Below are 72,089 nucleotides of genomic sequence, written 5' to 3'. Positions count from 1 at the left end.
AGTTTAGAGTTATTAGAATGGGAAGGGGAAATTATTATTGCTGGAGACTTTAATTGTGTTATGAATTATAAAATAGATTCCACGGGGCCAATGAATTCTAAAAGAATGTACAAAGTAAGAGCTGCAATTTTAGAACTTGCTAGACTAAACAATATTAAAGACTTATGGCGGTCCAAACATCCAAAGGTGCCTGGCTTTACTTATTACTCTGCCCCGCATAGATCATGTTCTAGGATTGATATGGTATGGGCCTCTGAACGAATCCTAGAAAATTGCATGATCGAAATCTGTCCCAAAGTTACATCAGATCACAATCCTCTTCTTTTGGAAATTAATATTGAAAATCAAAGTGTTAACTCACGAAAGTTCACTTTTCCTAGACACTTACTGGTTGACCCAACATTTACTTCATTAATCAAAAAACATATACAGAAATTTATTGTGCTAAATATTAATTCAGCTAGCCTTAATACGGTATGGGACGCTTGCAAGTGTAGCATTAGAGGGTGTGTTCAACAGTATGTATATAGGCTTAATGCAGAGAATCGCAATAAGAACAAGGATATGACATCTAAATTATCAGATCTGGAAACACAACTGGCCGAAGCAACATTACAATCAAAAAATAATATTGATTTGCTCAGAACACAATTGGCGGGACTACAAGCTGAATTTAGGAAAACGCTAAGAGAAAGATATGCTGTTAAATTACATAAATACAAGTTAGATCAATACGAAGGCGGCGACTGCATCGGAAAAATACTAGCCTTTAAAACAGCAGATAGAAAAGCGAAAACTAGAATAAAGGAAATAATTGGATCTGATGCAGTGCTATATGGGCAAGAAGATCAAATTCTAAATCAATTTGTTAAGTTTTACAAACATTTATATACCCCAGAGGAGGTGCCGAGTAAAACAGAGATTGAAAAATACCTTGATCAACATCTAGGCCTATCGCGAACACTTAACCATGAAATAATTCAACAATTAAATTCAAATATTACCACTGAGGAGATTAAACTGGCCATCGACCATCTACCATTAGGCAAGGCGGTCGGTGAAGATTGTATACCAGGAGAATTTTATAAACTCTGCTATCAAGAGCTGGCTCCTTTACTACAAAAAGTCATTAATTCTATTATTGTTTCTAAACAAGCACCTTCCTCTTGGAAACTTGCTAAAATCATATTTTTTCTGAAAAAGGGGAAACCAGAAAAAGAGTGTGGTTCGTATCGGCCCATATCCCTACTAAATTCCGATGTGAAAATTTTTGCTAAAATCCTAGCTAACCGGCTAGCGCCCCATATGCCTGATATTGTTAATCCCCAACAGCATGGTTTTGTGATGGGTAGAGATACTACTCTGCATGTTAATACCTCAATAACCGCTTTGGATGTAGCAGAAACTACTAACACCCCACTCGGTATGATAATGTTAGATGCTGAAAAAGCATTTGACCGAGTGGGGTGGGACTATCTGTGGACAGTACTAAGTAAAATGGGTATAAATGGCTCTTACTTAGACTGGGTTAAGTCAATTTATGATGAACCACGGGCCGTGATCAGTTATGGAGGGACAGATTCTAATAATTTTAAGATTGCAAGAGGTACAAGACAGGGATGCCCCCTTTCCCCACTATTATTTGCTCTATCTTTAGAACCCTTTTTAAATGCCTTAAATGACCAAACCAATATAATACCAGCTCAACATGGGGATATAACCCTTAAATTAACTGCCTTCGCGGATGATATCGCAATATATACACCAGATGTTTGTAAAGCTATGCCTGCAATTATAGAGGAAGCACATAAGTATGGGAAAATCTCGGGGTATAAATTAAATGTTAATAAAACCCAAATCATACTCAACTATACTCCGGTTACATGTACTTATAAAACCTGCAAAGAAGCCGTATATTTAGGTATAAAGCTTATGGCTAAAGTGGAGAAAATTGTTGAAATAAATTATGGGTCATTTCTAAAAGAAACAACTGCGAGCTTTAAAAAATGGCACAAGATACCTTTGAGTTTACTAGGGAGATTAAATCTGATCAAAATGAAAATCTTACCTAAGCTACTTTATCTGTGCAGAGCTATACCGCTACAACCAAATAAGCTCTTTTTTAAGAAATTGGATGGCATCTGTAGCAGCTTTATCTGGGGGTATAAAAAGGCACGAAGGGCGGTAAAATTTTTGACATTACCTATTTCTAAAGGGGGACTTACTTTTCCGGATTTTAACCTTTATTTTTTAGCTACTTTTTTTTTGCGCACTAGGAGCTTATTAAAAAACACTCCATCTTTATTTTTTCATCAATACATGCTGGGGGCTGATGCCAACCAATTTCTATTACGTGTCCATGACCCTAATTACTTTAAAAGAGTAAAATTTAAGACTGCTAAGCATGCCATAAGAATTTGGGACAAAATTCTGCACATTAGTAATAGCTCATTCTATAACGCTGAGCTTAGTTTATGGAATAATCCTGGCCTTCCTGGTATTTTTTCGGATGGATTGGGTAATCGGTGGATGAGACAGGATATAAACACACTAGGAGACCTGTATGGCACTAATGGTATGATGGATTTTGAGAATTTAAAAATCACAAATGGGCTCATGGATGATATGCACTTTAAATATAGACAACTTAGAGATTTTTTTTGTAATAAATTGAAAATAATGGAAGTTAAACAATCTGACATTCTTGAAGGTATTTATTCTGAAAAAACTAAATCATTAATTAAATGGGGTTATCAATGGCTCATTAAGGAGAAGGGAGAAAACACAACTCAAATTGCAGCCAAATGGTCTCGTAGATTAAATCAAAATATTAATTCAGCCCATATTGTTAATGCCCTAACTCACTTAAATGATATAGTCCATTCTTCCAATCTGAAAATGCAACTATATAGGACAATCACGGAACTGTACTATACGCCACAAAGAATATCCAGCTGGACACAAAGTAATTCTATGACAGATAAATCCAGGTGTGCTAAATGTAATACCGCCGCGGCTGGAATTGAACATATGTTATTCTCCTGTCCCGCACTTTCCAACTTTTGGGATCGTATATCTTATCATCTTCAATTTAGTCAAATAAGTTCAATGGATCTTACGGTACAAATGGTTTTGTTAGATATTTATGATAAGAACTGTCCCAACAAAGACCTTTTAACGATTCTGCTAGCATGTGCTAGATTAACTATAGCTAGGGTCTGGATTTCTAATGAACCCCCAAAGGCTGCAGATTGGTTATCACTGGTGTATGAAATTAGAACTATGGAGTTTTCTCTAGCTAAGCTCAGAGGTCCTAAAGCTCTTCGGAGGAAAGAAAAGATTTGGAAGAACTTTTTTGATGGCCAAGAGATGTGATTAGGCCTAATCTGGTTTTTCTGTCTTAGTAGTTTACCACATTAATAGTAGAGTCAATGTGAAAAAAATTTGATTTATGGATTACTTTATGTTGCTTCCATTCCTCAATTTTATTTTTTCTGTGTAGTAATTGTACTTGTATACTAAGTATGGAATTGAATCGTCACGATTACTGTCATTTCTTGCAAACAATAAAAATGTTTTAAAAAAAAAAAAAAAAAAAAGGTTCTTTCCAACGGGGCTCCAGCGGACTTGAACGATCAAAATTACGAATCAGAATGAGGTCGCCTGGTATGACCTCGTGCGGTTTCACTTGAGTGTTGTCTGGAAAAGCAGCGGCAACCTGTGAACGACAAGAGAGTAGTGCAGACATCAAGGAAGCCAGGTAATCTGTCAGCATATTACTGTCAACATCAGTTATTGTACGTGGTCTAGGTGTACCCCACATGTTTGGGGGACGACCGAAAACTACCTCGAAAGGTGAAAGACCTGAACGGGAGTGTGCGACCATTCTCATGTAAAAAAGGGCGACTGGTAGTGCTACTATCCAATCTACGCCTTTCTCTGCGCATACCTTGGCAATGCGGATTTTCAGAGTCTGATTATGTCTCTCTATGAGACCAGCTGCTTCAGGATGTCGTACACAGTGGAACTTCCACTGGTACCCTAACAGAAGGGATACTTGTTTCATGAGTTCAGATGAGAATGGCTGGCCGTTATCTGAATACACGACCCTAGGTAAACCATAGCGGGGGAAATACTCACGAACCAGCTGCCTGGCAGTGGTCGCAGCGGTGTAATCTGGGACTGGATATGCTTCCGTCCATCTGGACAAAGCGCATACAACTACGAGGACATACTTGAAACCTCGACATCGATCCATCTGAATATAATCCATCTGGAGGACTTCAAAAGGGTGGTCAGGAGGATGGAATCCACCTTGTTCCACCGGGACACCTTTACCTGGATTGAACTGACAACAGATCATGCAGGTACGCACTTTCTGCTTGGTTGCTGCTCGTAAATGCTTGTTAAACCAGAGGTTCTGAATACTGTCTATCATGGCTTTTTCTCCTAAGTGTGCTGGACTATGTGCGGTGTTAATAATGACTTGAACCATAGAGTCGGGGAGAAACCATGTGGCTTTTCCCTTCGTCAACCATCCTTGATCTGTCTGGACCCCTCCTTGTTCGGACCATTTCTTGATTTCATCGGGAGTTGCATGTGACTGTATATCTAGTACGTCTTGTGTAGGGTCCTTAACTGTCATACAAGTTGTCTGGTCTGGAATGTCTGTCTGTTTCGTGTTAACTGGAATGTCTGGAGTCTGAGCTGTAAGCTTGGCTGTTCGATCTGCTAGATCGTTACCTTGGGAAATGATGTCAGTAACTTTCGTATGTGCCTTGCACTTCATGATAGCGATAGCTGTCGGTAAATGTATTGCATCTAACAGAGCTTGAACGAGGGGGCCATGCTGAATCTTGGTTCCATGAGAAGTCATAAATTCTCTTTCTTGCTAGAGCACTCCAAAGTCGTGTACGACTCTGAATGCATAATGTGAATCTGTGTATATGTTTACTTTCAGGTTCTTCGCTCGTATGCAGGCTTGGGTCAGAGCGACGAGCTCTGCTGCTTGGGCAGACAGGGTGTCAATACGATGTGTTTCTATAACTTCAGTTTCAGTAGTCACTGCATACGCGGCTACTAGTTCTCCTGTACTTGTTCTCATACATGAACCATCCACATAAAGTGTCAGGTCTGGATCAGATAATGCAATGTCTGTCAAGTCTTGTCTTGGCTTTGTCATGGTGTTAACAACTTCCACACAGTCATGTGTGGCAGGATTTGAAGTAACTGAAGGTAACAGTGTAGCGGGATTCAAAATGTTGCAGCGTCTGATTTCTATGTGTGGCTGAAACAATGTCAGTTCATAACCTGTTAAACGTGCAATAGTCAAGTGCTGAGTCTGTGTTCGGTTTAAAAGAACTTCCACGGAGTGTGGAACTTGTACTGTCAGGGAGTGTCCTAACACTATGGAATCACTTTGTCTGATAGCTAGAGCTGTGGCTGCAACTGACTTGATGCACGCAGGCAGAGCCTGGGCCACCGGATCTAACGTGCTAGAAAAATAAGCACAGGGCTTGTATTGTCCTGCTTGATCTTGTGTGAGAACAGATAATGCAGTACCATCACGTTCAGTGACAAAAAGTGTAAAAGGCTTACTGTAGTTCGGTGTTGCTAGAACAGGTGCTTGGCATAAAGCTTTCTTTAACTCATTGAAAACAAGTGTATGTTCTTGGGTCCAAGGGAGGACAGTCGATGTGGCTGCCTCCTGTGTCGTTAACTGTATCAGTGGCTTGGCTAGATATGCATACTGAGGAATCCATTGTCTGCAATAAGAAGTGAGGCCGATAAAAGCTCGTACCTCCTTTTGAGTCTTGGGCTGTGGAAGATGTGCTATTAACTGGATACGGTCAGGTGTCAACTGCCTACCCCTCTTGGACAGTAAGTGTCCAAGGTAGACCACTTGCTGGACACAGAATTGCAATTTGGAAGGGGACACCTTGTGCCCCATCTCGGCCAGGAAATACAAGACTGTAAGTGACGCACGTTCGCAGTCACGTTCAGAACGGGCTGTGATCAATAGATCATCGACATACTGGAGCAGGGCAGTGTCAGTTGGCATGTGAATATTGTCTAGTTGTCTTTTAAGTGCTTGGCTGTAAATACTAGGACTTTCTGTGAAACCTTGAGGAGCTCGTGTGAATTTATAGCTCCTTCCATTTAAACAGAATCCGAAAAGAAACTGGCTGTCTGGATGAATGGGGACACTAAAGAATGCGTTCTTGAGATCAATAACAGTAAAGAACGTAGCTTCAGAATCAATGGCAGTCAATAGGGAAGAAATATCTGGAACCACTGGGTACTGGGGTATGATACATTTATTGAGTTCTCGAAGGTCAATCACTAATCGATAAACTGGAGGTGCATTGGGATCAGTACGTTTCAGAATCGGAATGATAGGAGAATTACATACATTGGAGTCAGTTTCTACAACTACTCCTTGAGCAATGAGCTCATCAATAATTTTGGATAAGGCTGCTACAGCCTCAGGTGGCAATTTGTACTGTTGGATTCGTGGTAATACAACACCTTGTTTCAGAGTGACACGATAGGGTGTAATGTGCATACAACCTACATCAGTTGGACCTTGCGCCCATAAATGCTGTGGTACATTCAATAATCTTGGATCAAAATCACGTAATACATAATGACCTTTAAAATCTCGCAAAAACAATCGTACTCCTTCTGGGGAACAGCATATAACTGCTCCTAATTCTTTCAATGTCTTAATGCCTAGTAAATTTTCTGGACATGATTTCGTGAGTAACAAGTCTGTAGTTCGGGACAATGGATCAACTTCTAGGGAAACTGGTTTCGATATTTCATTAACAATAGGCTTTCCTGAAAATCCAAGGGAAACATTTCTAGAGCCTGAGAGTGGAGCCCCTGGAACCTCGTCATGACTGATGGTAGTCCTACTTGCCCCTGTATCAATCAGAAACTTTCTGTCTTTCCCTAATACTTGACTGTGTACATAGGGACCCTCTTGATCTACAGGAATCTCGATGAGAGGCAAGCCAACCTCCCTCTCTAGGCTATTTCATGAATACTGCTGATAATCTGGATATTCTGACTGTGCATACTGGTACATCTGCTGTGTAACGTGTTGTGTGGCAGCTATAGGCTGCGGTACTGTAACTGTCTGTTGTGCATTCTGCGGTGTCTGAGAATTCTGCGGAACTTGTTCTTGTCTAGGCGGACGTGGTCTCTCTTTCGTTTTACCTGTAGCTATGTTGTGTTTCAGAACTGCACATTCGTTTATATAATGACCTGGCTGTTTACAGTAATTGCATGTCCCCTTAACGGGAGCTGTAGGATGACTGGCTTGATTCGGACCCCTCTTCTGACTGTCTTGTGGAACAGACTGTGCAACTAGTACTTTCATTTTCGTGTCTTTCATACGTCTCCTTTCATGTTCCTGCTCCTCCCTAATTCTGTTCTGGTGGTACTGTAGCATCTGGAGCATTTGTGACGGAGTATTAGCTTGCCAGGTACTTTCGACTTTCAGTACTCGATTTTTAACTTGCGGTAAAGAATTCTCAACTAGTTTGGTAACAAAAAGATGTGGATACGATTCACTACTTGTTTTCAGACCACTATTAATAATGAAACATTTCTCAAATCTAGAATAAAAATCACTAGTGTCTTCGTCCTGTTTCTGTTTACAGGCTGAGATGGCATCCCAGTCTTCCTTTTTCGTGGCTAGTAATCTTGGCAAGACTTGTATTAACAACTCGGGCAATGCTTTAGCTTTATCCCCAAGACCGGTACCTGGAACTCGTGTATTATCTTCAGTCTCTAATGCGGTCCAATCTATCTTTTTCTCTCCCACCTCCCATTCTTTTTCTTTAAGTTTTTCATATATGCCCGCAGGCAACAGGACCTTTAACATTTTAATGATATCCGGATACGTGTATTCTCCCATACGGAGCATGTCCTTTAATTCACGGTGGAACCCTGCTGGATCTTTATCGTGACAGGGTATTAACTTTTTCATTTCTAGAAGCTCTATTTTCGTGATAGGGGTGTAAACAAATACTCGTTCTAGATCACCCCCCTCTCCCTTAACTGGATGTACTTCTCGCAACGGATTCTGTCTATCTATGTAGAATGATTTTCTTACTGGGGGTGGAACAGGAACAAAATGTGGATTCAGGAACGTTCTGTATTTGTGGCGCTGTTCTAATATGACACTAATTAAATCGGTACCTAGACCTTTCCATCTGTTTAGGAGTAACTCGTTTAGTACATCATGTAAAGGACCTGGATCAGAATGCTGATCCTCATACAGTGTAATGAGGTGCTGGATCATATACATACCCACCAGACGCTGCTCGGCTGGGGGCAGTTTCAGAAACGTTTGGGCCACTATTTCATCTGGAAACGTGGTAGAATCACTAGTCCATCGGACTGCTGATCGGGCTAGTTCTTGTTCATGCATGGTACTAAGCTCACTATAACCTATTCGTGATTTCAGGATTTTATCGGTAGCCTGGAATACTTGTTCTAGAGAACACTGTTCTGGTACGGGAGGAGGAAAAACTTTCTTGTAATCTAGGCGTGAATGTCTGTCGGAAAATCTAGTTCTACCTACATACGCTATTCTGGCGGGATTCTCGCTATCTACCTCTTCACTTGAAGAGTCATTTTCTTTCTCGGTTGCTCTTTTTGCTTCCTCCTTCTGGTGTATACTTATAATTTCCTTACGAATTTTCCTGTACATACTTTCTATACTACCTTGTGACTTGTGTTTTCCCTCGGCTACATTGTCACTCCACCTAGTCAGGCCTTTCATCTCGTCTTTGTCTTTATCAGGATAATCTTGTTCTCTTATTAAACAGTTAATCAAGAACTGTAAAATCATATTTTGAATCTCGGCTTTCCTGTGTGCCATAGCTTCGTGAATACTTCCTGGATTCTCTCCTGTACGGACAAAATTATATATTCTGTCTAGATGTTCCTTCATATCAGGCAGGGTGGCCAAAAAGTTGGCAACCCGTCTTAAACGTACTGAATATAATATCATGTGATCTTCGCCTGGAACTGGATCATATATGCAGTCAGTAAGAAGTCGCTTGAGGTCTGCGTATGTAGCCACTTTTGGCGTGCGCTGTAACGCTGCTTCTCGCGGCGTCAGTCGTCTTACTTGAGGCGGGGTGATAGGAGCACCTCCCCCCGCTCCTCCTGAACTGGAATCGTCAGTTAATACTGTACGTGCTGGTAAAGTGACTGGCAAAACGGGCATACCTAATGTGGGCTGGTCCGGGGGTACTGGCACATTAACAGAGTCCCCGGGACCAGTAACTGGAGGAACAGGAATTACATTATTAACAGGGTGCTGCGGGTGAGCAGGCGGAATAGGGTTTGCATATGCTGGGACTGTATCGTCCAAGTAGGACGAAAGAAAAATTTCAGCTGCAGTCGGTTTATGACGTAGCTTAATCGGGACCAATGGTGGCGGTAAATTACAGGGTGCTTCCGGGGTTGCCTTCGGCAAGCCCTCGGCAAGAAGAGGATACATACCTTTAATAAGGGCATTTCTCTGTCTGTCTGACTGTTCTGCTCTAACTCGTTCACCTTCTTCTAGAAGTTCCCTTTCTTGGGCTTTTTCTGAGGATTCTCTACTTAACTCTGTTTTTCTGAATTCTTTTTCGGTTCTTTTATGAGATTCTTTGCGCCATAACTCGATGGCATCTTTCTGAGACTGTCTAGCTTTCTTTTTCCATAATGCTTCTTCTACTCGCATGATGCACTCGGCATCCCATGTACCTGTTACAGGCCATCTATATTTCTCTTCAAGATCCTTTGTGTAATCCACCCATAAGTCTAGATATAATATGGCATTTAAGCCATGCTTGTGATACATAAAATGTCCAGGACTGTCCCTAGGAGGGACAGGAACTGATTCTTCGAGTAACCCTTTTCTGGTTTTTATCTGACGTAATTTCGAAAACAGAGGCATAATCGGGTCGTACTTGAACTAAACACAATACACAATAATCACAGTAATGAAATGGCAAACAAATCACTCATACCACGACATAGAAATACATTAATAACAGTTCGAACAGAAGACTACCTGATACACTGAAAACATACTTGAATTTCTCGAGAACGGACTTACTAGAATTACTGGATGCACTGCTAAAACAGTACAGAACATACCGGTCTCATAAAGAGACACGTCATACCGTATCCACCTAGATGGACACGTCGGACTGGATCTGCGTACCCAAACCCATCGGACCGGAGACAAACTAATGACCCCGTCTAGATACTCCCCCAGCAACGGTACTCACCGGGAAGCAGAACTTGAAGGCCTCGGACTGGACTGGACTGCTACGACGTCTGGTTACTACGCATGCGCTTCGGACTTCGGGCTTCGGTTACAGGTGGGCCTCCGGATACCTCGGACCTTGCTCTCTCGGCTTGGGCTCTGGTCGGGACGAACCGCATTCCTCACCGCCTCGTCTGGATGCCGGACCGCAGTCTCCGTCTCCTCCGTGGGCCTGAGGGAGACTTGAGCAGAAATATCCGCCGGTGCGCAGTAGAGGTTCCGTCACGGCTGTAGAAGGGTCAGGGGGCCTGCGTTACATCGCCGGCGCGTGGGGAAGGGGCTCGTCCCTATTCGGGCGCCATTATGTGGTAAATAAATAATTAATTACCGGTACTATTTTTAAATACATTAAAGAAAACAGATAGCTCAATAAATAAGAGGCCGGATCCGAGGAATCTGAGTCTAACAGGCTTTTATCAGGCACAAGGGAAGGGACAGGATCGGAATAGCCTGAAATAGAATGGCAAGGAAGGCAGCTGCAACGTCTCATTAACAGTACAAGGTATATATAGTAAAACATTACAATTGCATTACATACAGTAGGCGTAACAAGTGACAAACGTAAGATAAGAACACATGGGCGTAAAAAGAAGGCGTGTACGAAGACATGTGATGAGAACGTCACAGAAGTGTCATAAATGGGTGGATACATGGAGGGGGCTACCTGGGCAGCTGGAACCTTTAACCTAGTGGTGCGCGCAAACGGACCATGACGTGTAACTGGGAGAACTGGGGGCTCCGACTTCTGCGCTTGAAGAGGAGACTAAAGTCTGCGATGTCAGGACGACATGTACCTATAGCATATCTGGTATCTGGTGTTTGGAGTACATGTTGATAGAATCTAAAAGTTATCAGGGCAAAGGCTACTTGACACTAAGACTGGTGCATGCATATATTCTTCGTGTATTGCGTGTGCTATGAATCTTCTATGAATATTAATACAGTAATTCTCTTGCATGGAGACAGGAAGACTAGACTATAGCTGGAGATGTTTATGTGGTTCGTTAGCTTAGGAATGTGAAGACGGAGAGCTGAACTGATAACTAGAGGCATAACATATTCTTGGCAGACAGGCAGGCAGAGCCAGGCCGGGCACCGCGCTGCGCGGCAGAAAGTAAGCGAAGGGTCAGGGATGCAGGTGGGGGCTGCATCGCTCCTCGGAATGGGTTCAGGAGACTGGAGCTTGAATCTGGTGCTCAGGCCCTTTGAGGCCTAGAAACGGGGACAATACGATGAATTAACGTGCATAATGTAAAACGTGGGCAACATAGGCCTAATACTCGTTGCTTTCACGAGAACTGGAAACTGGCATACTAAAGTTGGACACAACTATAATTGCGTCTTTAATCGATCATGGGGGGGACATATGCATATCGATCATGCATATATAACATAGGATGGGGAACACGTAGGCACACATGACAAGGCAAAATTAAATTTTCCTTGCTTCGTATATATATTCTTTTAGAGGCAATTTCTACACGTTAAGATGTATTATAGGCTATTCTCACTTTATTTATCCAGGCTTATATTTATGATGTCTATTAAATTTAGAATACTGTCTGCTTATACTTTATTTTAATAGTGAGGTATAGTTTTATTATACACCTCTCCTTTGAATAACTTTTAAGAATTATATCCTTTTTATATGTTCCAAATACACGGGTCCATCCACGTTCTATACTGATCTTTTTATCTATAGAGTCTTTCCCACTCTTCCCGATTATTAAGGCCCTCTGTATGTGTCTTAAATCTACACATGAAGAACTGCTCTCGCATTTTTCTCTTTTTCTCCAAGTTACCACCTCTTCTAGATATTGTGGTTTTTTCCAACACACACCAGCGTAAATCCTCCACTGTGTGCTTTTGCTCTGCCCAATGTTCTGTTAAAGGCGCATTCTTTTTGTTTGCCTTAATAATCGGGAAGAGTGGGAAAGACTCTATAGATAAAAAGATCAGTATAGAACGTGGACGGACCCGTGTATTTGGAACATATAAAAAGGATATAATTCTTAAAAGTTATTCAAAGGAGAGGTGTATAATAAAACTATACCTCACTATTAAAATAAAGTATAAGCAGACAGTATTCTAAATTTAATAGACATCATAAATATAAGCCTGGATAAATAAAGTGAGAATAGCCTATAATGCATCTTAACGTGTAGAAATTGCCTCTAAAAGAATATATATACGAAGCAAGTCCTAAGGATAGCGGTAGATTGACAAGCAAAACTCTGCGGCTTCATAATATAGCCACATAGATGGACTGTAAAATCTTTTCCTATAATATCGTAATATGGCTGCCCGCAAGGACTGGAATATTAATTTCCAGAAAAGTAACCGGGGTAAACGATCTCTCACCCACAATATAGTACACTAATCTTTCTAAGTCGTATAAAACCCCACTACAAGATGGCGCCCGCAAATGAAGACCCACAAGTACAGCATAGAATGAGAAAGCCACATGACTACCATAAACCGGAAGTATAAAGGAACTCCGGCCACAGGGTCATTCCTCTATCAGTATTTCGAACGAAGAGGAGGCATCGGTGGAAGCGAGCCACTATTGCTATTAGGTAAGCGGGGTACCATGGCAAACGTACTGATATCGTAACATGGCTCGTTAAAAATTGAGTATGTTGTGCAGGGATAGCATAACCTTAATTTAAGATAACGCTACCGAATAGGTTCTCCTACGGGGAACATTGGGTGCTGCAATTTAACATGGCTAACACCTAAAACCGTGAACAGGATAAGGCAATGTACGGTTTTTAAATTTAAACAATCGGGCCGACTAACAGCACCATGGCCAAGAACCCGTAAACGGCGGTGAAAGTGAACTTCTAACCGCACAGCGTTGGGTAAACTGTTAAGCAGTTTTAAACAACACGGAGTTGCTTTCGAAGTTAAGGAATACTTCGTAAAACAACCCACTCATTTCGATTAAATCCAAATAAAATGAAATTAAGTGCTCATTACAAAGAGTGGCTATCATCGATCACTGATATAAGGTAAATCTCCCCAATACAGGTAAAAATCACCTATTAATTGAACGTGAGACGGAAAAAAGGAAAATAACAAACAGGAAAAGAGCGTGGACTCGTAACATAGACCCAAGGTGAGGTTACAGAGCGCAGCGAAGGTGTTACAAGGATAGAATATTAGGAATGGAAGTTATTTATGGCCTTTCTTCTTTTCTCCTGTGTTTTTTCTCATATGCTGGTAGATTGCAGCATATACGCAATAATTGAAAAAGCGTATTTTACAAAGGTCGAGTCCTCTGAACGAGGTTACCTAACACACGGACTCGAGTTATAAACCAATAGGTGAGTGGGAACAACACTAAAACCGCCCATAATATGTGAATGAATGAAAATGGTGGATCTTGGTTTTAAATACCTTGTCTCCTTTTTAGCAATATGGCCCTAAAGGGAGTGATGAAAAATATGGCCAATTAAGAAGGTTTATGAACACACCGATGCACAGTTGTCTATAAATAATTGCAGGTGTGTTGGCGATTTTAACACATATGAATAGCTCTCCCTAATGTTAAGATAGATTAAATAAACAAAGTGTTTACTTATAGGTCCAAAACGACTGAAAGCGACAAAAAGAACTAATTCGGCCAAAGGTCACCAAGTATTCCAATTACTCAACGAATACTTCTAAGATTCTTTTAAGGTATGAACCACGAAAAATAATTAATAGGGAGAGTATGCGTGAATATGCAGAGGATGTGTTTTCCGCCCCTTTTTTAAAATAATTATCTCTTGTTCACAAAAATTGGAGAGGTTAACAGTGGATGTATGAATGAGATAAACCCCCTGGAGGGATGAGGGCAAACAACTACAAGAAACCGATAGTATAACCACAAATAGCAAAAGAAATAGGGATGTAGAAAGTAATTAATAAAAAGTAAACATGATATGTAAATGAAGGAACTGCATCATCGAACGTTGTCTCATATGGGATTCTTTTATTCACAGATCCTTGAGCTATAAACTGTCCTGAAGAAGGTGGGGCCTAGCGCCTTATCCACCGAAACGCGGCGATAACCCGAAAGGGTTTTTTTAAATTGTTTTTTAACTGTTCTTACTGTTGGTTAAAATTGCATTATAAGTGTTAACGTATGTTTTTAATTCTGAAGTATAGCTATATTGTGTGCACATATATGACCATTTAATCACCAGCATTAGGCACTGTATTAAATAGAAAAAACATTGATGGTCATTTTGCCCTTGTATGAATTTATGTGTGTCCTTGACACAATACTTTTTATATAATAAATATCCCATTGTGAATTTATGTAGCTTTTGTGGTTCTACTATCACCAAGGGGTTAATACATAAGATGTGTAGAATAGAGTGGCACAGAATAGTGTGGTGCAGAGTACATTTCAGTGGAATGGAGAGGTGCAGAGTAGAATTGAGTGGTGTAGAATGCTGTGGTCTAGAATAAAGTGATGCAGAGTGCAGTAGAGTGGTGCAGAGTAGAACAGTGTAGGGGGCGTGGCTAGCGACTGACGTCGATGGCGGCTTTCCTGTAGCTCTCCCGGGAGGCGTGGGTGGGAGCAGCTCCAGCGTGACTCCTTCACACGCTACGGGCACTAAAATTGCAGGCAAAGATGTCGGAAAGTAAGGTGCCCTAGAGGAATTCTTCCTGGTAGAAACTGGAAGCCTCCTTACGAATTCCTGACAGACAGCGAGTGCAGCGCCGGACCTCTGGAGCGCGGCCGCCATTTTGTGGAACCGCCGACGGAGCTCTGCTCCTAGCGGTTCTCCTTCGCTTCAATTGCCGTTTATGGTGCCATTGCTGTTTTTTCTTCAAGCCTGCGCCCTGCATGAGTTTTAAATTAAGTTACAACATAGCTGCATTCCAGACTATAACGTTTTATTGCGAACTTTGGTCATAATCCATTGTATTGCCATTGCCATTTTCTCCTCATTGCTGAAGCAGCTTCATCCCCTGTCATAACGCGGAAAATAGTCTTTCATGGATTCAGCGCCAATGAGTCATCTACCTTGTATTAACAGCGCTCATTTTCTTATATGGTGAGCATTTCAATTTTCACAAGGATAATTCTCCTCACATATTAATTGTTATTGGTGACTTTTCTTATATTTTCTCGTTTCTGGCATGGCCCTAGTGACAAGCTCTCATGATTAAATAATTTGAGGAATTTAAAAGTGCAGCTCTCCAAGTTTTTCTTTTGTTCTCACCACAAGACGTTTTTGATCACTTTTTATGCTCAAATGACTTTTATTTGACTGAATTTAAATTTTAATTAACGCCAGCCAACTAATTTATTATTCTATTGCATTGTCATCATACAATGTTGGTGTTAACCTTTCTTTTGCATTCAAATGCCTCCTTTCGCCTTCATGAGTTCAGAATGCTTTCTATTGCATGTGTTTAAATAATTTTATATGTATGTGTATTTCATTTTTGAATTCACTGACTCTGCTTCTGCGACACTTTTGTCATGGTTTAAACATATAAACTTGTTGTTTATTCTCATTCATATTTATATTGTCATCTATGAAAAGTGACGTCATTTAGTTCTTTGGTCACATGGCCATTATATTATAGTGTGAATAGCTATAAACTATACTGCTTTTTTTGTACTAAAATTCCTCTCAACCATTTATATCTTTCATGGGAAAGTTATCTAAGGACCTGCATAAGTCATCTCCTACTTTAAGCAAATTCCTAATTCACACAAGCTCTAGATATCAGTGTCTTGCAATGGATGATTCACTTGAGACTTCTTCTAAGAGCTCATCACCAGCCTCCGCTTCTTCAACGCCTGGTACCAATAAAGGCTCCATCAAAAGACTAAAAAAGACTCATCCTTCTCCTCCCAAACAACCCACGTCGGTAACAATGGATATCATATTAGATGAAATCAGGGCCTTACGCCCCTTTATCGAAGAAACTAAAACTACCCTTCAGATGCTGCATGAGAAGTGGTCAACTGTTGTTGAGCGGGTCACCCTTCTGGAACAAAATGTTGATACTCTTAATGCCTCTGCCTCTAAAGTGGAACCGCTTTGCGCACAAGTATTGGCCCTTCATAAGCAAAATTGAAAACTTGGAAAACAGAAGCAGAAGAAATAACCTCCGCATTTATGGCCTTGCGGAAGGTTCAGAAGGTTCTGACTCCCTAGCTTTTTTCAAATCTTTCCTCCCAAAAATACTTTAACTACCAGAGAGCACTATTCTCAATATACAAAGAGCACATCGCTTAGGTCCTCCTCCTAACACAGTTTCTACCTCTGTTATCAACCGACCAAGGGGTATCATCCTGTACTTTCTCGAATATACTGACCTACTTACTGTTTTATCAGCAGCCAGAGCTATTCCTCGAATTACTTAGTCCGGAAATACTCTTTTCTTCTCGCAGGACTACGCGAAATCCACTGCTGACCGTTGCAAGGAATTCTTATCTCTTCGACCACAGCTGCGTTCATTGGGAGCACGCTATGGGTTATTCCATCCTTGCCTATTTAAAGTAACCTTTAACAACAAGACTAATACTTATGATGATCCATTAAAATTGAAGAGTTTTCTTTATTCTCACGGTGTTGTTACAATGGACACAGCAACTTCTTCAAGTTCTAAGTAGTTATCTCTAGAAGCTGGTTTTTGCTTTTTATTGTTCCTTTTATTGTTCTTTATGACTGTTATATCTAAGAACATTTCATGAAGTACAGTTATTCATTCTCTTCACCTATTTCTGTTAATACATATTATTTCTTTTCCCCTCATACAGATTTTCCTCCTCAATGTTGCATTCCACCCTCTTGTCCTTGGGTCCGCTGGGGTCACCTTCCCTTCCCGTCTTTCCTTCGGAGCATAGGAACCGTCATTGTCTATGTGGCCTCCATCCTCCTACCCTCTTGTATGTCTTCGATGTTATGTAAGTTGACCAATCCTTTCAATATTCTATTTTTATCAATCATTTCTTTTCTTTTTTGTTTCATGTTCCAGATGTTCTGTAAGCTAATTCATGTATATTATGTCTTCTTACTTATTCTCCCTCCTGTTCTCTATTTGCATTTCTCCTTCTCCTTCTCTTCTCTTTCTTCTCTTTTCTCTTCTGCTGTATTTCAGATTTTAGTTCCTTCTAATATTCTATTTTTATTATTCCCCTCTTTACTCTCTTCTTTATCTCTTTTATTCTTCTTTACCCATTTACAGTTCTTCTTACTATCATACAGTTGGTTTGTATCATTTTTAAGCTTTTGTCTGTCTAGGATACATTTAGTCTGGTTTTTTTTAAGCCTTCATAACTTTTATATAAGCCTTAATAGCGTGTGTTCTTTAAGACCTTATCTTAACTGGCTTTTGATGTATTTCTACGTTTTTTTCATTTGCCTTTAAAAATGATTTCCTGGAATGTTAGAGGTTTACACTTACCTATTAAGAGACAGAAGGGCATATTATCAAGGGGGTATATCTCCGCTTTTTTGCATTAAAAGCCAAGAAAGCGGAGATAAAATTATCTCCCTATTACCTAGCTGTCGCTAACACCAGTTAGCGACAGCTAGTAGGAGATAGCGACCATCTTGGGCCCCGCTTTGCATGTCAGTGAAATTTATCACTAATGACATGCAAAGTGGGCGTGCCAAGATGTTAGCGACTGGAAACAGTCGCTAACATCGCTATCTCCTATTACCAACTTTTGGAGATATTCGCGCTAAGCGTGAATATCTCCAAAAGCTAACACCTGCCCCTGAGCAGTTCCTAGCCATGTTATCCAATGGTAGGTGGATAACATGGCTAAGAGCATTAGCTCGGTAATGCATGAATATCGCTGACTTTTCAGCAATATTCATGCATTTCGGCCGATTTTTATCGCTTAGGAGATAAACCTTGATAATAGCAAGGTTCCTAAGCGATAAAAATCGCCGCAGCTCGGCGATAAAAATATTGCCGCTAAGCCAACATAGCGATAATTAACACTAGTTGTTGGTAATATGCCCTAGAGAACACACCTTGCCAAACTTAACGCAGATATTGCTTGTAGTCAAGAATCACATTTATCGGCAGAGGAGTCTGCTAAGTTAAAAAGGGGTTGGGTGGGCGAGGTTTTCTTTTCCCCAGGTGATGGTAAGCGTAATGGAGTTCTGATTTTATTTCGTAAGTCCCTTTCCGTCAAAATAATAACGAATTGTATGGATCATTTGGGTAGATGGGTTTTGGTCAAATTCATATTAGATGATGTTCCTATTTCCCTGTTGAATATTTACGCCCCTGCTACAGGTGATGCCTCATTTTGGACTTCCTTAGCCCCGCTAATCGCACAACATTATGTTGATAACTTCATTCTTGCAGGTGATTGTAATGAAGTTTTTGACCCATTTTTAGACAGACACTCTTCTAGCACTTACAGTCCCCACAAATCACAAAAATCTTTTATACAACTTATTAATCAATACAAACTCATTGATGCATGGAGACTCTGTAACCCCACTTTACGAGAATACTCATTCTTTTCACTGCCTCATCGAACTCAATCACGATTAGATTATGTTTTCATTTCACATCACCTATCCCAATCCCTAATTGCTTCCGACATTGGCTCTATTTTAATATCCGACCATGCGCCAGTTACTATTAATTTAGATGTTATACACAAACCTAATTCCACTCGGAAGTGGCGTTTTAATAATTCTCTACTTCTTGATTCAGACTTCGTCTCTTCTTTTACATCTTTCTTTCATGAATATTTCTTGTTGAACCAATCCATTGACATCCAATTTCATGTAGTTTGGGATGCATTTAAAGCATCGGCCAGAGATTTTATCATTGGGTATGTCTCTCGCAAACGGAAAAAAGCACAACATACTACCAATGTTCTCTTATCTAAAATCAAACAACTAGAACATTCCTATTATACTTCTAAATCAAGAGATAGCTTAAATGAACTCATTGCCGCTAAACTCCATTTAATAAAGATTCCACAAACAATGCCTCAAATTATTTATTAAAATCTAGCGCTAAATTCTATGGCGGTCAAAATAAGGCTGGGAAATTATTGGCTAATTACTTGAAAGTAAAACAAAATAAAGTTAACATAGAATCCATTTTTGGTCAGGACGGGTCTCTAAAATATAAGGACGATGAAATCCTACATGATTTTCATCTTTTTTATGAAAAGTTGTATTCTTACGAATCTGATTCCTCTGTGCATTGCATTTCCCAATTTTTATCCAAAATTCAATTACCTTTTGAGCATCTCCCAGATCTTTCCCCATTGGAAACAGATCTAACGCAAAAGGAACTCCTTTGTGCACTTAATACTCTCAAACAAGGTAAGGCCCCGGGCCCAGATGGATTTACTGTTGAATTCTTCACTCACTTCTCAAAATTGATCATCCCTAAATTGCACACTCTCCTAACAACTTTTTCTAAATCCGGTACTGCTTCTGACTCATTTTCTGACGCTCTTATCTGTATTCTTCCTAAACCAGGTAAAGAGAAACAACATTGTAAAAATTATCGTCCTATCCCTTTAGTCAACGTTGACTATAAAATCTTCTCGAAAGCATTAGCCCTGCGTTTAGATTCTTTTCTACCTGATCTTTTAGGAAAAGAACAATCCGGATTTGTTAAGGGTAGAATGCTTACAGATAATACTAGATGATTTTTTTACATCCTTTCAAAGACCTCTCACTTCTCACATCCTCTTGCAGCCATAGCTTTGGATGCCGAAAAAGTTTTTGATAGGGTCGAGTGGGCGTATCTCTTTCAAACTTTGAAGTGGTTCGGATTCGGTCCAAAGATCTCCACCCTGATTTTGCTTCTATATTCCCATCCAAGAGCGGCCATTTCGGCGAATGGTGGCATATCTTCCTATTTTTCCCTTAGCAGACAGGGTTGTCCACTTTCCCCTTTTTTGTTTAATCTTGCCCTTGAACCATTTTTAATGAGGATTCGCCAAAATAATGACATTCACGGTTTTAAATTCCAACAGTCTACAATTAAGATGGCGACTTATGCTGATGATGTGTTATTATTTTTATCTCAACCTAATTTATCCCTTCCCACATTCCTAGATGAAGTTAACTCTTTCGCACTCGTCTCTGGTTATAAATTAAATAAAAATAAATGCAAAATTCTACCCCTTACTAAATTCACTTACAAAAATGATTTCACTGACTCAGGTTTCACATGGAATCCTAATTTTATTAAATACCTAGGCCTGAATTTTACATCCTCCCTTTCGGGTACAGTCAATCACTGTATGGAAGATTGTATACAAAAACTAACTAACCTTACTACCAAATGGAATCCTTTATATTTATCCTGGTGGGGTAGATTGGACACAATTAAGAGGATGCTTTCACCCATAGTCCTTTTTACAATTTCTAATATCCCATTCCCTATTCCCTTCAAATATTTTAAGAAAATTAATTCCATCTTATCTATTTTCTTATGGGGACATAAAAAGCATGTATGTCCATATCCAAATTGATACGCCCCAAGACAGGGGGGGGGGGTGAATTTTTCAAACTTTTCCCTTTATCATAAATCTTTTTTATTAAATCAAGCGCCAAGATGGATTTCCGACTCTACTCTTCCATCTCCTCTCTGGTTGTCCTTAGAAAATTCTTTCATATCTCCTTTTTCATTTAAAGAATATCTTTCGTTCTCACGCAAGCCACAATTCTTATCTACTCCCATTCTCAATCACACTTCCAAAATCCTCCCAACTCTTCCTGTTTCATCCTTTTTTGAGCAACCAATCTGGCACAACACTTCTATCTTAATAAATAACAAACCGATTTTTTGGAAAACTTGGAGAGCACAAGGCCTTATTTGGGTACATCAATTATTTCATCAAAATCAAATTATTTTATTTTCATCAACTGCTTCTTCTTTTCAATTTCCTCCCACTTTTCGCACCAAATATTCGTTATTAACGCTTGCACTTCAACATGCTTATGATGCTCACTCAGTCTCTCCTCCCCTTTCGTGTGAGGAACTCTCTCACATGTCTAAATTAAGATCTTTACTTCTCAAAGTTACCAAAGCTTCCAAAATGTATACATTTCTTCAAGCTCCATTCCCTTCTCGCACCAAAACCAAGACAGAAGATGTTCGGAAAGAAGCTTTAGACATTTCCTGGCTCATTGAATTATGGGATAGAATATGGTTGAAGATTCGCAAATCATCTAGAGCTGCTAATACTACTCAAACACTATTTTTCATTTATAACCGACTTTTACTATCACCACTTGTACTTCGCAAAAGACATCAAGATACTACTGATACATGTTGGACTTGCTCTTCACCACATGCAGACCTACACCACATGCTTTTCAAATGTCCCTTAGCTCATACTTTTTGGATAAAGGTATGGTCCCAAATCAATACGATTTTTTCATCTACTCACTCCTTTTCTATTTCTCACATTTTCTTGGGAAGTATTTCCTCTATTTGGGACCATTGCATTTTTAATGTGAGAATAATTGATTTATTATTAGCAGTTGCCTTCCAACAAATTACTAAATGTTGGAAAGACTTTTATCATATCAGGCCTGGTGGTATGCCGTATGCTATAACCATAGGTTGGACACAACATTCGTTTACCCAATGACTTTGGCCACAAAGAGAAGAGAGCTATGGGCTCCAGTTACACTGTTTTTTAATATGAGCGCTAAGTGTTCTCTGTCTCCATCTCCCTCACAACAAGAAGTCACTAAGCCTCAATAATTTCCTTTAGTTCATTATATAAGCTTTCTTTGTTATACCTTTTATTCTTATATTGTTAATTTTCTATGCATTCCATTGGTATGCAATTTACTAATTGGCGGTTATGTTTACATTTATTTTATATTTATGAATTTTTCAAGCTTTATCATTGTTATTATTTATTTTGCTGTATGATCTTGTTTACCATTCTTATTGACTTAGTCTGTATATCTTCACTTTATTTACATTAATAAAAAAAATTCTGAACTTAAAAAGAGTAGAACAGTGTAGAGTGCAATGAGGGAGACTGCAGTGGTGCAGAGTAGAATGCAGTGGCATAGAGTGCAGTGGGGTAGAGTATAGTGGTGCAAAGTAGAGTGCCCTTGCATGAAGTAGAGGGGTGCAGAGTAAAGTGACGTAGAGTGCAGCAGCATGCACTGCAGTGGCATAGAGTGCAATGGTTAAGAGTAAAGGGGTGTAGAGTGGCGCAGAGTAAAGTGCAGTGGCATAGAGAAGAGTAAAGTGACGTAGAGTGCATTGGCATACACTGCAGCGGCATACGCTGCAGTGGTGTAGAGTGTAGTGGTGAAGAGTGAAGGGGTGTAGAGTAGAGTGCAGTGGCATAGAGAAAAGTAAAGTGGCGTAGAGTGCAGCGGTGTAGAGGGGTGCGGAGTAGAGTGGCATAGACTGCAGAGAGGCCCAAGTGAGGGTAGCAGGTATGCATCAATGGTGCAACGGGCTCTGGTGCAAGCAAGGTAAATTGTTGCTCATCTGAACCCCAGTCATTGACTGGACAGTAAAATGCAGCCATAATTTGGCTGCATTTGGCCATAGCCCCACAGGGCCACATTGCCTCTGCACTTGCTTCGCTATTGTTAGCTACACCCCTCAGAGAGGCTCTTCCATTGGCCTTGCAGACATTGTCTGGTATTGTGAGGCCTCACTTGGGCCTCGCAGTATTGAACCGTGACTGGGAGGCCCAAGGTTTGATGGCCCTTGCAGCGCTGGATCATGGCTGTGAGGGACACGAGAGAGGGGCCGGTGGCTTAATAATGACCCCTAATGGAAGAAAATTATGTTGGCAAGTAAAACTGAGCCATAATTTGGATGCATTGGGCCTCTTACATCCCTGAACCCTGTTACCACTGCACCTGCTGTGTTATTGATAGCGGGAGAGACCCCGTCACATAGACCTCTCAGCCATGGTTCAACACTGAAAAATCCATGGTTGGTCGACCCTCCCCTGAGAGTCCAACCATGACTGCATTGTCCATGGAAGAGAGGCAAGTAGCATTGCAATTGTGGCATTGGCTCTACATGCAAGGTTCAAGTGTCCCTCACCTCATTGGCTTGCTTCAAAGTATAATACAGCCATAAGTTGGGTAACTTGGCCACCTAATACCTCTAGAACTCGGTGTCCCTACACCTGCTGCACTACTGATGGCTAAGTCCAATCTGGACCAAAATAATAAACGCTTCACTTACACAAGGGATCCTCCCTGATTGCCTAAAAACAGGACAAGTCGTTCCAATAATCAAAAAACCGACAGCGAATGCATCATATCCGAATAACTATAGACCAGTAACCAACATCCCTTTACTGGCCAAACTAATTGAGAAATGCGTGCAGAGCCAATTGAAGAAACACATCACCAAGTTCTCCCTACTAGACGAATGCCAATCGGGATTCAGAGCAGGGCACAGCACAGAAACAGCGATCCTGCATATTGTTGATGACGCGCTACAAGCCCTAGACCAAAATCAAGCATGCCTATTGATTCTCCTAGACCTGTCATCTGCGTTTGACACGGTAAATCACGAAGCACTACTGATCAGGCTACAGGACAGGATGGGATTATCCGGAAACGTCCTGAGATGGTTCAACTCTTTCCTAAGAAACAGATCTCAACGATTCCTGGTTAACCAAGCAATCTCACCCCCCTGTCCTAATGCAATTGGGGTCCCGCAAGGCTCAACACTATCCCCAGATCTATTCAACCTGTATGTCGAACCCCTCACAGACATTCTTCGGAAATCAAAGATATCCTACCACATGTATGCAGACGACACGCAAATATACTTAAAGATCGCCTCCCTTGATGACATAGATCTAATCAATGAGACACTAAGGATGGCTTTGCAATGGTTAACTTTGAATCATCTGAAATTAAATGCCCAGAAAACCGAATTCTTGCTAATTTCACCTCCAAGGAGCCACCCTGAAATAAAGGAATGGACCAAATTGGTGACTGCGCTAAACTGCACACCAACCCTAGTCAACTCAGCCAAATCACTAGGAATCACATTAGATGAGAATCTCGACATGAAAGCCCACATTAATTCAATGGCGAAAAGTGCCCGCTTCCATCTGAGCTACTTAAGAAAACTAAAACCATTCATCTCAGAGGCAGATCTAAAATTGGCTATACAATCCCTAGTGATATCCAGGATCGAATATGGTTGCTCTACCTTAACTGGCCTACCTAAAACTTCCACAGCACCACTAAAAGCCTGTCTCAACGCTGCGGCAAGACTCATCACTGGATCTAGGAAATTTGATCATATATCTCCCCACCTGAAAGCACTAAACTGGCTACCTTATGAGGCCAGAGTTCAAATGAAGATAGCATATATTACTCACAAAGCGGTGCACTATAACACGCCAGGATATCTAGCCAAGAAAATTAAGCTATCGGGAGGAAACAGACCAGGGAGAAGCTCCAAGGAGCTGCTGTTGAGACCAGCCTTCTTCCGAAAGAAAAAGACTTATGACCGAGCATTCTCTGGAGCTGCCCCCAGAGTCTGGAATTCACTCCCCCCAAGCATTAGGAAGATTCAAAATATTGTACTATTCAAACGGGAAATGAAAAGCCTAATGATGAGTAAATACCTTGCATAGGGAAGCCGACGGATCGCTGGTATAAACTTTTACATCAACTGAAGGGTGGCCTCCTCATGGATACTATCTCTGACAGGAGACTGACGCCACACACAAGCCTCGGCTGTATCCGCCAAACTATATAAACTATATAACCTCTACCTCACCTTATCGATTGATAAGGATCGTGATATAAGCTAGGCCTTTATCACCTCTTATTGCTAATTGCACATGTGTTTGGAATATATATAGTTAGACACCCTTTATAGCCATAATCTCTGTTATCTCATATTTGTTTGTCGTATATCGATACTGTACTGTAAATGTGTAACCTTCCTCGATGTTAAGCGCTCTGATACCCATGGGTCTTGTTCGCGCTATACAAAACTCTAAATAAAATAAAATAAAATAAAAAAATAAGTACCTGGCCTGGATCCATGCACATAGTTATACTACAGCCCTGTGAAGCACTTACAATTAGGCCAAGAAGAGGGACCCCTTCCCAAAAACCTTGCAGCCCAACACCACAGCTAAAAGGCGGAGGATAGAGTGCCACTTGCAACTATGGTCTAGTGCTGCGAGGTCCACGGGACGAGAGCCCAGGGTAGTGAAGACCTCAACCCTGTGCCTCGGTCAAGGCGGCGGGTGCGCTGAAGTTGTGTTGCTGTACTATAATAAATGCTTGAACCTATACTGTGTCTCCGCCTCATGTTGTAAGTCACAACAACATGTTTAAGGAGCCGCAGACATTTAACAGCTGCTTCCGTAGCTATAAGGCAGGTGCCATACACTTTGATGGCTAGTTAGGGATTATTTAGGTCTCTTGATGCTTACTGTGCAGGTGTTTGGGGTGTGTGTTCTTGACAGCAAGTACGGTTAGGAGGAACATCACAAGAAGACATCAGAAATTTAGTTAAGGGTTTAGCATGACCAGTCTTGAATTTACTGCACTTTCACGTTTACCTGTAACCTGTGTGAAACCACGAGGAATTCTATACGTAGCAGGAGCAGTGGGGGAATGCATGTTGACTGTTGGAGGTATATTTCAGGTGTTTCAAGTTTATTTAGTACATAGCACCTGGAAGCTCATTATGAATTGCAGTTGAAAATGTATTTTGTGGGACTACATGTTTGGAGGCCAAACCGGATTGCGTGGTCTACCTTTCGAAATGTTATGGTGTTTTTGTGTTTACTTCAGTGCATAGGTCTGTCTAACAACAAGGAGATTATGGTTTCAATCTAACCGGTACAACAGTATTGTAAGTACAAATGATCTTTGCCCATTTAGCTCTCTTTGAGCATGTCTACATTTCAGAAACACGAAGAGTTTCCTCAAAGTATGAGCAAAGCGCATTGGAAATTTGCAGTAAATTGTTTTACCACTAAGCCTACTTTGTAGTATGTTTTAGTGAAGTCAAGGTCAAAATTGGAATCTGGATATATAATTGTACAACTACTTCAAAGTCATTTGTTGTGCAAGATCAAGCTAAAGAGTTGATTTTCCTTTACTAAGGAAATGTGATGATAGAAACTATGATGTTTGATTTAATTTGCAAGATAAGCAAGCATTGGCATAGCCAATAGGTCTCACTTTTGGGACCTTATAAGTGTTTAGCCACTTGATGTTGTTGCACCAAGGATATCGTGCTGGATAACTAAATGTGGCAATAAAAGGCAAATTCTGTGACTCAATAGGGGGCCTTTTTTGATAGTATTACTTCATTATTTTATATTGTTTACACATGGTAACACTGCCTCTGAAAAGATTTCCCCTTATCAGTACCAATTTAATACCTAAATACAGCAATTAGAAACTGACATTTGACCACTCAAACCTTTGCGAAGGGCCTTCCAGAGCGCAGGAACATGTATAGCCGTGTTTATATTAACTTTTGATCCTTCTGAGGTAAAAACTGTTTTCTTTTGCTTTAAAATCTACATGTTAGGCAGCAGACAAAGCATTATATGGCAAATGCAGCAAATTCATTATTATTTGCTAAACGCTGCGGTCCCAGAATCACATAATTCCAGTTGCTTTACAAATCGCATCGTCAACGCCGGTATGAATGTTTCAAAGTTTACATTTAGAAAGTGTGACTTCTGATAAATGTTAGTCAATGCAGACATTCATACTAGTGCACTGAAGTGTAAAACTCCCAAGTTAAAGAAATGTACTTTTTGAAATGTAAGTCTATAATGCACTTTTGAATGACAAATGATATACAATGCAGAGGGCTCGGTTCCTGTTTTGGAGCTTGGAGCCAAACCAGAACATTTTCTGGGTTCTGGCTCAGCTCCCCCTGTTCATGTGCTACTTGCCCACCTTTTTATTGTTAATGAAGTTCTTTCTCCAACTCCAGCAGCAACAGCCCATACCAAGAGCGGGTACAGTATGGCGGCCATGTGCAATTAAACACACAAAGACTCGTGGACTGATAAATGGTCGTTTGAAGACCTGAAAAATACTTTGGAGGAGGCCTAGACATCAGCTTCTGCCTAACCCCAGCCCATGACAGTTCCGGCACTGCCTGTGCACTCCGCAGCCCGGGCTACCGCAGGTGACCGGGAAACTTAAAGCCCTTTCAACCCAATGGGCGTTGTGCGCCTGATTCAACTTGTAGCCTCCTCCCCCCCCCCCGCTCCCTAGCAAACACCTGTTTTTGTCTCTGCATATGCAATGTGTCACTGTCCACACAACTTGGCATGTGACGTGATAAGGAAGGTTTGTCACCTTACCTGGGTCGTGAAGAGCTAGGCTATGGCTTCAAAGTCAAATCACATTGTGGCCCTCTCTCATTATCAGGAGGGACTGTAGAGGTCACATTTATAACAATATGTTCTTGGGCAGAGAGAACGGTACATTTCCGTGGCGGTTGTCAACATAGGTCAGGTTTGGGCGAAGGCTGGTCAGCGGTGAAACGATGAGTCTGGGTGCTAATTTGGATGGAGGAGTGGGGGGGAAGGTCACACGGCACAGGGGGAGGGCAGGAGGTATGGGGACAAGGGTGCCCCTTAGGGAGGGAGATTGTTTCCTTGGCTTTGTGGGCAAATCGGTTGGCTATGCGGGTTCCGGTTTCGGAGGCGGGGGGGTTCACCATCAGTTGGTCTTGGGGCGCAATGTTTTGGGTCTTCAGAATAGGACTGAAAGGGGCATTTGTCCGGGGGTGAATTAACGGCAATCCGGTAACGAACGCATACACACGGAGTAGGATTGGAGGGAGACAAAAGCGTGCCAGGGAGAGCGGCGGGGTGGGCAGGGCAGGAGGCACTAACTTAGGCGGCTAAGGAAGAGGCAGCATCAGGTTCAGTTACAGGGTGAGAGGAGGGAAGGGGGCCATCCGAGGAAAGGAATTTTTAGCTAAGGAGAACAGGGCTGGCTATACCCCATTGGGCGGTCCGAAAAAGTCGGGGGGTGCTGCTGCTCCACCAGGCATGACGGGGAGCGCCACCCGAATGAAGGGGTTGGCGCCATGCGGACAATACCCAGAGTCCTGTAGTAACAGCAAGAGACATAGTTGCCAACGTTTCAGAGTGCGTAGACATGACATGTAATAATTTCACATTTAAGTATCAGTGGCATTCAACTGCCATCAATGACACTTTATCGCAAACAAAAACAAGCAGCGAAGACAAGGGAAACATTAAGTTCACAAATTACACGAAGTTAAGGAACAAACAATCTTACAACGGCTTCAAAGCACCGGAAACGGAGGCCGCCAAACGCTTTCGCTTGCACCGATACGGGGACAAGGATGTTTGCAACAGGGTAAACTGTTCTCGGACTGCTGGGGGGGGGCTCACGGTGGAGATTGCGGAGGCCAGGGGAGACCGGGAGCACAGTGTAGTTCGGGGGGCGGGCGTGTGGGGGTCCAGGGGGGAGGCACAAGCCTTGTGGGTGAAGATGCCCACTTTGGGGAACTGGGAGTGGCGTTTGGTTTGCGGTTTGGGATCGGCGTCCGGTGATCCTGGGCGAGGTTTAATGCAATATGATAACAAGCGCCGTCACGCTCTAGGATGTACTTGTTTTCCTTTTTACAGTCAGAACCATACTTAAAGGCACTGTTGCCTGCTAATGTCTTTGCAAAGGGAGCATCTGACCCGTGGCTGGTCGGCAGCACCACACTTACAGCTTTGCTCAATGACTCCGTGGACACGACCAGGATTAAAATGAGTGTAAGATTGGTCGCCAAGTCTGTTCAGGCAGTGCACAGAATAAGAGGAAACATGTGTTTGCCTGCACAGCAACCACTACCTTAGACTTACTGCTGTTAATAATGCGGCGGCGCACGCTCGCGTCGTATCCGGATGTGGAAAGCTTCTGCGGTGTCGCTGCCTCCAAGGGGAACACGGGCGCTACAGCATGGGCTTGATCCAGCCAATGCGGGAGGATAAACAATGGGCCCACGGCGGGGATTTCCCTCGTACGCAGTCCCTAAATTTATAGGGTGGGCACGGCAATACCCCTTGGAAAATGACTGCTGCGTCACAACTTTAAAACGTGATATTTGGTACACTTTGTACCTCTAACTACCCGAATACCGGTAACCGCAGCCAAGGAATACTGGGTTACTTTACCGATACCCGTAGTGCGCGCGCACGTGGATTCAAGGGAGATTGCTGGGGTTTGTATTTCAGTGTTCTAAAATTCTGCGAGAGGGAGCCACATCCGAGCGGCGCGTGGACTACATTTCCCATCGTGCCTGGCTGAATGCTAGAGAAGTAAACAAATAGAAAAGCAAGGTGGCGGCGGCCGTGTTTAAAGGTATAACCGATGTAAAAGCTGCATAGCCGGTAACGATATAAAGGCGGCCGCCGCCTTCCTTTTGTATTTAATTGCCTACACACTTGAAAAGGAGAAGGAACAAGAGGTAGCAAAAGGTACATTACAGGAGGAATAGACTGGGACCTCGGCGAGAGGGAGGGTGTGGGGGGCGGGACTTAAAAAAAGAGGCAGAAACGCCCACGGATCGCATCAAGGCGGGGAAAATAGCAATTGACACACATCTCTTCCAATGGCTAGCCTCCATTTACGAAGCTAGCCAATGGAAGAGAGAGGCGTGTTAAAGCACCACTGTTGAACTCATTAAATCTTCGGCTCAGCCCCCCACAGCAACTCTTCACTCGCAGGTCAGCTTGCGCCTCTCGCTGTAGAACCTTCAGACCCCAACATTCCACCGTGGCGCGAGGAGCGGAGCCACGGCATAAACAACATCCTAACATACCCCCCTTTCCCCTACACGCAGGTAGGGAATTAAACAGATAAAAGGGAAAAGGAATAGGGCGGGTATGATTGAAGGCAGAGACATAAAACAGAAAACAATGAGTCATCCCACCATGAAATCATGCAAATGTTGAGGAAGTCTCCTGACCCGCAAGGGTCTCTGGTAAGGTGGAGTTCCTTGAAGATCATGAGACTCTAGATTTACGGTAATTGCCCTTTGACTAGTGCTCAAGTTGTCCCCACCGGGGCCTGGTGCCCTCATCTCTGCACCTGTGCGAGCACTGTTAAGCAATTGAAGATCGTGAGCCAACATGTAACCTCAACATGAATTCTTTCTAACAAAGGTTTTAGGAGAAGGGTCTCGTGAGCAATACTTTGCTACTCTACGTAGGTTCCATTTTTCTCCATTATCCAACACAACATAGAAAGGGTGCACTTCCCTAACTTTGAAGGGACCGCAAAACTTACATAAACCTCTGACCCAGCGTCCTGATCGGACTTTGACCCAGTCACCTACAAGAATACTAGTCAAGATCTTTTCCTTGGTGTGTCCTTTGCTGGAAGCATGCATAGGAATACTCTCGCCACTACCACTCACATTCTTTCCTTCAACCATTTCTCTGATCCAAGGACGCACTAGTTTAGAAGCTGGTTTTCTGCCTCGCATGGCCATGAAGGGAACTACTCCTGTAATGGATTTCTCAGTTGTGCGATAAGCCCACACCAATTCGCTCAAAGTCTCATCTATGTCAAGATTATTAGTGAGAGCCAAACTTATAGCGCCTTTAATCATGCGATTGGCTCTTTCGACAATTCCATTGGATTGTGGGTTGTACAAGGTGGTGAATAAATGTTTAATACCGCACTCACTAAGGAATTCTCTCATTTCACTGGAAGTCAACTGGGTCCCGTTGTCCGTAATAAGGACTGTGGGATAACCTTCTTCTTTGAAAATCATGCGTAGTACTCTAATGGTAACTCTAGTGGTTATTTCAGGGGGGAGATAAACAATGAGCCACCTAGTATGGATATCCATTACAACTAAGCCAAATCTTTTACTGGGGTGGACACCCGGCATAGGTCCAATAAAATCAAGGCATATGCTGTGCCACACCACGCCAGGGTCATGGATGGAACTAGGGACAGATTGAGGTCCCACCTTGAGTCTTTTCTCGCTTTCGCAACACTCACTGCATCTCTTAACCCAATCAACCACATCACCATCCATTCCTGGCCACCAGAATTCATTTCTCAAATGTTTCTTTGTAATAGTTTGGCCCAAGTGCCCTTCATGCGCTAAATCATAGAGTCTCTTATGAATGCTAAATGGGGGAATTATCTTATCACAGCGCATGATAACCTGATCTGCGACAGTGGATAACTCGTCAATGACTGCATTAAAAGGTCTAATGCTGATGGGCGAGGTGCTTTCCCTACGTCTTCCCTTCGAGATGAGGTTCATGACACTTTTTAGAACGTCATCTTGAGACATAGCCTCTGCCCATTCTTTCTTACTGACAGCGCCACAACGCCACTGAACCACATCCTCAACATTAGATATAGCTCCTTCTTTCTCTCTTTTGGACACCCCTGTCTTTTGGACTCCTCCCAGTCTAAGGATAGGCGCGACATACAATCGGCTTGGACATTGCACCAGCCCGAAATTAATTCAACATCAAAATTATACTCCTGTAGTCTGGAGGCTAACCTAGCCAGTCTGGCTGACCCCTTCCCTGTTCCACCTGGTGACAGTATTTTTAACAAAGGTTTATGGTCAGTGCGTAGCTTAAATCTGCTCCCCCACACATACATCCCCAAGCAGCTGCCAGGGTTTCTTTTTCTATAACAGAATAATTGCGCTCAGTAAAAGTCAAAGTGCGAGAACAGAATGCCACAGTTTTTTCATTAGTGCCATCATTCTGCGATAATACAGCCCCTATGCCAGTGTCACTTGCATCCACAGTGATATTAGTTTTTCCATTTACATCGAAAGGAACCAAAATGCCTGCGCTGCATATTTCCAGCTTTATGTTGTCAAAACAGTTTTTCTGATCATCCCCCCAACAAAACTTGACACCTTTCCTCATGAGTACCTTAAGGGGTTCTGTCTTACTTGCGAGGTTCTTTACAAACTTTGAGTAATACTCAATTAACCCAATGAATGAGCGCAATTGGTCTCTATTGGTAGGAACTGGAGCCAATTTTATAGATGCCAGTAAGTCTCTCTTCGGTTTAACACCATCAGACGAGATGGAATGTCCTAGGTAATCCACCTCAGTTGCCAGAAAGGAACATTTTTCCCTGCGTAAAGTTAAACCTGATTCGAGAATTCTGCCTAAAGCATGTTTCAAGGCAGTGTTATGATTGCACACACTGTCACCAAATACCAAGATATCATCCTGGAAATAGATGAAATTTTTTAGATCTTTGAAAACCTCTGTGACCATCCTCTGAAATACACTTGCGGCCAAACATAACCTGAAGGGCATCCTGGTAAATTGAAATATCCCTTCATTGGTGACGAAGGCTGTCAAGTGCTTTGAAGATTCATGCAAACGTATCTGATGATAAGCATGACAAAGGTCAAGCTTTGAAAAGTATTTGGCCCCTCTAAGCAACACCATAAGTTCCTTTATGTTGGGTAGTGGAAAAGTCTCAGGAATGATGTTCTGATTCAAACTTCTAAGATCAACACAGAAACGTAAATTTCCATCTGCTTTCTGTGAAATTACAACTGGAGAAATCCAAGATGAGCACTCAATCGGCTCGATGACTCCATTAGATAACATTCCGTCCAGCATTTTCTTTACCTCCCGTCTTACCATGATGGGAACCTTTCTCAGCTTGTGTTGCACAGGAACAGCATTATTTTTAAGCTTTATTTTGTGGACATGGCCCTCTAGGTTGCCAAGCTGATCTCTGAAAACACTTTTACCTCCCTCCAAGATGTCTTCCACTGAAAGGTCGTCAACCACCATGACTTGTTCAACAGCGTGTGGGTCAATTCTAATATGGAGGTCATATTGGTGATACCAACCCAAAATAGGGGGGCTTGATTCTGCTATATACACTTTATCTTTAACAGACCTGTTTTTAAAAACAATATCAGTTGCCATGTAGCCTAGTATGTCTATCTGCTCACCTTGATACCCTCCAGGGTTAATATCCTTGGGTAATAATTTTGTTTTAGGCCACTCCTGCTTGAAAATTCTTTTAGGTATGATAGTATATAGTGACCCCGAATCAACCATTAGATCAACTCTTTTTTTTTCAATGACAAATTCTGCTTTGGGCCTGTGTTTCCTTCTGTCATTTAAATTATGAGGTCCAGTGAGAAGGATTTCTCCATTCTCAACAACATCATACAAAGAAGATTCAACACACAGGATTCTATCAGGTCTGTAAGAACACTCATTAACATTAGGCTCTTCCAATAACATTGCCACCTTTCCTTTGTTTGCATCTCTACACATTCTTGCAAAATGGCCCTTGCGGCCACACCTTCTACATTCTTTCCCAATGGCCCAACACTGCTTGGAGTCAGACGTGTGATAAGTACTACCGTACTTTCCACATGTCTTATTTACAAACCTACTAGGATACAATCTACCCCACAACGTATTCTTTACACCTTTGAATCTAGTAGAGGCAGCTAACTCGCCTTCGCAACCCTCCACAACAGAAGTTTCACTCTCATTAGACATGTCAATTTTTGAATCCCTACGATCCATTTCTTTCATGCAAGAATCCGACTCTTCAATTATTTCAGCAATGTCAATTGCATCCTTAAGAGAGGGGTCTTTATCAGCCCATAAGCGTTCCTGTGTTTTTCTGCTTCTACATTGGACAATCAGTTGGTCCCGGATGATTTCCTCAGTCATAGGACCAAATTTACATTTTTGAGAGTTCGCGAAGTCTAGTGACAAAGTCATCAATAGACTCCCCTACTTTCTGTGGCTGGGTATAAAATTTGTATCTTCTCATCGTTATATTTGTTTCTTTTGCAAATCTCAATTCTAATCTTTTTCGTGCCTCTTCAAAGACATTCTCAATGGGTTGACCACGTTCATTGTTTGCCACAGGTATATACTTAAAAATGTGTTGTCCTTCTTCACCTATATTGGTAAGTAAAATCGCTTTTTTTTCTATTGCTACTGTAGTCCTGCGCATCCAAAGCTTCAAAATAATTATCGAACATCTCAATCCACTCATCCCATTCTATACTTGGATTCCCTGGTTGATTAAGAAAGTGAGGAGGAGTAGATACTGCGGAGACATCAAGGGCTGTTACATCCATCTGCTTATTCCTCTCTATTTCTATTTATTTTAGATTAAATGTATTTTTCAAAAAGAAAATAGAGATTGCATCCATAACAAAGTCAGAATTGCAAATAAACTAATATGATCCTTGGGTGAGTAGCAGTTCACTTTCTTTTTGTTAATACCCACAGCAGTCTTCACAGCAAGCCTTTTAGCAGTACATTAAATAACGTGTATACCACTTTATACCACAAGATGGCAGTATAGGGTCGTTCCTTTCCTCTAACGTTCCACAGATCCTGACAAATGACGATTCTCTACTCTTTTATTTCACCAAATCGACACCTTCATATGTGCGATCCCGCTCTTTCCACGAAAACCTCACACCCGGACTGCAATTAGTCCTCCGATGTGGCACACCTCATTCCCGGCATATTTATGGCTCTGCTCGTCAGCTTCACACAGCTGACACTCCTGTCACTTCAAGCAGATGCTCAGTTGTTCTCCTCACACGTATCTCTTCAAGTCTTCAAGCACTCATTCGCCAAATTCTTTTTTTACTCAGCGCTTGTGACTGCGTGGGCATACCTCTCTCCCATGATACGTCGCGATCAATCATAACAACAGGCTTTCTCCCACGATCGCATCGGAGGGGTTTACTCGCCTCACATGAACTCCCAGATGTTCACACGCCAACTCTCCGCTGTACGTCGTGTTGCCTGCTGACCAAAGACTACCTTGTTGCCAACAACATGTTGTGACTTACAACGTGAGGCGGAGACACAGTATAGGTTCAAGCATTTATTATAGTGAAGCAACACAACATCAGCGCACCCGCCGCCTTCAGCCAGCAACTCTTCACTCGCAGGTCAGCGTGCGCCTCTCGCTGTAGAACCTTCAGACCACAACATTCCACCGTGGTGCGAGGAGCCACGGCGTAAACAACATCATAACATGTCAACACCACACAATCTCAGAAGAACTAGAACACAGTACCAAGAACAGATCATCACAGGATAATTCAGATTCTGGTCTATCCCACCGAAATTGCGGGCCAAGACAACTCCAGACAGCACACAGTCCAAAACAGCCATACTGATGGCAGACTGTACTCTGAACTAATGCCAACAATATAAAATCACTCTCACCAGTGGACGCTGCAGGACATTACATAGCAGTGTACCCCAGGCGTGAATCTGACTAACATCTGAAAGTCTAAAATGTGCATAGAAATTCTTTCCACTCCTCCTACTGCCTCTCAGTTGAATATGTTAATACTAAAGCAAATTATCATTGACACAAGATTTGAGAAAACAAAAAAAATGCCAAATCAAGTGTGATTTGTAGATCAAATATCCGGACTATATTTCCACAGGAACGTACTCAGTTTCTCATCCACAGGAGTCATGCACCCAATGACATCCAGAGATACATCTTACAACTAGACATTCCACAGAATCCAGGGCTAACTCATTCACCAAATCTGCACTAAGGTTTCTGACAATGTTTCTCCGGTAGACAGATATTATCTGGCTAGATCTGTTCAGTAAGGTACAGATCCACGTCCATTTAATATCAGTAATAGCCATTTCAATTTCAAATCTTTGCTCTCCAAAGATACATTTCTGCCTTATGAAAATGAAATGTTGAGTAGCTTCAAAGCAAGGACAGTGAAACGGTAGGCAAATAAGCTATAGGGAAGCATAATCTTGCACAACACTGAATTACTTACACTTCTCTAATATGCAAGAAAAGACTAACTGTAATACAATACAAAACCTTTCCAACTCTGTAGTCAGATGCAGGTTTGGTATCGGGTTTATATATATGTACCATAAAGTAGAATATTTGCTAAAAGCAAACTTAGGAAGTCACACACATAGACAAACAATTCGTACCTAAATATTATCGTGGCTCGTGGCTGCACACGAAGTCCGAGGATTCCCTTTAAAAAGTTCTTGGATGTATTTCCATAACATGAAACAGCCTGAAAATAAAAATATACTGCCCAGGCTAGAAACAAGGAACTTTGTAAGAAGGTATTAGGCTTTAAACACTAAAAAGCAACCAAAATGAACATAGAACAACCTAGGAGGGACAGTTGTAAAATAACAAGAGCAATATCCAAGCGTCTTCATTACAATCCAGCAGAGCGAGGGAGTAATAACTATCAAAACAGCACCTTAGGCAGCTGGTAGTGTTGACACCACCCATGAACTGCCATAGACGAAATAACTGACTGGAAAAAGATACAGTATGCATAGACTTGATTTTTAAGCGATTTGCTTTCTTCTCCTCAGAGCGAGAATCTTGAGTTGTTCTGCATGTGCACGCAAGACACATATCATTTATCTGCCGCTCTAAAAACGCAATATTCACCGCCCCTGAGCCCTGACACTATTCGTGGCTTGTACCCATTGGGAAAGGTCTTTGGAAGCACAATTAAATGTGGTTGGACTTATCCATCCACATCTGTTTCTTTCATGTTATATCTCTTGCCAATTTTTCTTTTCCGCAGCCTGTAGTGAATCAGCCACTTTAGTGGTCTGATGATCTGTGATGACCCTCGATCACCACCATTGTGAACTGACTTTAGTGTGCTATGTTACCTTAGCCTTAATGTAGGATGGTCTTGCATTAGATTAGTCTTGCCAAATAATAGAAGGTATGGGATGTCAAGGTGCAGTGTTGTTGGTGATGGTGCACACATGTGCTCCATAGTGGATACTGAGGGATTAAGTGCATAGTGCATTTGAGTTAGGTGAATTATGACTTTAGCCTATTGGCTTTGACGTGGTCTAATATCATTCTGCTTTCCTAGTAGTAGAGGCCTATGCTTGAGCAACTCCATATTCTAAACTGTAGCCATCTTCTGAACCTCTTTAGGTGAGAGGTTATATTTTTAGTTTCCATGTGTTGTTCACCAGCAGTGAACCAGAGCGGACCGGTTCTTATCGGAAAAAATGTGCTCTCTCGATCTCGGAGTCATAGCAAAACGCTTGGCCAGCTGCTTGTTGTGCTCTTGGTACGAGGTGGTACAGGAATCCAATGAGAACTGTAGGCGGAGTTAGCTAGAAACTTCGATGGAGAGCTGCATTCTATGCATTCTATATTAGAGAAAGGGGGTCCGAGAGAGGGTGAGATGCAGATTCTGGTGGTTTGGCGGTCTGGTGATACATCACTGTGCAGACTATGCTTTTATTTTCAGGTTCTATGTATATGTATGTGTTGGTGATTGCTACAAATGTTTACTGTGTTCTTCTTCCTTGTAATTCTATTATCATGTAATAAAGAAACCCTAGAGCATATGATTTGTTTGTATTCCTTGTGAGGGAAGGTCGGGACCCTTTTTTACCAAGTACTTACAGAGGGATGGGCGATTCCCCTCTAATGGGCAATTGCTGATACGGGAGGGAAATCGGCTCCCATCAGGGATGTCTAAATTCTAATTATTCTATCCAATACATTGCTAGGAGGAGCATGCACTGTGTACCCTCTCAGATGGGGAGGTGTTGTGATTTGCTGCGTACCCTCTCGGATGAGGAGGTGTTGTGACTTGTTGTTATTTGCGAGCTCCTCGGCAATGGTCTTATATGTTGTCAGTGTTTATTCCTTTCTTGGGTAATTATTGTGAAATGTGGTGTCTTCCTTGACCCTGAGAAAGGATGTGGTAAGTAATGGCCTGGTGACTGACAAAAGCACCACATTTTACAGAGAAGTAGGTCATTACAAGTTGGCGTAGTCTGTTGCAGGATATGAACGTTGATGTAAAAGGGGGAAAAAATATTGGTTTTTTTTTAAATTGAAAGCAGACTCTCAGATATCATTTGATTTATATGAATGGGGGTAGCCCATATGGTGTTCTGGCTCATAAGTGAGCTAATTGTGTTGGGTTGAATGAGAATTGAGTGTGAAGTGTATCTATATCTATACTAATATAATAAAGAGAGAGCCCAAACCTTTGAGACGGGTAATCTCAGGAACCACAGCACCAATCACAACACCCAATACAGCGTTGGAAAGGGCAGTTGCAGCAGAAGGACATAGGCTATGCAGACGCCCACCATATACATTTAAAAGGTAAAAGAACGTGCCGGCAAAGTAGTCCCTTGTGGGCGTGTCTGCGTTGTGCTGTGGGCATGTGCTGGGGGCGTGACAAATGCTGGGGGCGTGTGGTACGTTCCGCCCTTCATGCCATGTCTCATATCGTGTGCTAATCCCACCCTACTCCCTTTAAATAGCCCTGCACCACATAATCATAACCCACCCGTACTCCTTAAAATACCCCAACACCCTTAAACACTAACCCATCTTAACCCTATAAATATACCCTGTACCCCAAAACCCAAACTTATCCCTAAACCCTAAAAATACCCCTGTACCCCAAAACCCAAACCTAGCCCTGAACCCTATAAATACCCCTGTACCTCAAAACCCAAACCTACCCCTGAACCCTAAAAATACCCCTGTACCCCAAAACCCAAACCTAGCCCTGAACCCTAAAAATACCACTGTACCCCAAAACTCAAACCTAGCCCTGAACCCTTAAAATACCCCTGTACCCAAAAACCCAAACCTACCCCTAAACCCTAAAAATACCCCTATACCCCAAAACCCAAACCTAGCCCTGAACCCTAAAATTACCCCTGTACCCCAAAACCCATACCTATCCCTAAACCCTAAAACTACCCCTGTACCCCATAACACAAAGCTATATCTGAACCCTTAAAATACCCAAACACCCCAAAACATATACCTCAGTACCCCAAAACATATACCCCTATACCCATACTTACCTTATCCAAACATTAAAAAAAAACATGCTTTTACCATTCATGCATTTACAACGAATTTCGTTGTAAATGTATGCGTGGTAAAAGCATATAAAATGTAATGCCATGCGTTATAATGGCATTGCGGAGTCATGGTACGTTCGTAATGAAAGTATGCGGAGTGATGGTATGCGGAAAGAAAGTTGCGGAATAATGGGTGTTTACCCTCCCCCGGTAAGTACATTGGTGGCACGGCGGCCCACATCTCCAGCAACATACTCATATTTTTTCACCACCCATTTGAAAAATGCACAGGTCTCTCTCATTGATGGCCAGCACGACTTACACTTTTAGACACACCTCCCGCCACAAGTTCTAGAATTGCGAACTTAAGAGCTGGGGAGCTACATTCAAATCTCGGCATCAGCTCAACATCCTGTGATTCCAGGCAAATCTCTTTGTCTCCCCGTGCCGACCACAAATGAATGTGTTCTTCTGTAATGTAAATTGTGCTCATGCCATGTTGTCGAGTTCGCGCTATATAATATTGCAAGGAAAAATAAAGTAGGGAAACTCGAGTTCACACACTACTGAACGCGCACTCTTTAGTGCATCAGCAGTGCACTGTGAATCGGAGCGTTTCACAGGCCTGTCACAGATAAGAAATGCTATCAAAACGAAATCCTACAAAACAATATACCACTGGCCGGCAGCAATTCATACCCGGACAACGTCGGGACGGGCTGCTAGTTTTGTATAAAGAGGCTTGTAAATAGCGGTTTATGTTGGGCAGAAAGGGCTGGATCCCTTTCTAGTGTTCAGGGAAAATGCATTTAAAATGTGCTCAATTATTATGTGAAATGTGGGAGGAAGATGCTCGGAATTCTGATGAGTTTACAGACTCGGGAGAAAAGTGTATTCGAGCTGACAGACAGAGGGATAACATATTAGACAGAGAGAGCAGTGTTCATTTAAATATGCTGCTTAATATGCTTCACAAATGTGTGAGGATATACCTTTGAAAACAGGATTAAATGTGTATGATTCAGAAGTCAGAAATGTTATAAATAATCCAGTCAGGCTGCAAGGTACACGGGTGGTTTTAAATAAACATTCAGTGGAGGAGTTTCAATTGGAACGGAATGTGCAGAGAAATAAATCAGACCCAACAGTGCATGATAAACTGTGCTTTAAAAGAGAAATGTACCCATATGTTTTTGAGAGTGAACATCAGCAAACAGTGTACAATGAGTATGACTGGTTCCAAGATTCAAAAATATTTTGTGATTTTAACCAGAAGCAAGTTTCCCCTTTTGGCTACAATACAGCACAAGGGAAAGATAAGTCACTTTTAAAGATGAATGCTAGACAAATGCCCATGACTCTGTACTTTTGCGCACTAAAATATACCAGACAGAACAGTGTGAGAGAGAATGTGGTCTGCTTATGGGAGATTGCATTGGTTATAAAATGGCCCATTTAGACAGGGAAGGTTGTCTGCGCAGAACAGAACTGAACAGAAACAGATTTGGTAACATCAATCACAAGAATAAAGTGTTTTCATAAATGTGAGAATTCCTAGATCATGACAATAAACTGATGCTGCCCCAAATGTTGTTACAGAAATGTGATGTGATGTTGTTATATGACTTTTTAATGTGGCAAATGTTTTGTCTTTTTATTATTAATAGTACTTAAGTGTTTGGTTTGTTTTAATTTGGTCTTTCATGAGGCTGTAGACAAATGACAGTTTAGAATTTGCTTGAATTAGTTAGAAGTGTGGAGCTTTAAACACAGAATGCAGGGTTTTGCTGGAGGTCAGGAGAGGTTAAAGCTGTTTTTGTCTGAGACAAGAGAAGAGTTTTTAAACTGTGTGACATGTCTTCCTTAAAAGAAAAGTTGCATGTATTTAAACTTGAGCTGCTGAGTAGGTTGTTTTGGTGTATTCCATCTAAGAACGGAAAGTTCCACAATTTTGGGCTGTGAGCATTTAATTGGGAAGGATTTACAAGTTAGGAAAAGAATATTGCATGTGGACTAGTTTGTCTTGACCTTGGTGAGATAACATGGCATTCCACAGCTTTTCTCTCTCAGACAGCTTTTTGTAAGGGAGAGGCTGGCTACAGGAGCAGTCTTGTCTCTGCTTGTTTATAGTTGGCAATCAACCAGTTTTGTGCACGGTAGATTTCTGTGAAGGAGGGGTCATTTTGCTCCTCACCACAGTAGGCCCAGCCAGCTTCCTTGGTTAGAAGTATGGGAGGCTTGCACATGTGCGGGCTTCCTCTACATTCCCCCCCCCCCTTCCTCTGAGGAGGCAGGAGCAGAGCAAACAAAAAATTGGCAGGCGCTTTTGTGGTAAATAAATAATTTATTACCGGATCTATTTTTCAGAATAATCAATAAACAGGTAGCTCAATAAATAAGAGTCAAGATTCGAGGTAGCTGGAGTTTACAGGCTTTAATCAGGCATAAAGGACAGGAACAGGACAGCCTGTACGGGAATAGGATGGCAGCTGCCGGGGGCAGGATCTGGGAGCATAAGGGAGGAAGGGATAACTTTTTAATAACAGTGCACAATATATATATAGTTAAACAAAATACATTACATTCAATACAGTAGGCGTAGCAGTAGGCGTGGTTCGTAGCAGTCGCGAAAGATAAGGACAAAATGAAGTAACAAGAAGGCGTGTACAGGGCGTATACATAGACATGTGATGTAAACGTAACAGAATATGTCATAAACGGGGCGGAAACATGGAGGGGGCTACCTAAGCAGCTGGGACCTCTAACCTAGTGGTGCGCGCAAATGGGCAATGACGTGTTACCAGGGAGAACTGGGGGCTATGACTTCTGCGCTAGAAGAGGAGACTAAAGTCTGGAGTGTCAGAGCGACATGTACCCAGGCATATCTAGTATCTGGTGTTTAGAGTACATGTTGATAGAATCCAAAAGTTATCAGGGCAAAGGCTAACAGACATTAAGACTGGTGCATGCATAATTCTACATGTATTGCGTGTGCTAGGAATATTCTATGAATACTAATTACAGTATTTCTCTTACATGGAGACATAAAGGCTAGACCATGACGGAAACTATTGATGCGATTCAGTAGCTTAGGAATGCAGAGAAGGAGGGCTGGACTGATAACTAGAAGCATAACATACTCTTGGCAGACTGGGAGGCAGAGCCAGGCCGGGCCGGGCACTGCGTGGCAAGAAGTAAGCTAAGGGTCAGGGATACAGGTGGGGGCTGTATCGCTCCTCGGAGAGGGTTCAGGAGACAGGAGCTGAATCTGAGTCCGGGCCCTTTTGAGGCCTAGAAACGGGGACAATTCAATGAATTAACGTGCACACTGTAAAATGTGGCAACGCAGGTTTACATAGGCCCGATATTCGTTGTTTTCACGAAGACTGGAAACTGGCATACTAGAGATGGACACAACTGTAATTGCGTCTTTAATCGATCAGAGGGGAATACATGCATATCGATCATGCACATATAGCATAAGATGGGGAACACGTAGGCACATACAACATGGCAAAATTTACTTTTCCACATTCCCTCCTTGTGCCCTACGTTTCCATCAGGAAACATCTATATTCATGATACCATCTATCATTTCATATAGCATCATTTGCTCGTCTCGAATTGTCTTGGAACGGGATCTAGGACTAGGAATACAAGAGGTAGCACACATGCCGCAAATCGCAGGGCCACATTGTATACAGAGGCAGCAACTGAATATGATCATTACTGCAATAGCTAGGAATGACAATACTCTCCATCCCCAGGCAGATATAATACTCCAGAGCCAACCGGACCATGTCCAGGTGCCTGGATTCTGGTGTAACTGATGGGCAATTTTATGAAGTCTGGTTATAGCTGAATAAACAGACGGCGCGTTATTAGGAATGAAAATGCAGCAACTAGATCCGATGACTCTACATGCTCCTCCTCTATCGGCCAGTATGACGTCAAGAACGAGACGATTTTGGAGCACGACAAATCTCATAACAGATTGTTCTTCGGTTAAGTTACCTAGAGCAGAAGTAGTCTCATTCACTACTGCTTCGAGGGTTCTGGTTAGTCTACGTATTAACTTACTATTCTGGACAGGGCCTATAAAGAAGAAGAAACCTTTATTAAAGTCTTTATACTGTTCTAGAGTAGTTTCAGTTTGATCGACAATTGGGGACTCAATCTCCCTTCTATGTCTGACGTGTACTAGATGTGTGTTTCTGTGATAATCAGATGGGGCTAGAAAAACTGGTGGCAGTAGGAAGGCAATATAACATGTTCCATCCCAATCGAGGGGCAGACGAACATATGCGGTCTGACCACAAACAAAATAAGAATGACGTGAGGTTTTGAAAATAGATTTCCCACTGTCACTATACTCGACAATAGTAGTACAATCACTATGTCCTACATGTGCGGAACCATTCTTTCTGACACATAATTCGCCTTTGACTGGTAGTACTGAAATAGCAGGCAAATCTGGAGTAGTCTCAGACTGAACATTCAGGACCATAAAATTCGAAGAATAATTACCTAAATCATATACTTCATTTTCTAGATCTAACCCTGTTCTATGGGGGAAACCTTGCTTGTCTGGAAAACATGTTTTATTCAGAAGGGACATATCATTGGAGGATGACGTTAACGTGGACCATGCTCCACACGAACCATTATGTGAAAATGGATAAGGAAAGAGTGGCAGAACTCCCTTCGGTGTCTGGAAAGGGGGGAGTCGACCACACACCCAACAATTAGTAGCATTGCTGGTCTGGTGTGAATAGTGTAACATTCTGATAAATGTATTGTTTCGCATAGCAAGACGATAGGATAGCTCGTGAGGAGGAAGATCACTAAATGTGTGCTCTACTGTAGCATTAGAAAACTTATTTACATGTGAACTTGGAAAACATAAATGTAATGCATAACTTGTGCAGGTAACCATAAGACTCAAAAATAGCAAAAAACTTAGAATGATAATACATCGTATAGAGTTTTGACTAACTCTCTCACTATGGGGGTCTATCTCATACATGTCAGGGACCTGTCTAACCGTTTCACCCGAGAGGGACTTAGACAATTAAACTGGCTGACTTATTTTACTAGACCGGAGTTTCTCTTTATACTCCTGCTGCGGAGTTTTCTCTAACTGGGGAACTTTAAGTTCGGAATCAAGTTCAGAGTCTGGTTTTAGGCAGTCTTTAGTAATAGGACAGTCCTTAGCAAAAGATTTTTCACGAAGTCCATGGAATTTTTTGACGTGGGACAGGTGGACCCATCCTTTCCTGCCCTCCAACTTCACTGCTGTCCTTGTAGTTAATAAGACCATCCGAGGCTCCTTCCAGCGGGGCTCCAGCGGACTTGAACGATCAAAGTTCCGTACTAGCACGAGGTTGCCTGGAATGACTTCATGCGGTTTCACCTCGGTGTTGTCTGGAAATGCGGCGGCAACCTGTGAACGACAAGAGTGTAGGGCAGACATCAAGGAAGCTAGGTAATCTGTCAGCATATTACTGGAAACATCTGTAATACTGCGGGGTCTAGGTGTACCCCACATGTTTGGGGGGCGGCCGAATACGACCTCATAAGGGGACAGACCTGATCTGGAATGTGCAACCATCCGCATATAAAATAGAGCAACTGGCAGGGCAACTAGCCAGTCTACACCTTTCTCTTTACATATCTTGGCAATACGTATTTTCAGGGTCTGATTATGTCTCTCTACGAGACCGGCTGCTTCTGGATGGCGCACACAATGGAACTTCCACTGGTACCCTAACAAAAGGGAAACTTGTTTCATAAGCTCAGATGAGAATGGCTGGCCGTTATCAGAATACACGACCCTAGGGAGTCCATAGCGGGGAAAGAATTCACGAACCAACTGCCTGGCAGTGGTCGCGGCTGTGTAATCTGGAACTGGATATACTTCTGTCCACCTGGACAAAGCGCATACAACTACGAGGACATACTTGAAACCTCGACATCGCTCCATCTGAATATAGTCCATCTGGAGGACTTCAAAAGGGTGGTCAGGAGGTTGGAATCCACCTTGTTCCACCGGGACACTTTTACCTGGATTGAACTGACAACATATCATACAGGTACGGACTTTCTGCTTGGCTGCAGCTCGTAAGTGCTTGTTGAACCAAAGGTTCTGAATACTGTCTAACATAGCTTTTTCTCCTAGATGTGCTGGACTATGTGCGGTATTAATAATGACTTGAACCATAGAGTCGGGGAGAAACCATGTGGCTTTTCCCTTCGTCAACCATCCTTGATCTGTCTGGACCCCTCCTTGTTCGGACCATTTCTTTATTTCTTCAGGAGTAGCATGTAACTGTATGTCTATGACATCTTGTGTAGGGTCCTTGACTGTCATACAAGTAGTCGGATCTGAAATGAGTGTCTGTGTCGTGTTAACTGGAATGTCTGGAGTCTGAGCGGTAAGCTTGGCTGTTCGATCTGCTAGATCGTTACCTTGGGAAATGATATCAGTAACTTTCGTATGTGCTTTGCACTTCATGATAGCGATAGCTGTCGGTAAATGTATTGCATCTAACAGAGCTTGAATGAGGAGACCATGCTGAATCTTGGTTCCATGAGAAGTCATGAAACCTCTCTCCTGCCAGAGTACTCCAAAGTCGTGTACGACTCCGAATGCGTAACGTGAATCTGTGTATATGTTTACTTTCAGGTTCTTGGCACGTATGCAGGTTTGGGTCAGAGCAACTAGCTCTGCTGCTTGAGCAGACAGGGTGTCAATACGATGTGTCTCTATAACTTCTGTGTCAGTAGTCACTGCATACGCGGCTACTAGTTCTCCTGTACTTGTTCTCATACATGAACCATCCACATAAAGTGTCAGGTCGGGATCAGGTAATGCAATGTCTGTCAGGTCTTGTCTTGGCTTAGTCATAGTGTTAACAACTTCCACACAGTCATGTGTGGCCGGATTTGAAGTAACTGACGGTAACAGTGTGGCAGGATTTAGAACGTTGCAGCGTCTGATTTCTATGTGTGGCTGGAACAGTGTCAGTTCATAACCTGTTAAACGTGCAATTGTCAAGTGCTGAGTCTGTGTTCGGTTTAAAAGAACTTCCACGGAGTGTGGAACTTGTACTGTCAGGGAGTGTCATAATACTATGGAATCACTTTGTCTGATTGCTAGAGCTGTGGCTGCAACTGACTTGAGGCACGCAGGCAAAGCCTGGGCCACTGGATCTAATGTGCTCGAAAAATAAGCACAGGGCTTGTACTGTCCTGCTTGATCTTGTGTGAGAACAGATAATGCAGTACCATCACGTTCTGTGACAAAAAGTGTAAAAGGCTTACTGTAGTTCGGTGTAGCTAGAACAGGTGCTTGGCATAAGGCTTTCTTTAATTCATTGAAAACAAGTGTATGTTCCTGGGTCCAAGGGAGGACAGTCGATATGGCTGCCTCCTGTGTCGTTAACTGTATCAGTGGCTTGGCTAGAAATGCATACTGAGGAATCCATTGTCTGCAATAAGAAGTGAGGCCAATAAAAGCTCGTACCTCCTTCTGTGTCTTGGGCTGTGGAAGACTCGCTATTAACTGGATACGGTCTGGTGTCAACTGCCTACCCCACTTGGACAGTAAGTGGCCTAAGTAGATCACTTGCTGGACACAGAACTGAAGCTTCGAAGGGGACACCTTGTGCCCCATCTCGGCTAGGAAATACAGAACTGTAAGTGACGCACGCTCGCAGTCACGTTCAGAACGGGCTGTGATCAGTAGATCATCGACATACTGGAGCAGGGCAGTGTCAGTTGGCATGTGAATATTGTCTAGTTGTCTTTTGAGTGCTTGACTGTAAATACTAGGACTTTCTGTGAAACCTTGAGGAGCTCGTGTGAATTTATAGCTCCTTCCATTTAAACAAAAACCGAAAAGGTACTGGCTGTCTGGATGAATGGGGACACTAAAAAATGCATTCTTGAGATCGATAACAGTGAAAAATGTAGCTTCAGAATCAATGGCTGTTAGTAGGGATGAAATATCTGGGACTACTGGATACTGGGGAATGATACATTTGTTAAGCTCTCGAAGGTCAATCACTAATCGATATACTGGGGGTGCATTTGGATCAGTACGTTTCAGGACCGGAATGATAGGAGAATTACATACATTGGAGTCAGTTTCTACAACCACTCCTTGAACAATAAGCTCGTCAATAATTTTGGATAAGGCTGCTACAGCCTCAGGTGGCAATCTGTACTGTCTGATTCGTGGCAAGACTATTCCTTGTTTGAGAGTCACACGATGGGGTGTGATGTGCATACATCCTACATCAGTTGGACCTTGCGCCCATAAATGCTGCGGGACATTCAGTAATCTTGGATCAAAATCACGTAATACATAGTGACCTTTAAAATCTCTCAAAAACAAACGGACCCCTTCTGGGGAGCAGCAAATTACTGCACCTAATTCTTTCAGTGTTTTAATGCCTAACAAATTTTCTGGACATGACTTCGTAAGTAACAAATCAGTAGTTCGGGACAATGGACCAACTTCTAGGGAAACTGGTTTCGAAATCTCATTAACAATAGGCTTTCCTGAAAATCCAAGGGAAACATTTTTAGAGCCTGAGAGCGGAGCCCCTGGAACCTCGTCATGACTGATAGTAGTCCTACTTGCCCCTGTATCAATCAAAAACTTTCTGTCTTTCCCTAATACTTGACTGTGTACATAGGGACCCTCTTGATCTACAGGTATCTCGATGAGAGGCAAGCCTACCTCCCTCTCTAGGCTGTTTCATGAATACTGTTGATACTCTGGATACTCTGACTGAGCATACTGGTACATTTGCTGTGTAACATGCTGTGTTACAGCGATAGGCTGCAGTACTGGAACTGTCTGTTGTGCATTCTGTGGTGACTGAGAAGTCTGTGTAACTTGTTCTTGTCTAGGCGGACGTGGTCTTTCTTTAGTTTTACCAGTGGCTATGTTGTGTTTCAGAACTGCACACTCGTTTAGGAAATGACCTGGCTGTTTACAGTAATTGCATGTCCCTTTAACGGGAGCTGCAGGATGACTGGCTTGATTCGGACCCCTCTTCTGACTGTCTTGTGGAACAGATTGTGCAACTAATACTTTCATTTTCGTATCTTTCATACGTCTCCTTTCATGTTCTTGCTCTTCCCTGATTCTGTTCTGGTGATACTGGAGCATCTGGAGCATTTGTGACGGGGTATTAGCTTGCCAACTACTTTCGACTTTCAAAACTCTATTTTTAACTTGTGGACTTGAATTCTCGACTAATTTAGTAACAAAAAGATGAGGGTACGACTCGCTACTTGTCTTCAAACCACTGTTAATAATAAAACATTTTTCAAATCTAGAATAAAAATCACTAGTGTCTTCATCCTGTTTCTGTTTACATGCTGAGATTGCATCCCAATCTTCCTTTTTCGTGGCTAGTAACCTTGGCAAAACTTGTATCAATAACTCGGGCAATTCTTTACATTTGTCCCCAAGACCAGTACCTGGTACTCGTATTTTATCTTCAGCTTCTAGAGCTGTCCAATCAATCTTTTTCTCTCCCACCTCCCATTCTTTTTCCTTGAGTTTTTCATATACCCCTGCGGGCAACAGGACCTTTAACATTTTAATGATATCTGGATACGTGTATTCTCCCATACGGAGCATGTCTTTTAATTCTCGATGGAACCCTGCTGGATCTTTGTCGTGACAGGGAATTAATTTCTTCATCTCTAGGAGTTCCATCTTGGTGATAGGGGTGTAAACAAATACTCGTTCTAGTCCACCACCCGTTCCTCTAACTGGATGTACTTCTCGTAACGGATGCTGTCTATCTATGTAAAATGGTTTACTTTCTGGAGGTGAGACGTGAACAAAATGCGGATTCAAAAACGTTCGATATTTGTGGCGCTGTTCTAGAATGACACTAATTAAATCGGTAGCTAAACCTCTCCATCTATATTGGAGTAACTCGTTCAGAACATCATGTAACGGACCTGGATCAGAATGTTGTCCTTCATACAGTGTAATGAGGTGCTGGATCATATACATACCCACCAGTCGCTGCTCGGCTGGGGGCAGTTTCAGAAACATTTGTGCCACTATTTCGTCTGGAAAAGTGGTAGAATCAGTAATCCATCGGACTGCTGATCGGGCTAGTTCTTGTTCATGCATTGTACTAAGTTCACTATAACCGATTCGTGATTTCAGAATGTGATCGGTAGCTTGAAATACTTGCTCAAGAGAACCTTGTTCTGGTGCTGGAGGAGGGAAAACTTTCTTGTGTTCTAGGCGTGAATGTCGGTTGGGAAGTCTAATTTTACCTACATACGCTATTCTGGTAGGATTCTCGTCGTCTACTTCTTCAGTAGGAGAGTCGTCTTCTTTCTCGGACACTTGCGCTGCTTTGCGTTTCTCGTGTAACCTTATTATTTCCTTACGAATTTTCTTGTACATACTCTCTATACTACCTAGTGTCTTGTGTCTTCCCTCGGCTATATGGTCACTCCACCTGGTCAGGACTTTCATTTCGGTCGGATCTTTAGTTGGATAATCTTGTTCCCTTATTAAACAATTAATTAGAAACTTTAATAGCATGAGCTGAGTCTCGGCTTTCCTTTGAGACATGGCTTCGCCAATACTTTCTGGATCTACTCCTGTACGGACGAAACGATATATTCTGTCTAGATCTTCTTTCATATTCGGTAGGGTGTCCAAGTACTCGGTCACCCGTCTTACACGCAATGAATATATGACCATATCATTATCGCCTGGGACTGGATCATAACGGCATTCGGTAAGGGCTCGCTTGATATCTGCAACGGACTGGGGTCTGGGCGTACGCTGTAACGCACGTTCATGTAGCTCAAGTAATGACAGACGTTTGTGTTGCGGCGGGGTTCCAGGAGGACTTCCCCCCCCGCGGCTCCTAAACTAGAATCGTCGACGGGTATCGTACGGGCTGGCAGAGTGACTGATGCAGCGGGTACTTGTACTGTGGGCTGGACCGGGGGTACCGTAACAGGTGCTGCAACGGGTGCCCCGGTGGCTGGAGGAACTGGAATTACATTATTTACAGGAGCTGGCGGAACAGTATTTGCATATTCTGGGACTGTGTCGTCCAAATAGGACGAGAGAAAAATATCAGCTGCGGTCGGTTTATGACGTAGCTTAATCGGAACTAATGACGGCGGAAAATTACATGGTGCTTCCGGGGTTGCTTTCGGCAAGCCCTCGGCAAGAAGAGGATACATACCCTTAATAAGGGCATTTCTCTGTCTGTCGGACTGTTCGGCTTTAACTCGTTCACCTATTTCTATTAATTCCCTTTCTTGGGCTCTTTCTGAGGATTCCCTACTTAATTCTGATTTCCTGATTTCTTTTTCGGTCGTTTTATGAGATTCTTTGCGCCATAACTCGATGGCATCTTTCTGGGACTGTCTGGCTTTCTTTTTCCATAATGCTTCTTCTACTCGCATGATGCACTCGGCATCCCACGTACCTGATACGGGCCATCTATATTTCTCTTCTAATTCCTTGGTGTACTCCACCCATAAGTCTAGATATAATATGGCACTTATGCCATGTTTATGATACATAAAATGACCTGGACTGTCCCTAGGCGGGACAGGAACTGCTTCCTCAAGCAGACCTTTTCTAGTTTTTAGCTGACGTAATTTCGAGAACAGAGGCATAACTTAGGCTGGAGTCTGGACACAATACAATACACGATAAACACAATAATAACTGAAAAACGAATCGCTCATACCACGACATTGAAAACACATGAAATAACATTTAAAATAACAGTTCGGACAGAATACATGAATTTTCTCGAGAACAGAACTTACTGGAACAGAAACTTAAATAGAATGACTAGATGCACTGCTAAAACAGTACGAAACTTACCGGTCCCATAAAGAGACACGTCAGGACCCGCATCCACCTAGGTGAACACTTCGTGTTGGATCTGTGTACCCAAACCCACGGACCAGAGACAATTAATTGACCCTGTCTAGATACTACCCCAGCAACGGTACTCACCGGGCAGCAAGAACGGAAGGCCTCGGACTGGACTGGACTGCTACGACGACAGACGGACGAACTTCGGACTTCAGTTACAGGTGGGCCTCTGGATACCTCGGACATTGGACTCTCGGCTTGGGCTCTGGTCGGGACTCGCCGCGTTCCTCACCGCCTCGTCTGGACGCTGGACCGCAACCTCCGTCTCCTCCGTGGGCCTGAGGGATACTTGAAGCAGAAATATCTGCACGTGCACGGTATGGTTCCGTCACGGCTGCAGAGGATCAGGGGGCCTGCGTGGCTTCTCCGGCGCGTGGGGAAAGGGCAGGTCCCTATTCGGGCGCCATTATGTGGTAAATAAATAATTTATTACCGGATCTATTTTTCAGAATAATCAATAAACAGGTAGCTCAATAAATAAGAGTCAAGATTCGAGGTAGCTGGAGTTTACAGGCTTTAATCAGGCATAAAGGACAGGAACAGGACAGCCTGTACGGGAATAGGATGGCAGCTGCCGGGGGCAGGATCTGGGAGCATAAGGGAGGAAGGGATAACTTTTTAATAACAGTGCACAATATATATATAGTTAAACAAAATACATTACATTCAATACAGTAGGCGTAGCAGTAGGCGTGGTTCGTAGCAGTCGCGAAAGATAAGGACAAAATGAAGTAACAAGAAGGCGTGTACAGGGCGTATACATAGACATGTGATGTAAACGTAACAGAATATGTCATAAACGGGGCGGAAACATGGAGGGGGCTACCTAAGCAGCTGGGACCTCTAACCTAGTGGTGCGCGCAAATGGGCAATGACGTGTTACCAGGGAGAACTGGGGGCTATGACTTCTGCGCTAGAAGAGGAGACTAAAGTCTGGAGTGTCAGAGCGACATGTACCCAGGCATATCTAGTATCTGGTGTTTAGAGTACATGTTGATAGAATCCAAAAGTTATCAGGGCAAAGGCTAACAGACATTAAGACTGGTGCATGCATAATTCTACATGTATTGCGTGTGCTAGGAATATTCTATGAATACTAATTACAGTATTTCTCTTACATGGAGACATAAAGGCTAGACCATGACGGAAACTATTGATGCGATTCAGTAGCTTAGGAATGCAGAGAAGGAGGGCTGGACTGATAACTAGAAGCATAACATACTCTTGGCAGACTGGGAGGCAGAGCCAGGCCGGGCCGGGCACTGCGTGGCAAGAAGTAAGCTAAGGGTCAGGGATACAGGTGGGGGCTGTATCGCTCCTCGGAGAGGGTTCAGGAGACAGGAGCTGAATCTGAGTCCGGGCCCTTTTGAGGCCTAGAAACGGGGACAATTCAATGAATTAACGTGCACACTGTAAAATGTGGCAACGCAGGTTTACATAGGCCCGATATTCGTTGTTTTCACGAAGACTGGAAACTGGCATACTAGAGATGGACACAACTGTAATTGCGTCTTTAATCGATCAGAGGGGAATACATGCATATCGATCATGCACATATAGCATAAGATGGGGAACACGTAGGCACATACAACATGGCAAAATTTACTTTTCCACATTTTGCCCCTGGAATGAGATCAGCATTGGCAATTAGTCAATTATAGACCGCAGAGAGCTGCCGTAAGGGAGGGGTCAGCTAGCTAGGAGTGAGAAGAGAGTGCAGTAGACTGCCCCAGCCCCTCTGACTGTGAAAGAAAAAATTAGATTTTGCCCAAATAAATTTAGATAATTTAATGCAGGTGGTTTTCTTAAACTATTCCCCAGATCTAGAGGAGAGTTTTGCAGACAGAAATGACTTTTAGACATATTTAAAAAAATGTGTGCTTTTGCATTGGAGTTTTTTGCAAGACAAGTGATACTTGTTTATCGTTTCAGATTGCGGCGCCGGGGTGCGAGTGACGCCCTCCCTGTATGCATGGGCCCCTTACCCTCCCCCCCTTTGTGTGTGAGGGACCCCCCAATCCCCCACCCAAGCCTGGAGCCAGACCAGATGGTGGAAGGTGATGTCCTGTGGCTGATGGCGGACGGGAGCTGATGATCTATGGAGAACCAGATTGGATGGGGTTCTTCCTTGTCGAGGGGATACTGATGGAGATGGATGTCGAAGAGCTGTCATCTACACAGATGGACTGCTTCTTTCTAAGCAAAGAAGGGATCAGCAGAGTGTGCTACAATTGGAACTGTCCCCTTCAAGTGAGACTGACTTTGAAGGCATGAGAGCTGTGTGTCTTTCGCACAGGAGAACTGCTTGTGTAAAAGGTGAAGATGCAGGGAACTGTGAACTGTTTTTTCAACATGGAGTTTCACCCTGACAAGTAAAAACAGTGTTTTTGTTTTCCTTTTTTCACAGAAATGAACGCTTTTTTTTTAATAGAGACACTTTGCTGCAATTGGAGTAGATATTTTCTGAACTACAGTTGGCTCCTTGGCAGTAGAATTTGCAGTTTCATTATTAGAGGTTCAAATGACATAAGCATCCAGATGTTTCTGAATTAGTTTTAGATATTTCACCTGAGTTATTGTTTTAGGTAATGCAGTCTTTGCCTGCTTCATAGTGGACATATGTGATGAAGTTTAAAAAGAACAAAAAGAGAAAACCAGTTAGTTATGATCTCCTTTAAATTCAATGTTTTTGAGTAGTCACTTCAACAGGAGAGTTATTGATTCGAAATATGCTTTTTAACAGTTATGTTTTTATTCTGAAATGCAGTTTTTCACTTGTAGGTACTCTTTTAAATATGGCCTACAGTCTTGAATCTTTCACTCTGAAAATTTAGTTTTTAAGGTTTTGCTTTTAAATGAGACATGCAAGGTTTCAATGACAATCAAATCTTCAGTTAGATTTTATTCAGTTGCTGGTTATTCTGCATTGATACCACTTTTACAGTTAACAAATACAGTGTCCCAATGATAGTTTTGTTTTTCAAAGAAAAACCAAAGGTGGTGATGGACGGAGCATTGACAATACAAACACTCACCCCCAGTCAACTGATCTGGGTTTGATCCATCACCGTTCTTTAGCTCACTCCGCCACCCCAGTTCAGACATGGCCATATGCAAGTCAGTCTGACCCTGTGCCTCATGGGAACAGTCCAGCCCGAACTGCCAAGCCATGTCTTCCCTGGACCGGAATCAAGCTTCCCAGGACCGGTTTCTGGCATTACAGCCGTCTTCAGCCGGGCTTGCTTGACTCCAGTGGCAAAGTGAGCAAGGGACTCACGTCTGAGCATACCCTGCCAACTTAGGGCGAACAAAGAAAAACCAAAGGTGGTGATGGACGGAGCGTTGACAATACAAACACTCACCCCCAGTCAACTGATCTGGGTTTAAACCATCACCGTTCTTTAGCTCACTCCGCCACCCCAGTTCAGACATGGCCATATGCAAATCAGTCTGACCCTGTGCCTCATGGGAACAGTCCAGCCCGAACTGCCAAGCCATGTCTTCCCTGGACCGGAATCAAGCTTCCCAGGACCGGTTTCTGGCATTACAGCCGTCTTCAGCCGGGCTTGCTCAACTCCAGTGGCAAAGTGAGCAAGGGACTCACGTCTGAGCATACCCTGCCAACTTAGGGCGAACAAAGAAAAACCAAAGGTGGTGATGGACGGAGCGTTGACAATACAAACACTCACCCCCAGTCAACTGATCTGGGTTTAATCCATCACCGTTCTTTAGCTCACTCCGCCACCCCAGTTCAGACATGGCCATATGCAAATCAGTCTGACCCTGTGCCTCATGGGAACAGTCCAGCCCGAACTGCCAAGCCATGTCTTCCCTGGACCGGAATCAAGCTTCCCAGGACCGGTTTCTGGCATTACAGCCGTCTTCAGCCGGGCTTGCTTGACTCCAGTGGCAAAGTGAGCAAGGGACTCACGTCTGAGCATACCCTGCCAACTTAGGGCGAACAAAGAAAAACCAAAGGTGGTGATGGACGGAGCGTTGACAATACAAACACTCACCCCCAGTCAACTGATCTGGGTTTAATCCATCACGGTTCTTTAGCTCACTCCGCCACCCCAGTTCAGACATGGCCATATGCAAATCAGTCTGACCCTGTGCCTCATGAGAACAGTCCAGCCCAAACTGCCAAGCCATGTCTTCCCTGGACCGGAATCAAGCTTCCCAGGACCGGTTTCAGTCATGATATTCAGTTGCTGGTTACCTTGCAATAATGCCAATTTTGCAGTTAAAAAATGCAGTCATAGCTGTGCCTTTAGTTCGGTGATTTTATTTTTGATATATGTGAATGGTGATGTTCACGGGTCATGGGGTGCAATGTATTAAATCAGCCACATTAGTGGTCTGATGATCTGTGATGACCCTCGATCACCACCATTGTGTACTGACTTTAGTGTGCTATGTTACCTTAGCCTTAATGTAGGATGGTCTTGCATTAGATTAATCTTGCCAAAGAATAGAAGGTATGGGATGTCAAGGTGCAGTGTTGTTGGTGATGGTCACACATGTGCTCCTTAGTGGATACTAAGGGATTAAGTGCATAGTGTTATTTGAGTTAGGTGAATTATGACTTTAGCCTATTGGCTTTGACGTGGTCTAATATCATTCTGCTTTCCAAGTAGTAGAGGCCTATGCTTGAGCAACTCCATATTCTAAACTGCTGCCATCTTCTGAGCCTCTTTAGGTGAGAGGTTATATTTTTAGTTTCCATGTGTTGTTCACCAGCAGTGAACCAGAGCGGACAGGTTCGTATCGGAAAAAATGTGCTCTCTCGATCTCGGAGTCATAGCAAAACACTTGGCCAGCTGCTTGTTGTGCTCTTGGTACGAGGTGGTACAGAAATCCAATGAGAACTGTAGGCGGAGTTAGCTAGAAACTTTGATGGAGAGCTGCATTCTATATTAGAGAAAGGGGGTCCGAGAAAGGGTGAGATGCTGGTCTGGTGTTTTGGCGGTCTGGTGATACATCACGGTGCAGACGTGCAGTCGTGTTTGTGGAACAGAGAGTCCTGACCCAACCAGAGTGTCAGATAGCAGGTCACCGCGCCTGCATAAACTACATTACCCAGCAACACTGGGCTTGGAACTACGGTACCCAGAATCCCCGGCGAGAACAGGATATCACGGGGCAGAGCCCGACAGTCAGGGCTCGTGATTTTGTTACGGAGGTAGCGGCTGCTCCTCTGTTGGTTCCTGTCTTGTTTCCCGGTGGTCTTGCAGTTTCCACATTCCGAAGAGAAAAAAGAATCTTCTTTACCGGTATTGTGTTACACGCGCTGGCTAGCGCGTTTGCATTGTGGTCACTGGATTCTCTGTGTTCTGTCTTGCCTCGCGGCTGCGAGGAACTGTTACAGTATTCGGGTCCTGAGGTTTGTTGGGCTTGCGCTGTGATTGCTAACAGCTGTGAGACAAGCCTCTTCATTTCTTGGCTATAGTCAGTGGCGGAGTGCAGGGGGGGATTGGCGGACCTCCGCACTACCGTCACGAACAGTGACATTGGTGTACAATATGATTTAAGTGGATTCCCAAACACCAAAGCGGATGACTGTAGTGAGGGAACTACGTCATACCGTATTTGGCTTCACCTACAAGGGATAATTTCATTAAGGAAACTTTCTCGCTTTCAATATGCAAAGGAGGATTTATTGAACTCTCAAGAGGAGCCTTTACTTACTTACAGCACTGCTGCTTATTTTCCTTTGGTGCTTTAACTTAATTGATATTGGACCTCTTTCTTTCAAGCTTGATGTTAAAAGGCTATGGGGTATGTGACTAGATATAGCTAACAGTTTTTAGGCAGATGGTGGACTATGCTTCATGTTCATACCTTTTATTTGTGTTATACAGGATAGAAGGAAGGCTGAAGGATCAGCAGTTTGGTGTGTGTACGCATTCTTTACAGGGGAATTTACAGGTTGTGCTTTAGTGAGACATTAATGAGTGTAGGATTTAAGAACTGTATTAATCTTTGTATTTTTGTCTTACAGTTTCTTTTTCCCTGCTGCCCCTTCCTTCTCCTCTTTATTCTTTCGGGTTTTTTTCCCTCACCTTATCATCTGAACACCCTGTGTTTATACTTCAGGGTGTTCGGAGGGTCCGGAGGTGGAGCATTGTTGCTGCATGCGGATCCTGCGGAGTGCAATCGTGACAGAATCACGAGCCCAAGAATTTCACTCTGCCCGATCCGTATGTAGTAACAATGGCGTCCATGGAGGATGTGTTACATGCCTTAGTCTTGGTGCAGGAGGAGTTGGCCTCCTCTAAAGCAGAGACCGCTGCTTTACGGGAAAAGGTGGAGTGCTTGAGCGGTAACCCTTTTAATGCTTCCACCTCTTCTTCTAATGTTCAAGTCACTGTGCCTCCACCCATTCCACTGGCTACTCCTGAAAGGTTCTCAGGAGACCCTCGTAAGGTACATGTGTTTATGACGCAGATCCTCATGCATTTCTCATGTAAACCCTCATCGTTTCCCACTAACCATTCAAGGGTGGCTTTTTTAATTTCTTATTTGGTGGGGGATGCGGCTGATTGGGCGGTGCCGTTGGTTAAACGTGACGATGCCATTTTATCGGATTGGACTGCGTTTAAGACAGAATTTGAGAGGGTTTTTGACCGAAGGGCTACGACTTTCAGCACTGATCGGGAACTGTTAACTTTAAGGCAGGGAAGAGGTGAATTGGTCACATATTTAACGGCTTTCAATAGATTAGTGGCCGAAGCCGGATGGCCTGAGGAAAAAAGGATGTCCCTCTTCTATCAGGGGTTACATGATGACCTAAAAGATGTAGTGGCCCAGGTTGATCCTCAGCCTACTTCCTTTGTTGATATGGTGAATTTGGTGTTACGGTTGGATAGTCGTCTGTCTGACAGAGGGAGTAACAGGAGAAGATAGGAAAGAGGGTTTTATGGTGGCGATAAAAATCAGCGTAAAACAACGGGCGGAATCGAAAACCCTCCTTCGGAACCTATGGAGATAGGTGCGCTCAGAGCGCCTTTGTCAAGAGAAGAGAGGGAAGCCAGAAGAGTACAGATCTTATGTATGTACTGTGGGAAGAAGGGACATTATGTTAGGGAATGCCCTTCTAAACCAAAATCATCAGGGAATGTCAGTAGGTTTAAAAGGGTTGCTGTATCCAAGACAGGACTGGAGGGTGTGCATAAGGAAGAGAACCAGGCTAGTGCAGAAGGGGGGCATGAGTGGAAACTCACATCTTTGGCCTCTCTGGGTGGTGAGGAAACGGAGCCGCACTTGGTAATTGTCATGACGCTGGAACATGAACTAGAAAGAAATCAGGTATTGGTGATGGTAGATTCTGGGGCTACTGGTAATTTCGTGGATGAAGGATTGGTAAGACGTTTAGCCTTGCCTAGAGTCTCTAGGGAGAAGCCTGAGGTTGTGTTAGCGGTTGATGGGAAACCGTTAACATCAGGACAGATCACTGAAAGAATCGGCGAGTTGGGATTGTCATTGATGTTACAAGGCTGTGTACATTCTGAGGTTTTGTCTTTGAAAATCATAGCTGCCCCCCAGTACGAAGTCATTTTGGGTATGCCTTGGCTACGTAAACACAACCCGGTGGTGGATTGGCAGTCGAAAACGTTTCAGTTTTCACCAGAGCACTGCAAGGATCATCTGACACCATGTGTGTCTGCCAATGTCACGGTGTTAGCCACCCCATTTTTGGCAGCTACTGCTGTGGAGAAGAATGTCAAATTACCTGTTGAGTACTTGGCCTATAGTGATGTGTTCAGCGAGGCAAAGGCAGAAACTCTACCCCCCCACACGGGGTTATGATTGCCGCATAGATCTAGTGGAGGGGGCTACTATACCATCTTGTAGAGTATATGCTTTGTCAGTACCCGAGACCACGCATTTAAAGGAGTACATAGAGCACTACTTTAGGTTGGGATTCATCCGTCCCTCCCGCTCTCCAGCTGCTTCTCCTCTTTTCTTCATAGCAAAGACTAATGGTGACTTGAGAGCGTGTGTGGACTATCGCGTCTTGAACAAGAACACCATCCGTAACCGTTACCCTCTTCCCCTCATCTCAGTATTGCTTGATCAGGTGAGGGAAGCTAACATCTATACTCGTTTGGACCTACGTGGGGCGTACCACCTGGTCGGAGTGAGAGAGGGGGGTGAGTGGAAGACAGCGTTCAAGACGCGATTTGGGCTGTACGAGTACCTGGTGATGCCTTTCGGGCTTTATAATGCTCCAGCAGCTTTCCAGTTTTTTATTAATGATGTTATGAAGGAATACGTGGATCAATTCGTTGTGATGTACATTGATGACATCTTAATATACTCACAAGACGTATCCTGTCATCAACGCCATGTCTGCATGGTTTTGGAGAAACTAAGGGAACACAGTTTATATGTGAAACTGAGTAAATGCGAGTTTGGGGTACAAGAGGTGGAATTCCTGGGAGTGAATCTTAGCCCCAACGGATTACAGATGTCCGACAGAAAGGTACAGGCGGTGAGAGATTGGCCAGCCCCAAAGAATGTGAAGGAGGTGCAGAGCTTCTTGGGGTTCGCCAATTATTATCGTCGGTGTATCTCGCATTTTTCCCTGACTGCTGTCCCCATCACCAGGTTGTTGAGAAAAGGGAAGTCTTTTGTGTGGACAGGGGAGGCAGAGGAAGCGTTTCAAGCTCTAAAAAAGGCTTTCATTACAGCACCAGTGTTAGCCCATCCAGTGTTGGAACATCCATTCAAAGTTGAGGCAGATGCTTCGGATGAGGCCATAGGGGCTGTTCTGTCCCAGAGGGATGCTCACACGGGTCAGCTCCATCCTGTTGCGTACCTGTCAGAAAAGTTGAGCGCGGCGGAGGTCAACTATTCTATTGCAGAAAAGGAACTCCTGGCTATCAAGAAGGCTTTTCAGGAGTGGAGGCCTTACCTGTGGGGGGCTTGTCAGGCGGTGACGGTGTACACCGATCACAGGAATCTACAATATATGTCCTCCGCTAGGCATTTGACGCAAAGGCAAATGAGATGGATGTTGTTCTTTTCTGAGTACAACTTTGTGGTTACCTTTCGTCCTGGCTCTGAAAATAGGAAGGCGGATGCCCTTTCCAGACAGGAGATTCCCACGAGACAGCTGGAAGAGGAGCAATCCATTATCCCTTCAACTAAGGTGGTGTGTGTGGTTAGGGCCGAGAAATTCATGGATGACATCAAGGGCTCCAGATCTTTGGGGTCTTGGGTCCGTTGGGCGGCGGCCAAACCAGGTCGGAAGGTGAGACAGGGCTTGCCTTTCCAGGGGGAGTGTTTATTCCTGCCGACTGAAGAGATTCGAAGGAAAGGCTTCAGGTGGTGTCATGAAGCTCCGGCAGCTGGACATCCTGGGGTGACCAAGACTGTGAGCTTGCTTAGGAGACATTTCTGGTGGGAGTCCTTGGCTAAAGACGCAAATCAGTGGGTAGTGAGGTGCAATACCTGCGCAAGAGCAAAAGGGGAAAACACCAAAAAGAAAGGTCTGTTGATGCCTATGCCCACACCTGATCGGCCATGGCAGAATATAAGTTTAGATTTCATTACGGGTCTGTCTTCTGACCAGGGAAAAACCGCAGTGCTGGTGGTGGTGGACAACTTGACGAAGATGGGACACTTCATACCATGTGTGAACCTTCCCACTGCTAGCCAAACTGCACAGTTATTGGCCTCTCACGTTATACGTTTGCATGGCATTCCAAGAGTCATCGTGTCTGATAGGGGGCCTCAATTCATCGCCCGTTTTTGGCGTATGTGGTGCAAGGCATTGGGTATTGAGTCAGCGCTCTCTACCAGCTTCCATCCTCAAACTGATGGACAGACTGAACGGCTGAACCAGACCTTAAAAAAGTATTTGCGCTGCTATTCCAAGGAAGCACACGAATCTTGGGTGGAACTTTTGTGGATGGCAGAGTTGGCGTACAACAATGCATGGCACAGTTCCATAGGCATGTCTCCATTCAAAGCCAACTTTGGTTACGATGCTAACACTTTACCGATCACTATCCCTGCAGACCTGAGTAACCAGCCCTCTGTTAAAGAACATGTACAGATTCTAAGGAAGGTGCATAAAGATGTGCAAAAACATTTGCCTAAGGCCAAAGAGGTGTACAAACGATGGGAGGACAGACATCGAGCACCTGGTCCTCAGTTCAAAATAGGGGATAAGGTGTGGCTGTCGACCAGGTACATTCGTTTCAGGTTGAGGAGCATATTCCATCCGCGTTTCATCGGGCCCTACCCTGTAGTGCGACGCAGCAATCCAGTCGCATACAAATTGAAGCTGCCTGCTGCATTGAGAATCCATCCTGTATTCCATGTGCAGTTGTTGAAGAAAGCATTCACATCACGTCGCACGGCTCCTCCTGCCATCGCTGGTGATGGGAATCTGGAGTATGAGGTGCGGTCTATCCGTGACTCCAAAATCCGCAGGGGGGAGTTGTGGTATCTGGTCTCATGGAAAGGATATGGTCCCGAGGAGGATTCGTGGGAACCTGTGAGTAATATCAATGCTCCTAGGGCGGTCCGGTCTTTCCATTCCAGGTTTCCTGCGAAGCCTGGGCCTAGGAGGCGCTTGGGAGGAGGGCATACTGTCAGATAGCAGGTCACCGTGCCTGCATAAACTACATTACCCAGCAACACTGGGCTTGGAACTACGGTACCCAGAATCCCCGGCGAGAACAGGATATCACAGGGCGGAGCCCGACAGTCAGGGCTCGTGATTTTGTTACAGAGGTAGCGGCTGCTCCTCTGTTGGTTCCTGTCTTGTTTCCCGGTGGTCTTGCAGTTTCCACATTCCGAAGAGAAAAAAGAATCTTCTTTACCGGTATTGTGTTACACGCGCTGGCTAGCGCGTTTGCATTGTGGTCACTGGATTCTCTGTGTTCTGTCTTGCCTCGCGGCTGCGAGGAACTGTTACAGTATTCGGGTCCTGAGGTTTGTTGGGCTTGCGCTGTGATTGCTAACAGCTGTGAGACAAGCCTCTTCATTTCTTGGCTATAGTCAGTGGCGGAGTGCAGGGGGGGATTGGCGGACCTCCGCACTACCGTCACGAACAGTGACATTGGTGTACAATATGATTTAAGTGGATTCCCAAACACCAAAGCGGATGACTGTAGTGAGGGAACTACGTCATACCGTATTTGGCTTCACCTACAAGGGATAATTTCATTAAGGAAACTTTCTTGCTTTCAATATGCAAAGGAGGATTTATTGAACTCTCAAGAGGAGCCTCTACTTACTTACAGCACTGCTGCTTATTTTCCTTTGGTACTTTAACTTAATTGATATTGAACCTCTTTTTTTCAAGCTTGATGTTAAAAGGCTCTGGGGTATGTTACTAGATATAGCTAACAGTTTTTAGGCAGATGGTGGACTATGCTTCATGTTCATACCTTTTATTTGTGTTATACAGGATAGAAGGAAGGCTGAAGGATCAGCAGTTTGGTGTGTGTACGCATTCTTTACAGGTGAATTTACAGGTTGTGCTTTAGTGAGACATTAATGAGTGTAGGATTTAAGAACTGTATTAATATTTGTATTTTTGTCTTACAGTTTCTTTTTCCCTGCTGCCCCTTCCTTCTCCTCTTTATTCTTTCGTTTTTTTTCCCCCTTTTGGGGTTTTTTCCCTCACCGTATCATCTGAACACCCTGTGTTTATACTTCAGGGTGTTCGGAGGGTCCGGAGGTGGAGCATTGTTGCTGCATGCGGATCCTGCGGAGTGCAATCCTGACACAGAGAGAGAAAGAGAGCCGGACCCTTCTACAGATAACAAGAGGCTTCAGATCATGGTGAGGTATTCCATGTATATCTAACTTTACCTAACTATGCTTTTATTTTCAGGTTCTATGTATATGTATGTGTTGGTGATTGCTACAAATGTTTACTGTGTTCTTCTTCCTTGTCATTCTATTATCATGTAATAAAGAAACCCTAGAGCATATCATTTGTTTGTATTCCTTGTGAGGGAAGGTCGGGACCCATTTTTACCAAGTACTTACAGAGGGATGGGCGATTACCCTCTAATGGGTAATTGTTGATATGGGAGGGAAATCGGCTCCCATCAGGGATGTCTAAATTCTAATTATTCTATCCAATACATTGCTAGGAGGAGCATGAGCTGTGTACCCTCTCAGATGGGGAGGTGTTGTGATTTGCTGCGTACCCTCTCGGATGGGGAGGTGTTGTGACTTGTTGTTATTTGCGAGCTCCTCTGCAATGGTCTTATATGTTGTCAGTGTTTATTCCTTTCTTGGGTAAGTATTGTGAAATGTGGTGTCTTTCTGGACCCTGAGAAAGGATGTGGTAAGTAATGGCCTGGTGACTGACAAAAGCACCAAATGTTACAGAGAAGTAGGTCATTACACAGCCTGGTCTTGGCCCCTCAACAACTCTGTTGTTTACATATGTATTTATTGTAAATAACAAAGAGCTGGGGGTAGAGGCTATTTGAAGCCCCACTCTAACAGATGAATATTGTGTCAAAGTGTCAAATAGTGCACGAAACTAAGGAGCCCTCCCCTCTATGCTCCCCAAAATTGGAACCAGCCCTACAACAACCTTCAAAACAAAAGGGTTCAGCACTATGTAATAACATAGAAACGTGTAAAGTCAAAGTTCAAGAACAGTTGGCACACAAGGAAAAATCCAAGTACGAGTTGTGTATTTCTTGAAGTGATTTTTCTTTATTTTTTTAAAAGGATCTTTTCTTTAATATTCCATAAGTGAATGATCATAGTCAATGCGTTTCGTCTCCCAAAGAGACTTCTTCAGGGCTATTAAAAATACATACAAATATAGTTTTAAAAGGTGAACCTGGACATACACATCATTGACAAATACATATAAAGAAACACACATTTCTACAAACACACATTTTAACACAGAAATCTAAACTTATATCTTCCTGAGACGTGTTTGCACTATTCCCAAGGACGGGATATTTATCCACCGGTATGTTAAAAAAGTTGACAAAGTTTACTTGAGAACACAATATCTTCAAAAGAGGCTTCATGAATATGTTTATATAATTCTAATAAACCGCATACCTCCACAATATAGCATAGAATGTGTTTCATGAGGTGGTTCAACAGTTTCATCAGTTTAAAAATCTAATATTCGGAAACTTCAATACAGTTTAATGACTCTGAAATAAGAAACATATGGAGTTTTTAACATACCGGTGGATAAATATCCCGTCCTTGGGAATAGTGCAAACAGATCTCGGCGTATTTATAGGATCTGTTCACACGTTTCAGGAAGATATAAGTTTAGATTTCTGTGTTAAAGAAAAGATCCTTTTAAGAAAATAAAGAAAAATCACTTCAAGAAATACACATCTCAGACTTGGATTTTGGAACGGTTCTTGAACTTTGAATTTACACGTTTATATGTTATTACATATGTATTTAATGTGCAAAATGCTTTGTGTGACTGGTGTCAATCCTAGGCACTAGGAAAAGGATGGATGCTGTCACTTTAGATATATGAACCACTGGCAATGTACAAATGGCAAGGTAGTATTGCAGATAGTAGGAGTGAACAGCAGTTTTGGACAGTAGTACCTGGTGAGTCAGGTGTTCGAGGGGAGGATGGGGGGGCTCTGTTCAGTTGTGATTCTATATAGGCTGGCAGTCGAACATCAAGGACTTTTATAGAATCAATTTTAGAACATCATTGTTCTTTCGTGTTAACTTGTTTTTGAAGAGCTGTGGAGGAGAGGTATGGTAGGAGGAAAATGTGAACCGCAATGGTAGGGAGGCATGTGAAGTGAAGAGGTGAAGTGAAGAGGGACAATCATCAACAGTGATGAAATAGCAGCAATTAAGTGAGATAACATATGAGGATTATGAGTTAGGAGGATAAGTGAGATAAAGGACTCTGTCTCTTCCTTACTGCCCAGCGGAGACACAGACAATGTCTTCTTTTCTGTGCTGGCAGCTGCCCACCACCCTCTTCCTATTATTCCCTCTCTTTCTGTCTTGCTCCTCACTTACTGAAGACCGTGACTTGAAGAAACGATTCACAAATTCTCTTTCCTTCTTTCATTTAGTTGCTTCCCTGTGAAATGGATCCAAAAAAGAACAAGCGCTCGCCTCACACTGAAGGGGGGGGGAAGATGAGGAGAAGAGGATGCAGCAGGGGGAGGGGAGAGAGGAGGGGGACTGCGCCTGTTTCCCTTGCGGGAGCGAGCAGGAACCATATATTTGTAATTAACACATTGTTTGAAAGCTCGCTCCCGCAAGAGAATCGCCAAACGTGCACGCATTGCATTCAAAGCAATGCAATGCATGCACGTTTTTGGCAGCAAAGCTGAAGCGATTGCTAAAGGTATTTTCCTATGCAGGGTATGCGCGCTGCGTAGGCAGGACCTAATAACAGACCCAACAAACTGTTTAAAATCATCAAGTAACAAACCTCCAAACCCCCTAAATCTACAATGCAGGCCTCCAAGGAACTGTGCAAAAACGTTGCCATCTTCTTCGAAGAAAAAATCACCAAGATTGAGCTCTCACTGGACGTCAACGTCAACCCCTCCTTCAAAAGCTTGCCCCCAGTGACAACAGACAGCATGTGCAAACACCTCACTAAAACATGGAAGCCCTTCTCCTCCATCCCGCTGATCTCCACCTCCAAACCCGCCTCTCACGTCCTTAACCCTATACCCACCCAATTGACCAAAAAACTGAAACTCTCCATAGCCCCGTTCTGGTGCAAGATCATAAACAGCTCCCTGAGAACTGGCGTCATACCAGAATGTCTCAAAGTTAGCCAAGTCACGCCACTACAAAAAAAAACAGGCCTTGACTTCAAGGACCTGAATAACTTCAGACCCGTCTCCAATCTCCCCTTCCTATTGAAAATCCTTGAAAAATGTGTCCTCTTACAACTGACGCAGCACATGGACAACATCAACCTTTTTGATCCCCATCAATCGGGTTTCAGAAAAGGCAATAGCACCGAGACTGCGATCCTCAACATGACAGACTGATAGGACTAAAGATAGCTAAACGATTGAAACTGGCGCATACTATGTAGAAGCAGCCTGTTGTTAAATCTAGGCCTTTTCATAAAGTCACCCCCGAGGCCCTGAATATTTAGCTCACTGCGCGTCCTCTCTCCTTGAGTAATAAGATAGAGAGTGACGCTGTTAGCTTAAAAAATTGGATAAAACAAGGTGTTGAGTCGTTGGCCCTGCAGTCTGTACGACCTCAGCTAACAGCGAGAAGACCCGCACCCTGGTTTAATGAAACATTGCATAAATTTAAAAGCGCCTGTAAACAGCTGGAAAGAGCATGGAGAAGGAACTTTAGTACAGATAGCAAAATACTATATAAAAATGAGTTAAAATTGTATCACCGAATTTTTTGGAGGAGAAGAAAATTTTCCTTGTTAATGTTAATGTTAATGTTATATGGTCTTGTATAGCGCACGGCTGCCCCAGCCAAGGGGCGTCCCGGCGCTGTCTGCCTGAAACTGAGAGGAAGACAGGTGCAGAGGGGGAGTGCTGGGGAGATTAAAATTTTAACAGAAGAGATGAGTTTTGATAGCTTTTCTGAAGGATAGCAGATCATTCAGTCCCCGTATCTGATCTGGGAGTCCGTTCCAGAGCTTTGCAGCAAGATATCTAAATGAACGGCCACCCATCCTGGCTAATTTGATGCAGGGAACCACAGCTAGATTCTGTCCTTCAGAACGCAAAGTGCGTCGGGGAACGTATGGAGAAAGGAGTGGACATAGCATGGGGGGAGGCTGTTTTTAAGATTTTGAATGCTAGGCATAGCGTTTTAAAGTGAATCCTTTTCTCCATCGGAAGCCAGTGGAGTTTCGTGAGGGCGCTGGCCACTGACTTATGGCGGGGGAGTCCAGTCAGGGCCCTGGCGGCGGCATTCTGGACTCGCTGGAGTCTGGTTTTCTCAGCTACGTTAGCCCCTAACAGAAGGGAGCTGGCGTAGTCCAGCCGTGAGAGGATGGCTGACTGACCCACTAGCTGGCGAGTTTGATGGTCGAAGAATTTTAAAATTGGCCTGAGATTTCATAAGATCCCAAAGCAGGTGGCAGCCACTTTTTTAGTATGGTGGGTGAAGTTCAGCGCAGTGTCTATCCAGACTCCCAGGTTTTTTACACAATCTTTCGGCTCGGGTGGTTGGCCGAGGGTCTCTGGCCACCAGTTGTTCCCCCAAGCAGCTGTCTTTTTGCCCACCAGCAGGACCTCCGTTTTGCCGGCGTTAAGCTGGAGGTAATTCGCCGTCATCCAGCTAGTGATGTCGACGAGAGTCTGTTTGAAATTCTGCGCGCCAAGACCACTTTCGTCTTTCAGTGCCACCACTAGCTGGGTATCGTCAGCGTAGGACACCAGTGATAGTCTGTGTCTCCTGGCTACTTCTGCCAGGGGTTGGACGTACACATTGAACAGGGTGGGGCTGAGGGCCGACCCCTGTGGTACTCCCTGCTCAACGGGGCATTCTTTGGAGAGAAAAGGGGGGGTGGGGACGCGGAACGATCTGCCTGATAAGAAATCCTTGAACCAGCTACGGGCAAGCCCTGATATCCCTGCCTCCTTTAGCCTGAACAACAGCACCTTGTGTGACACCGTGTCGAAGGCAGCACTGAGATCTAAAAGAATCAGTGCTGCCGTTCCGCCAGAATCCAGTATGGTCCGGAGGTGTTCTGTCACACTTAAGAGGGCTGTCTCGGTGCTGTGGCCAGCACGGAACCCATGTTGAGACCTGTCTTGCAGCCAAGATCGAGAAATCAGCTAATAAAAGCTAGGAATTTTTCAAAATTGTGAAGCATTTTACGTCACCCGCAGTAGCGTCCGTTAAGTGCGAAGCATCTGAAAATTGGTCATGTCAGTTAGATGGTTTTATTCATTAAAAAATAGCAGACATTCAATCCTCCCTAGTTTCTTCCCCACACACTCTGGCTAAGTCACAGTCCCTTAGTACCGATCTCTCATGCAAAGCTATCTTTCTTCAGTTTCCCAGTATTACGCTGGAACAAATCCCTTACGATAATGAAGAATTTAAAATCTGGTTCACCCTCGGATCCGTGTCCGGATAAAATACTGGCAGCAGTGGCTGATCTCAGTAACCCATAGGTCAATACAGTTTTGAATTTGTCATTAAGAAGCGGCCAGGTTCCATCTACTTGGAAAAGGGCCAAAATATTGCCTCTGCTAAAAAAGCCTGCGGTAGATCCTCTACCAGTATCCAACTACAGACCCATCTCACTCCTGCCTTTTTTCACTAAAACAATCGAAAAATATGTGAACACTGTAACTTTCGAATTTATTGAATCACACAACCTCCTTCATACAAGTCAATCTGGCTTCCGCCCTAATTTTAGTACGGAGACAGCTCTTCTCGAGATCTCGGAATCTATCAAAGAGACTCTTGTGTAAATGTAAATGTACAGGAATTTATATAGCGCAAATCACCAAGCGGTTTCTAAGCGCTTGCTTAGGGAACCCGTCCTGGTATTCCCCTGTGAGATAACCCCAGCAGGGTATCCGCAAGGTGAAAGCCAGGCATCCCGCCACGAGGGGCCGTTGTGGAGATTAAGCAAGCTATTGCCCAGAGTCGCAGAGTGTGAACCCGTGAATCAAGTAGGCACCGGAGCGAGAATTGTCGAGTCCATGGACATTTTAGGACTCAAGACCCCGCCGAGCCGGGAATTGAACCCTGGTCCCTGGCTGACCTCTGCTTCCAGGTCTGCCTCCTCTAACCAGTGAGCCACACTTCTCCACTCTTGATTCAGGTGGGAGAGCGGCATTGATATTCTTAGATCTGTCAGCCACTTTCGACACCGTGCCCCATGACAGACTCCTTCTGAGATTGAGAGAGTGCAGAGTAGGGGGCACGGTGTTGGAATGGTTCTCCTCCTCCTTGGATGAGAGAAGCCAGGAGGTTTGGACCCCCCCTTTCGCTTCCCGTATGCCTCATATGAGGGTTGGTGTGCCCCAAGGGTCTATTTTGAGTCCATTATTGTTCAACCTGTATATGGCTCCCCTTACTCCTCTGGCCGAAGATGCAGGTGCATTAATAATATCCTACGCTGATGATACTCAGCTGTTGTTTACCTGTAAAAAGGGCAAGGACTTTGATGAGGAGAAGATAAACAACTGCCTAAGGAAGGTTTTTGCCTGGTTTAAATGCAACCAGCTGCAGTGCAAACCGGAGAAGTCCGAGGTGATTCTCTTTGGACCTCTTGCCCCAGATGATTGGAAGTACTGGTGACCTTCAGATATGTCCCCCCGCAGACTTCCGCTGGTGTAGTGAGAAATCTAGGGGTTAAAATGGATAACTCATTGGATATGAAGACACAAGTACAATCTGTTGCAGGAATCTGCTAAGGCAACTTGAAAATGCTTAGGAGATTTGTGACGCTCATGTCGCTGTCGCATAGAAGGACGGTGGTCCAAGCTCTTATTACCTCAAGGCTGGACTATACCAATGTCCTTTATCTGGGCCTTCCAGAATGTGTATTAAATAGACTTCAAGTGCTTCAGAGTATGGCAGCGAGATCTGTTCTTATGCTGGGTCCCAGAGTACAGATTGCGCCTCACCTAAATAACCTGCACTGGCTTCCCATTCGTCGCAGAATCCAGTTCAAGGCTTGACACTGGCCTTCAAAGCGCTGCATAACATTGGAGCACATTACATTAGGATACGTGTGATGTCTTATACGCCCGGCAGACTTTTAAGATCATCGCACCAGCATTTGTTGAGCGTGCCTAAATTTGCACGCTCTCGCAGAGGCGGACGCTCTTTTCAAGTACAAGTACTACATCTCTGGAATAAGCTCCCTATTACCATCAGACAACTGACTGATGTACTGCTCTTAAGGCAACTTAAAACCTGGCTATTCCAGCAGTGATCTTTCAGAGAATTGGCTCTGTTTCTGTTGTGCGTCGCGTCTGCTTAGGGCCGGGACACTCATTTGAGTAGCTGTGCGCTTTTCAAATACGATATAACATAACATAACAAAGACGATATCCACAAATCCCTTGACACCGACAAATGCTGCCTACTCATTCTCCTGGATCTATCGGCAGCCTTTAACACGGTTGACCCCTAACTAATCATCAAGGCTTTACAAGAAAGGGTAGGTGCTGATGAGGTGGTCCTACGCTGGTTCTCCTCCTTCCTACACAGTCGCTCGCAAAGGATAAAAATCAAAAACTTTACTTCAGACCTACACCCTGTCAACAGGGGTGTCCCCCAAGGCTCAGTGCTCTCACCACAACTGTTCAACATATACATGGAACCCCTCACCACCATACTGAAAAATGTCAACATCCCTTTCCACCTATATGCAGATGAAACCCAAATCTACCTAGAAACCTCTTCCATAGACGACATTCACAGACCAAATGACACTCTAAAAGAAATCCAACACTGGCTGTCTAAATCACTTAAAACTCAATCAAGAAAAAACAGAGATTCTCCTCATCTCCAACAAAGAGGAGAACCCTCAAATTGCAGAATGGTTCAAAGCTATGGACGCTCTCAACGGTAATCTCACTCTGGCAAACTCTGTAAAATCATTAGGAACCACCCTAGACCCAAAACTCGACATGGCCAAACACATTATAAACTCTGTAAAGAGTGCCGTCCTCAATTTGAAGCTACTCAACAAAATCAAACCATTCATTCCAAACAATGATCTCAAACAAGCTACCCAATCACTGGTGCTATCCAGACTCGACTATGGGAATGCAACTCTCATGGGTACAACAAAATCTCACCTAGCTCCCCTTAAAACAACTCTCAACGCAGCAGCTCGAATGGTCACTGGAATTAGGAAATATGACCACATTTCACTAGCACTCAGAGAACTAAAATGGCTCCCAGTCGAACTACGTGCCAGCTTCAGAACTGCCTGCCTCACGCACAAATCCGTACACAAGAACTGCCCAATTAGAAGGCTTCTGCCACAACGTGACTCTATCCTGGTGTCTTTGAGATAGAAAGAATCACGTTAGGATGCATATCATGCGGGTGGTACGACACTTACCTGTTTGGTGTGAACACAGAGGAGCCTGCATGCATCAAGAGATTGTTCACACTTTGTTAAGGTGTGGGGTTTTGGCAAAGAACAAAGGATTTGCATAGTTTTAAGTAACAAAGGAAGTAATGTGGCACAGAAGGGGCGTTCGGAACTGGCGTGCTGCTGTTACGCGCTCAGTTTTGGTTTAGAAGTGCAGTCTCACGTCCTTTGGCGGTATTGCCACTGCGGTTGTTCGCCCAGTTGGGGACATTGTTGGGCGGAGGTTCATTTTGGGGAAAGCCCATTGCGCCTACGTTCGCCTTGTGGCTTCCTAGGGTGTCGTCCGGCATTGGCGGTGCAGGTCGGTTATTGCTGTTTCTTGCACAGGCGGGTTACAGTGTTCACTGAGGACGCACTTGAAATTGCATGTCCGGGGAAGGACGCCCACCGACGAAGTGCCTGTTGGCGTTGTAGTAATTTAACAAGGTTTTCAGAAAGAATACTGTTGTAGCGTCACACTAGCGTAAGCGCATGCCTGCAGTCGTATAGTGATACGTTCCTTTACACTGACTGTAGTTACAGCCACCTGGTTGATGTTGTCCCTGATCAAGGAACGCTACTTACTTCGTATCTCTGGGAATTATAGTCAGATGTTCGCATAATTGAAATCTACCCAGGTTCTGATTGGAGGCAATATGCCCATCTCTGGGTTGCACACATGTTCAGGCTCTGGTCACATCCTCTTGTGCTCATTTGTACGAAGTGTGTTTTTGGGGCACACGGGGAGCTATTGTCTGTGCCACTTGGGCACAACTGGGAATGGTAGGTAGATACACCGCATCCCTCTGTATATGAGTCATTGTAGCCTAGTGGTTAAGGTCTCTGACTCTCACTGTGAAGGTTATGAGTTCAGATCCTAGTTTTCAATGGTTGTGGTTTCGGA

This window comes from Lissotriton helveticus, chromosome 6 (genome assembly GCF_964261635.1).
Source record: "Lissotriton helveticus chromosome 6, aLisHel1.1, whole genome shotgun sequence".
NCBI classification, from domain to species: Eukaryota; Metazoa; Chordata; class Amphibia; order Caudata; family Salamandridae; genus Lissotriton; species Lissotriton helveticus.
This window is presented reverse-complemented; position numbering follows the sequence as displayed.